The sequence below is a fragment of the Adiantum capillus-veneris genome, chromosome 11 (assembly GCF_014529385.1).
Source record: "Adiantum capillus-veneris isolate H3 chromosome 11, ASM1452938v2, whole genome shotgun sequence".
In the NCBI taxonomy this organism is placed as follows: domain Eukaryota; kingdom Viridiplantae; phylum Streptophyta; class Polypodiopsida; order Polypodiales; family Pteridaceae; genus Adiantum; species Adiantum capillus-veneris.
The window spans coordinates 150273042-150345130 of NC_140941.1; the positions used below are offsets into that span (position 1 = coordinate 150273042).

The 72089-nt window shown below is 41.8% G+C and overlaps 1 protein-coding gene across 1 annotated transcript; it reads right to left on the bottom strand.

Moving 5' to 3' along the window:
• Positions 1 to 5864: 5864 nt before the first annotated feature.
• Positions 5865 to 29519, bottom strand: LOC147448215 (heparanase-like protein 3). The gene is made up of 9 exons (XM_086524096.1): positions 28642 to 29519; positions 28261 to 28297; positions 10344 to 10527; positions 10004 to 10137; positions 9603 to 9839; positions 7475 to 7664; positions 7074 to 7199; positions 6877 to 6976; positions 5865 to 6764 (listed from the first exon to the last, which is right to left on the bottom strand). The coding sequence occupies exons 1-9, from the start codon at positions 28876 to 28878 to the stop codon at positions 6471 to 6473; spliced, it is 1539 nt and encodes a 512-aa protein (XP_086380222.1). The 5' UTR covers positions 28879 to 29519; the 3' UTR covers positions 5865 to 6470.
• Positions 29520 to 72089: the final 42570 nt, after the last annotated feature.

The following is a 72089-nucleotide window of genomic DNA, read 5'->3' on the forward strand; positions in this document are numbered from 1 at the left end:
GGGGAATAATGTAAGGCCAATGGCAACCCATGGGGTCACGGACCTATGCCAAGGGCCTAAACTGCACAAGTGGATTATAGGGGATCCTAAAGCAAGCTAGGGCTAGGAGCCTCAAACACTTATATAAAGGGCGGTAGGGAGGAGGATCACCCATGCAGTCTCCCTGGGTCTTATACTTTATGTATGTGCTTTCTCTCTCTATATATAAACTGTGTACCCCACACTTTGTCTTTCCCCAAATATCTCTCTTGATGTGTATATGCTAATGTGGATAAAGAAACCAAATAACTGCATATGGGATGAAGGATTAGATGCCTGCTAGGGTCAAAATGCATGTTAGGAGAGAGCATGATATCAAAGTGGGGGGGAGAGGGCTGCCATGGTGGAGGTAGTGAGAGAGGTACATGGGGGGGTGATCGAGGTGATGTGAGGAGGGGATACACTGGGGTGAGCTCTCCTAGTGGAGGGAGAAAGGAGTGAGCTTGAGCAAGTAGGGGGTGCAAAGTAGGGATGTCTGAGAGAAGGGTGACTATCCCCACAACAAAAAGAGAGAGAGAGAGAGAGAGAGAGAGGGCGGGGGGGGGGGGTTAGCAGGAGGGGATGGGAGGAGTTAGAAGTTGGTGGAAACTTTGTGGAGGAGTGCAAGATTTTTTTTTTTTTAAACACTCCCTCAAAGCTCGGTTTGTTGAAGTTGCTCGATTTCCTATAACTCAAGAATTTACAAGGCTCCACTTTTTGTGGACCCTCTACCAAGATTTCCCAAAAATTTGTTGTCGTCTTTTACATTATGAAATGTGCAAAAACCATGTCAAAGGGTTGCGGAGGCTTAAGAAAACGTAAAAAAGTGAGAGAATAAGGCACACAATCGAAAACAAGCTCACCAAAGTGAAACCATCAAAACTTGTGTGCCCTATGAAACAAAGTCTTCAAAGCAAGTGGATGCCCGAACCAACACACACACACCTTAAAATCTTGATCTAAGGGCCCTATCAAATCAGCTAACACAAAATATCTCACAAAATGTGAGAGAAATTGATGGAATGCCATTGAGAAAAAGAGGGTTTAAGTGGCAGTGAGAAAGTGGAACCATTGAGGACAACACTTTGCCTCAAATGGACACTCCTAACACCACACACACACACACACATGCACGTATTCTCTAGTCTACTCACCACACACAATCCTCTCAACAAAAAGCATGGACACACACACACACACACACACATGGGTCAAATTAGTGTAGAATGAACCAACCATTGCACACACCTTCAATCTACTCTACACGCGCATACATACTTGGGATATGGAGTGGTTGGTCATACATAGCAAGCAAACAAGTATGCTCAAACATAAGGATGCAAGCACATACAAGCCACTTGATGCTCAAACATAGTCATGCAAGCAACGCATACTCACTACCATTTGTGAAATAGGAAAGCATTAGAGAATTGAGAAATCATAATTGCTTCCATTGAGTAGTCAAGTGAGCATGAAGAAGCTCAAGGACTCCATAGCCACACTCTTGGTAGAGTACAGAGTGCATGACCATAAAGTGGGCTCAAATTTTACAATACATATTTGCTACTATTCCAAAGTGATGTGGTATATATGTTACAGTGTATGTGCCATATAATTGTCTCCTATGCATTATAGTTAACTTTTGTGCTACATGCAAGTTGTCACTTGCTTTCACCCACTTGTCACTCCACGTGACTTTAGTTCCAAAATGTGGAGTGTAGATGTTTATGTGAGCCCTTGGCTATAAAATTGTCACTTAAGTATTATCATTTACTTTTTATTGAAAGTATCATGTGTTGTGAAAGCATGATGCTAATTGGAAAACAATTTCAATGGAATAAAGTCAAGTGGGTGTTAGCGCTACTCTCTTGCAGTTAGCTCTTATCAGTACAAATGGATCTTTTGAGAAATAAGATTCTTCCATTAAGAAATTTGATGACACAAAATTCACTATATGGAAGCAAAGAATGCTTGGTGACCTATGTCTGTCTTCATTATTGAGGGTATAATTATTACATCTTTATATATTATAAAAGGATATTACAAAAATTCTAGATATAAAAATGAGAAGACAACACTCGCTAGAAAAGTTTCCTTAGGGAATAAATTTCCCTTTAGGACCAAAAGACATTAAATTAGGTGGCTAGAGCTCGCTTGTTCCATTTGAAACCTAGTGTATGTATATAGCAAATAGTATATCAAATTGGAAGCTAAAACTATTACTTAGATTTGAAATACAAAACAGCATATGACACATTATCCATAGGAAAGTTTAAATAAGTATCACAAAACTTTTTCTAGATATAAAAATGAGAAGATAACACTCAGTGGGAAATTTTTCTTAGGGAAAATTTTCCTATTAAGACCAAAAGACATTAAACCAAGTGACTAGAGCTCACTTGCACTGAACATGGGATGTTGTCATCAAAAATCAGTGAAGCATTTTGTAGAGATGGGCTTCTTGCTATCCCTCACCAAAAGGAGCCAAAGCACATTCGTTAGTGGAAAGCTATCTGCTTGACATCAATCTTGGCCAAAGACATCCCGAAAGTCCCCTTTGCTTAGATTTTGAAAACAAGCATATGGTTCCATCTAAGAACCTTTTGATGTAGCTTCTCCATACCACCAAAAGGAATGTGCAACTACACACCTCAAGAACCCACTATGGAGAAATGACTTGATATGGATGGTTGTGGACTGGTTGATTGTGTAAGTTTCTACCTATCATGTCAATAGTTAATACTTCCACAGTAGGATAGCAATATGTGGAGCGTGTTACACTCTATATGGTTTGCCTAGTGACATAGTAAGCGATCACAATCATCAAGGCTCAACTATCATTTTAAGAGGGCTATTCTTAAAACATTAGGCATGCAAATCAATCTAAGTACATTCAACTATATAGAGACAGATGGCCAAATTGAACAGATCAACCAAGTGCTTGAGGATATGCTAAGAGCATAAGTGAGTAAGAAGCATTTAGATTGGATAGATTACGTACCAATTTTAGAATTTTGTTACAATAGTGCCAAGCATGTGAGTACAAGGTTTAGCCACTCGTGCTTCTACACAATTCTCAACATAGGTTTGGTGGGGTGAGCAACCATTTTTGCTAGTAAAATAAAGGATGAAAAAGTGGTTAGCCAAGACATATACTACATCAGTATAAATGGATTATGGACTTTCATGAATTGCACACATGGAATCATATTGACCACCATCAAGAAAATAGTCGAGTGCAAGACAAATATTTAAAATTTGCCACCTAAGAACACATTAGTTTTCTTAAAAACAAGTAAAATAATTTTATTTCTAAGGGTAAAAACTCTTCCTTAAGGGGGAGCTACTGTAATGGCAAGGTTCCTAGGAAGCGCACCTCTAATGGCTAAAAGCCTTAGGATAGCTACAAGGAGGTCTCTTCTATTCAGCACTTGAGGTGTAAGGAGGATGTCCCTAGGTCATGATGTCCTCTTGCCCTCTTCCTCAAAGCATTGAAGACAAGGTTCCGCTTGATGTGCATGGCAATTTAGTATGCCAACAACAAGTGAGGGTGGACCAACAAAGAATTAGGACTTAGATTTAGAACTTGCATTCATTGCACTACTATTGCAAGTTAGGAAAAAGGAAGATTGTATCAAAACCTACACCTGTCATATTATTTTATTAACATTTCTTTAGCAAGAATAATTGTATCTTGTTTTACTATGTGAAGTAGGAAAGAATGTTGATGTAGGAAGACTCTCTCAACTTAATTTCAACTTAAATCTAATATTGAAACATTTTAATCCCCTTTTTAGGGAAGTGATCTGAGTAAAGTGAACATTGGAGTTGTACAAATTTATTTTATCTTCCACGGTGGAGTGAGTGTTCTACTTTGAAATATTACTATATATGGCCATTGAATGACATCAAATGGAGTGGTATTGGATTTGTTATGAAATAATGTTGTAGGTTATATTTTTCCTAAGAAAAGAATGTATTGGTGCCGGTATGATCATGTTGGAAGGGCTATTTTTATGAACTTGTGAAATGAAAAATTGGTAAAACCCCTATGCTAGTAACTATGCATCACAAAATAAACCCGGTGTGAGTGTGGGGCTGGAAAGTTGGTGGATGGCTTAGGTTGCCATTCTACGGATGGATGGGCATTCTCTCTTGTTGTCTCAATGTCCAAATCTCGCACCGAAGGGATTTGATGCTAAGATGGATGGGCATTCTCTCTTGTTGTCTCAATGTCCTATCTCGCACCGAAGGGATTTGATGCTAAGCTAGACTATTTCTTTGGTATGAATTGTAAACAAGGGTTCAAGATCAAGCATGTATGGGCGAGTGTGGTTCCTTCTCTCAAAGAAGACCACGCTTTTGTAAGTGGGAGCAATATAGGTGGTGTATTATGTAAAGCACCCAGCTACATATTTTTCCCAAGTTAGGATACATTAACAATGTAGAATATCCTCATTGAGTGCAAGGTTCACAAGGCATCATGAAGCAAAAGTATTGCATGATATCTTCCAAAGCACTTCTTGATATCTCGCATCCACCCAAAGCTCAGTGTTTTGCTCCTGAGCATCTTTTGGACCTTTTTACTAGCTTCCCATGCAATTCTAGGAAGTTAATATGGAGAGCATTGGTACATTTATCATGTATTCCACAACCCTCTTCTTGTACATAACCTCAATGAGATGTGGCCAAGACTCGAGAACTACATACAGTTTTCTTCCAAGGTATTTATTATTTTGAGCCTATTGTATGAAAATGTGATAGGTGTATTGTTATGTGGTTGACAACCACAAGATCATGACTTGCACTCTGTTTAGTAAGCAACTTTGGAAACATGTGTGCAACGCACACATTCTATTTGAATGCACATGTGCACGTGCACATGCTTGCTAGCAAAGTTCAGAGATTGGACTTTGGAGCAAGAACATAGGATGTCCTCCTTCATGCCTTCTTAGAGGTTGAACAAAAGGGGGCATTTTCGTCGTAGAATAAACATGTAAAGGCACTTTTATTTTGGATTTTGTAATGTATTGGTATCGCTTTTACATAGTTGCCTTGCTTTTTGTGACACCTTTTCTCTTCCTTACATTTCAAATTCAATGAGTAGGTCTCTACCATTTCAACAAAATAAAAGATCTTTCAAACAATCAAATCCCAAAAGTGAAGGGTAAAAGTGCAAGAAATTCTCACTATGTTGCATATATATATATATATATATATTGAATTTGATTTTTTGGAATTCATTAGGATATCATTGCCTAACGTAATGTTTCAGTTGCATAGATATAACATGTAGTTGCATTTAGACCGAGGTGTCTCTTACTATGTTGTTAGTATCCTCAACTCACTAGTAGATGTGTGCTAGCTAGAATATATTGATGGGAATTGATAGCACATTGCCACAAGAGGGATTGACTTAGTTACAATGAACACAAAAGAAGTTTGGGCTTGACCCACCACTTGCTACGGGGACTAAGTGCTTCGATTATGAAGCTCATGTGTTAGCACACTCTAGGCATGGACATCTCAAAAGGTAATTGCTGACTAAACCTCTCGCCTACATACTCTATAGTGATTGTTTTTGCTATGTAAGAACAATCCCCGAAAGGCTCACTAATGGACATCTCCCTTTTGGAGGGGATATATGGTCCCATTTCATTGAGGATCTGGGACTTTTGTATATGACATAACAAGTGCATGAAACTTCTTGAGCATCAATTTAGCATGTGAGTAAGAATTCGAGTCGTTTTTCAGTTCAAAAGCCCAAATTAAACAAACCCATTTTGTAGAAATAGCAAATTTTGTGTAAAAATGTGATTTATTACTTAACTTGGATGAGCAGCAAATTTATCAGCCTCAACTCAGATATCAATTGGTAGCTTAATTCCATAACTACACTCAGAATTTTTGCATGGAAAGATAAATTTGATCCTTGATGTATTATCTTACAATCTTGATAATCAAGTCATATTGTGTATTGCGGCTGTATTTTTCATCTATATTTCTTGAGCATACTTGAACCAAATTTCTACAAAGAAGCCACAAGAAGTGGTTTTTTGCTCAAGGATGACCTCTCTTGCACAAGAAGTCACCTCATGAATAGCACCTTTAGTTCATTGTTACTTTGAACCACACTACTACATGTTGATTGACCCTCGAGTGCGGAGGTTGAGAAATGAAAGCATTACAACCTTGAAATCAATAGTGGGTTGCAAGGATTTGTTTATGGCAGGTTTGATTTTATGGCCATATTCAAAGAGTTGTGGCTGCTTTCAAATACTTTGATTTTTTGGTGGTGATGTACCTTTCGAGACCAACTAAGTTGAAGCTCAATCATATGGTGGCAGCTTAGCCACACCATGCCATTTCCTTCCAAGGGGCTGCTATTGTATGTTGTTATATCGTCCTATAGTTTTGACTCTGCATGTTTAACAAGTTCTACTCCCCATTACCTACGAGCAAGTTTGTAGTTCTATAGGTAGAGAGACAAAGGCAATAGATAAGGGCTTGATTAGTAAAGGCACGTCCCCCATCACCAACTGTGGAGACAATGGAGGTATGCCCCCTTCACCACTCACTTCCAAGGGGACACCATTTAGAAGCATTGTTTGACTCTCAAGATTATTGTTCTCGGCTGTAAGATGGTATTCCAACCGTGCTTCTATCACAGGAGAAGAAGGAATGGAGAGGTCAATGGAATAAGTTGTTTGATTGTGTAAGTTGAGCAGAAGAAGAGTAGCTCCAGCCTGAGCAACACGCACAAAACAAAGAATGTCATTTGAGGGCATCATAATTTTGATATTTGGGCAGAATTCTAACAACAAAATGCATAGAAAAGATTACACCATATGCACTTACACTTCCTTTTGCACAGTGTGCATAAGCTCTCACGAATGCCGAGCCTGAAACCTTCACTTCAAGCACATTTGCTCCCATCAACCGATGCCATAGAAGCGCACTATAATCCATCGAGTTAATCACAGAATATGGTTTGTAAGCGCACGTTATACTTGACAAACATTCTATCTGCCCTTGCAAATGTTTCAATCCCACACCTGTAGTAATCAGGATTCGGAGCATAGGTGGTGGTGTTGAGAAGTCCATAATTGCCGCCCACGAGAGATTGGCGACAATAGCTTTTCGTGCCATAAGTTGCGGACATCCCAAGTTGATCCAAGTACCTGTGATTGAGGTGCTGTAAGAAAATGGGAAGTCTAAAACACTCACCTTTGCACACAGCTGACATATCAAGCAAGGAATTGCATCTGGATCTTTCTGCAACACTTGAATGCAGAGGAACATCTTTCATCAAACACAAAACATCAATAGGCAAGTCCAAAATGAATATAACTTCTGGTATGGTTGCTCAAACATGAATTGTCGAAAAGCTTTACAACAGACCAAAAAACCATATGAGTTGCCATTACGTCTTCCTTGTCATTAACTAGGACATTACCAAAAGCTCATGATGAAGGCATCAGTGACCAGGTGGTGACCACTGTTGTAAGCTCCTCCAGCTTCCCCAACCCAGGAGTTGGCCCAAGGACCATATTGTTGCAAAGTACTTCTCAAAGAGCCAAATGTAGCAGCTTCATGATCCAAGTATGAGGGGTCTAGAATTTTGGCCGTCAAATTCTTGTCCACACCTAAGATGATGAAAAAGTACTCATGTTAAGTTGTTAACCATAATGAAGAGATCACACTGACCTTGCAAATCAAATTTTGTGTGAAATGAACATGTACCTCAAGACAAGAAAAAGGTGCAAATAACAAGAGTCACAATAACAACAAACACAAGGAATACCGCCCCTTCTTTTTGCAAGAGGAGCTATATACTTATTATTGTGTACAAGAGACCTCGGGGATGGCCTATCTCCAGGAGGTAGTACAATATGGAGTGCTTCATGGATGGCTCATGATGTTGCACATGTGTCCATGTATCTTTACTATGTCTTGACTCTTCTTCAAGGTTCTCATCTTGGCCTTCTATCGCCAATGAATTATGTTGCAGATTGCCTTAGTTATTTGAGGTAGTGAGCATGTACACATAATCTTCACGATTGTCATGAGTTTTGTGTTGTTTTTAATTTTTCTTTTAGACAACCTTTAGGTGAAGTCATTAGCCAATTGAATGTTTTTATAATCATTTAGCATATAGAGCACCCGCCGAGGGGCCTAAACCCTAAAAATACAAATGCAAAATCTGGCTCCAGATTTCCATAAATTGCGCTGGCATGCTGGCATTGCAGGCTGTACAGATTTCTGTGTTTTGCGCTAACAACAGGGCATGGCACATTCTCGCAAGTTTTGAAATGCTTTTGGGGTTGAGTGCTTTTGGGGCTCTGCTTTTGGGCATGCTATTTATAAGAGCCCTTGAGGCCAATCACAGGAGGGCATCTGGACACAAAGTCTCGAAGAGTTTAACTCTTGAGAAGTTGTACATTTGCGAAGCAATAATAAAGAAATACTAGAAGGGGCGCCAGTTGCGGGATAATAGCTGCCAATACATACTTAGGCAATTTTTCACTTCTACGGATGTGGGACATTCCTGCTTAAGGATAGTACTAGAGGCACCATACAAACATATGCACTACCCATAGGATATAGGCACACATCACAACAGAGTGTCACCAACTTGCACAATTTGAAAAAGAATTTCATAAAACCCCCTAGGCCCGTCCAATGTTTCATCCACAAGATCTTTGTTGAGGAGATTAAGCCACAGTTGTATGAGGAAGATAAGAGGCAGTCTTTCTGTGAAGAAGAGGCTGCAAGGTTTGTCAGCGAAGCTCGCAAAGCCACAAAGGGCCTCTTTTGTATTAATAGAAGCATTTAGAACATCATTTTCTTCAGGCTGATCAACTTCCATAGTATGATTGTTCTTAACCAGGGAGTTAGCGAGCTCTAAAAGAGATTCCTTGCCTTGATCTCAAGAAGATGTATAATCTCAAGGAGAGAGATTGTAGCAACCATAGGTGTGTCTTCATTGTGTGATTCTTGTGCATATGATTTAGCACTTGGACAAGCACACGTGTAGATCGCAGTCACATTTGACTCGCTTGATGACCCAATTTGCATTGGACTTCAAGTTTTCTTCATCGTCTACTGAAGCATCTAGCCCCATCATGTCAACCCTTTTCGCTACAAAATTTGCATCCAAATCCAAAGCCATAGAAGCAACTTGCATGTTTCTCTCCCTTTCTCTCTCAAACATTCTATTTCAAGAACCGACAAAAGCCAAAATCAGCACCCACACACCCTCAAACAGCACCTGCAAACCCTAACTCAGCAGTTGTCACAGCAAAGACAAAGGCTAAAAACTCTACAATGGCAGTTGCAAATCCTAAATCAGCAGCTGTCACAGCAAAGACAGGCTAAAAACTCTACAATGGCAGTTGCAAACCCTAAAACAATGGGTCTTACCAAACAAAAACAGAACCTAAACAAACAAAAACAGCCAAAAAAACAGCGATATACAACCTGAAACGCAAGAAATCAACCTCCTTCTCTCTCTCTCTCTCTCTCTCTCTCTCTCTCTCTCTCTCTCTCTCTCTCTCTCTCTCTCTCTCTCTCAGGGAGCACACCTGGACCTAGGTTGTAGATGTGGTGACTAACGACTTTGACGCAATGCTCATCACCTAGAGCAAGAAGAAACTGAGCTGTCCATGTCTTGTCGAAGAAACCATCAGGAGCTACTACCAATGGAAATGATGGCTGGTCTGCGTAAACCTCCCTTACAATTTTACAAAGCTGTTTCACATCTTCTGCATACTGATCAGCTGGAATGCGTGTTCCAACACCACTCCCAGAGAGCTCATTACCTATTTTGGAGCACATCAATATAAGAAAGTACCCATTGCAAAAATCTTAGGTAAATTAGTCTTTTCTAGCATGCAAATACATGTGCGGACACCACCTCAGATCCATGTTGTTTGTATACACACTATGCAGACTATACACAGTATGCAATGTATGTGTTTCATACCAAACTCCCAAGCACTTATATTGTAGCCCTTGTCGTGAGTGTACTGAATGAAGTCAAGGGCATTTGTTGGGTCCCATGCCGTTCTTGTCTTCGTCCTTCCAAACAAGGCGTTCAGTCCGAAGACAGCCTGGCACCTATGAACGTGAGAGCTTCAGTTTGTAAGGAGGCTGCACATAAGCAATCACTGAAAAATGATATTGGAAAAAGAAAGAGACAGATATCTGCACGTAGAGAGAGAGAGAGAGAGAGAGAGAGAGAGAGAGAGAGAGAGAGAGGTGACCATGGAGGGCATACTGCAGAGACCCACGAGAGAGTTAATGGGATGTTCACCATTGCTTACCTGACACTGTGAAAGAACGCATTAAGCTCGTTCCAACGCCACATGGGGAGGCAGCCAGCGGAGAAGCCAAAGAGGGCTGATGGATCTCGGTAGAAGGGGTGGCAAGGCTCTGCTTTCTTGCCCACATGGTAAACCACCTTGTCTTGCAAAGTGCCTCCCAACCTGATTCTGAGAGGCGAAAAGGCTGTTCATCAGAAGATACACACCATCAAAGCTTGCTGAAAGCAAATCGGTCGTGCGCGCAAGCGCGAGTGATACTAGCCTATGCGCATAGAACTGTGATGCATGTATGTCAGTACTCGCCCAGCATTAATTGCCAGCATGTGAACTTTAAATGTTAGAACTTTATCAGAAGGCCAGCCAGCCCGTGACATTCTCAGTAATTTCTGAGAAAAGGCCCTCTCAAAAGGAATAAAGCTAAAAGCAAACACTCCCCAACTACATGGACAGGTCTAGTCTATATCTATACTTCTATACTTAAACTAATGCACGGTTGAAGCCTCTGGACATGTGGCCACTCCTAAGCTCAACGCTGGTGTTTTTGCAAATAATAGCCTTTTCTTGCAGGCTAAGCCAATGCGGCCCCTCTCTTCTCTCCAATTTCCCTGTCTCATATTGCGCTCTCTCCCAAGCTATTGACCAGCTAATGCTATCTCACAATCTTCCCCTGTTTCAGTGCTTCGTCACCATCTGTACACGTTCTCTCCTTAAGGGTTGTTGCTGAGCTAACAAAGCTATCAATGGAGCGTTGTTGACTCACTCTCTCCTTAAGGGCTGTTGCTTAGCAAGCTTCCGAGTTGATGAAGATGCTAAAAACGTTAACAAGACTTGTCGAAGCCGACTTTGTGCAGGTAAAACCACCCCGTCCCCTTTTCCTCTCTCTCTCATACGCAGTGCCACGATACAGTGCCACGAGCCAGACTCGTACGCAGATTGCAAGACATGGGGGTGCCCACAGAGCTGATTTGGGGGATCTTAGCTTTACACAGGATAGTGGTAGGACAGGTACACACTACTCAGGGCATGTCCGACATGATTCACTCTACCATTGGGGTGAAGCAGGGTTGTCCCCTATCTCCGACTCTCTTTGGAATATATGTAGATGAGTTTTCAGATTATGTACATACAGAGGGTGATAGAGGTACTCAGCTGGCAGGGACATGGATTCCGTTGCTATTATATGCTGAAGATATTGTGCTGATCTCCGATTCTCCAGAAGGGACGTAGCGTCATTTGGATGCACGCGTGTATTTGCACGGGACAGTGGATTGTCTGTGAACCTTGCTAAGACCAAGGTAATGGTGTTTAACACCACGGCGCTGTGGGTAAGGAGGTCCACCTCCACTTTTACATATGGCCGAGAGACTGTGGAGCATACAGATACATACACCTATCTTGAGGCGGTTTTCAGTGGTCCAGTATTTCCCCTGAGGCGTGCAGCAGATCCGCGATTGACCAGAGCCTATGCACCATTGGGGAGACTTGAGAGGATATATTCGTAGGTTCAGTTCCAAGAACCTCGGACAAAGCTTTGGCTCTTTGACACTTTGGTCACTTCGGCCATGCTGTACGGAGTGGAGATATGGGGCCCCTCAGTTAATCATCATAGCAGAGCTGGCAGTACTGATGGATGGAGATGTATGGAGAAGCCCTTGGTGTCTATGATTTCTCGGATGATTAGGGCCAAGGCCTCAGTACCACATGACCTTGTTAGGGTGGAGCTCGCTGCTCCTCCATTGGTAGTGGAGGCACTCACTCGATCAGTTTCATTTATGCATAGCACTTGGGCTCTCCCTAGAGACAGATATGCTCGATTAGCACTAGAGTCTTCGCGACAGCTAGCATTGCAGGGAGATAGATCATGTTGGTATGCAGAGATGGCATCTTGGTTTCAGCTACATGGCTTTAGTATGGACCGGCTACCCCCATTTTAGTACTCTCTGGATGCACCCTCCATCCCCCATCAGACAGGACTTGATTCAGTTGGATATGAAGAGGACATGGATACAACCTACACATGAGCTAGGTACGAAGATGACTTTCTATAGAGAGCATCTTCTCCAACTCACGGAAGATGATTTTGTGATCAGAACTGGATACATGGATACTCATCTATCCCACGGGATACAATGTGCTATTGGTCAGATACGCACATCCTCACATCAGCTAGAGATCGAGACGGGCAGATTAGAGTAGTACCCGCTGAGTCCAGGATTTTTCAGGTGAGCCAAATAGAGCGAGAGATAGAGCTACATTACATATGTCACTGCCCAGTATACTATATGATACGAAGGCCGCTTTCACTGTCTGTTTAGAGAGGGTTTTGGGCCACTTTCTGGAGTCATGAGATACCAGGATCAGAGATGCCTCGGATTATACTTACTGGAGATTCGCACTTGAAGAGGGCCACAATGAGAGAGATCCAGCGACAACGGAAGATTACAAATTTCTTTCAGCCACAGACAAAGGAGTTCGAGCAACCCCCACAACATAACAACACCAGAGGCACCAGAGGCATACTGCTTGATCGAGCGATAGAGTTGGGACGGTCCCGTCCCCCACAGATGAGAGGGCCCTCTCAATATCGACGCAGATTGCGACAGAGGATCCATACCATACTGGCGCGACATAAGAGCCGTCCCGGATACTAATGCATATGTATCTGATGCCTCGACTGTCAGAGAGCTCCATTGTATCAGCTCACCTTTTGTATTCCCTTTGTATCAGCTTTTACCCCACCCCTACCCACTATTTTCTTTTCAGTTCTTTGTACTTTTTGTACCCAGACCTGGTATTAGATTCACCACATGTAACCTTTTGGTCTCATAGGTCATTTTGGCCTTTTGAAGACGTTAATATTACATTTTTCATTCTCTCTCTCTCTCTCTCTCTCTCTCTCTCTCTCTCTCTCTCTCTCTCTCTCTCTCTCTATATATATATATATATATATATATATATATATATATATATATATATATATATATATATATATATATATATATATATATGTGTGTGTGTGTGTGTGTGAGGACCAGGAGAGCATATGATCATGATGGCCTAGTAGAGATCTGCTTGCAGAGCTTCTAGCTATGATGTTCAACCGTGCTATGTGTGAGGGCCTACTTGATACTTATAGTTTGTCTACTATTGTACCTATCTTCAAGTCAAGGGACCCTAAGGAGCCTGCACTATCATGATTCGACACACATTAGTGCGGATGGGCAGGTTTCAGGAGGGGTTTCGCTACTCTTGATCATATTCTGACACTCATAGCCACTATTGAGGAGGGGAGATCAAACGGGAGATGGCTCTATAATAGCTTTGCGGATTTCTGCAAGGCTTTCGACTTAGTGCCCAAAGCTAGACTGGTGCGCAGACTGCAGGAGATGGGGTACCCACAGAGTTGATTTGGGGGATCATGGCTCTATACAGTCAGTAGTGGGGCATGTACAAAGGGGATATCTAATATCACGGTGAAGTAAAGGTTGCCCGCTATCTCCTACACTATTTGGTGTGTATGTGGATGAGGTTTCTGACTACATTGAGAGGGATGGTGATAGAGGAGCACAGTTCGCAAGGACACGAATCCCACTATTGTTATATGCTGATGATATTGTGCTGATTTCCAACTCTCCGGAGAGGATGCAACATCACTTAGATGCTTTACATACATTTGCCCATGAGAGTGGATTGTCTATTAACCTTGGCAAAACCAAGGTTACAGTGTTTTACACCACACTGCAGTGGATCAGGAGGTCAACACCCACATTTACATATGGTCAAGAGACAGTGGAGTATACAAATGCATACATCTATCTTAGGGTAGTCTTCAGCGGACCAGTGTTTTCATTGAGCAGCAGAGACTAGACCGACCAAAGTTTATGTAGCCTTGGGAGGATTGTGTTCGCATGTTCAGTTTCACGAATCTCGAACAAAGCTCTGGCTTTCTGACACTCTAGTGGCTTCAAGTATGCTTTACGGAGTTCAGATATGGGGACCCTTAGAGGACCACCATGGTAGATCTGGTAGCACTGATGGATGGAGATGTATGGAGAGGCCTTTAGTCTCTATGATTTCCCAGATGATTCGAGCTAAGGCTTCAATGCCACATGAGATTGTTCTAGTGCCTTCAATTATGCTTTATGGAGTTCAGATATGGGGACCCTCAATGGACCACCATGGCAGATTTGGTAGCACTGATGGATGGAGAAGTATGGAGAGGCATTTAGTCTATGATTTCTCAGATGATTCGAGCTAAGGCTTCAATGCCACATGAGATTATTCGAGCCGAGCTAGCTGTCCCTCCCCTTGTCGTCGAGGCACTTACTAGATCGGTATCCTTTATGCATAGTTTATGGGACCTTCCCAAAGATAGATATGCTTACTACCCCTTGAGTCCTCCCAACATCTAGCACTGCAGGGTAATACAGCATGCTGGTATGGGCAGATGACATCATGGTTTCAGTTACATGATTTCAGCATGGACAAATTGCCTCTGTTCTAGTACTCCCTAGATGCACCCTCTCTATCTCTCACACGAACAAAGATCACTAGACTCGTACATCAGGATTTGATTCAGCTACATACTAGGAGCAAATGGATACAGCCGACTCAGGAGTTGGGCACGAAAATGGCTTTCTACAAAGAGAATCTTCTCCAACTCATAGAGGATGGATTTGTGACTAGGCCCAGATACATGAATACACACTTATCTTATGGGATACGGTGTGCTATTGGCCAGATACGCACATCCTCACATCAGCTTCAAATCCAGAATGGCAGATTTCGAGGAGTACCAACAGAGGCCAGCCTATGCCATATAGAGCCAGACATAGAGCTGCACTACATATGCCATTACCCAGTGTACTATGAGATACACGGCCGGTTTCATTGCCTATTCAGAGAGAGTTTTGGATCACTTTCTAGAGTCATGAGATACCGAGACTAGAGATGTCTAGGACTGTTTTTACTCAAGCTGCGCAATTATAGAGAGAGCTTGTTGAGGACATCAGGGGAGAGCCAACCTCAGAGGCAGTACACAGATTTCTTTACACCAGCCAGTGAGCAGATATAGAGAGAGCCAACCTCAGAGGCAGTACACAGATTTCTTTACACGAGCCATCGAGCAGATATAGAGAGAGCTTGCTGAGGACATCAGGGGAGAGCCAATCTAAGAGGCAGATCATAGATTTCTTTACACTAGCCATTGGGCAGCTAGAGGAGCAGTTGTCACAGTAGAGTTTAGATCTCATTCACACCAGAGGTACATTCATTGATCGAGCGATTGAGCTAGAGAGATCCAAGCACCCATGACCACGGGGGGCTTCAAAGCATTGGCAGAGGTTGCAACAGAGGATCCGGATCACTCTAGCTCGACATGCGAGACACCCAGTCACAATATTGACCATGGAGGATATTGATGAGACATATGGAGAGGCCCTTGGTATCTATGATCTCTCGGCTGATTAGAGCCAAGCCCTCCGTACCACATGATATCATCCGAGCGGAGTTAGCTGCCCCCCCATGGAGATTGAGGGGCTTAACAGATCAGTCTCCTTTGTACACAACCTATGGGATACTACCAGAGATAGATATGCCAGGTTGGCCCTAGAGTCCTCCAGACAATTAACTCTACAAGGGGTTACATCATGCTAGTATGCACAGATGACATCATGGTTTCAAACAAGTGGCTTCACCATGGACAGGCTGCCTCCTTTTTAGTGCTCTCTATAGGCACCCTTGATGTCTCGGACACGGGTGGAGATTACTAGACTCATTCGTCAGGATCTGATTCAGCTGGACACGAGGACATAGATAGAGCCAGTACAAGAGTTGGGCACGAAGATGGCTTTCTATAGAGAGCATCTTCTCCACCTCACAGGAGACGGGTTTGTGATTCAACCTACCTAATATGGACACACATCTTTCTCATGGTTTGCGTTGTGCCATTGGCCAGATACACACATCCTCACATCAGCTCGAGATTGAGATTGGCAGATTCAGAGGGATACCAGCAGATAGATGGATATGCCGCTTATGTCATCTACAGCCAGAGACAGGGTTACATTACATATGTCATTGCACAGTGTGCTATGAGATACGAGGCCGTTTTCATTGTCTATTCAGAGAGGGGTTTTGGGCCTCTATCTAGGGTCATGAGTTATGAGGATCAGAGATATCTTGGACTGTATCTACTTGAGTTACACATGCATAGAGATACTTTACTGAGGAGAGCTGGAGAGAGACAGTCCCAGAGACAGATTACAGATTTCTTTACACTAGATATTGGACACCCAGAGGAGCAGCCCCCATTGCAGAGCTCTGCCCCCACTCATACTACCACTACTGGCATTCGCATAGACCGAGCATTGGAGCTAGGGAGATCTAGACGACCGCGATTGAGGAGAGGAGCTACACAGTATCAACGGAGACTACAACAGAGGATTTGAGCCATACTTTCTTGAGGTCCAGAGTGCAGATGAGGATGGATCTCTACCATATCTCCCCCCCCTCCCCCCCCCCCCCTTTCTCTCATTGTACTACACATTGTACTGGGCACCTTTTGTATTAGCTGGCACATCCATACAGTCCCAGCTTGTAGTAGTTGTATTTTTGTTTCAGTTCTTTTTTATTCCGGACATGGTATCAGATTCACTATGTTGTAACAGCTTGGTCTCATAGGTCATTTTGGCCTTTTGAAGACGTTAATATATCATTTCATTTCATTTCTCTTTCTCAGAGTAGACTATAGTCATAACAAAGGGTGGGTGATCAGAAGGCGTGGCAGTTAGAAAACAACTCCTCTCATCCCAAAGCATTCCAAAATTCTGTTTTCTGCATTGCATAAAGTTTTTAAACCCATGCATAATGCCACAGCCCTTCGAGATGTAAGCATAGCCTTCAAAACCAAAGCATACGTGATTTCATCTTTTTGTGCATGTCAGCATCTATCTTGCGGAATGGCAGATCCCTTCAAGATGCAAGCATAGCAAAGAATAGGTGATTTCATAAGGAGAGACGCCCTCACTTTGCATCAGCCCAGAGCTATGTGGCCCTGCCCCTATTGGGCATAGCCAAAAATCAATGGGACATCCCGTACAGGCAGCTCCTCAAGCATCTTTTGTGCTTTATGAGTACACCACATTTGACATACATGTCAACCAAGGCATTGCCCAGCATGACGTTTTTTCTCGACAGCCTCTGATTAGCAATGTCATCATGAATTCTTTTGCACATATTAGCATCTTGCATAGTGCCACATGCCTTCAAGAAGAAAATTGCAGGTGGCTTTGTATGGAGAGATGTCCTCGCTGTTCATCCACTGAAAATAGCCATAGAGCTTCCTGGACCTGGTCCTCTTTGGCATATCCCGCGATCAGTGCATTCTAAGAGTCGACATTCCGGACAGGAAGCTCCTCAAGCACTTTTTGTGCTTTCTAACGTGCACCACACTTGGCATACATGTTGACAAAGGCAGTGCCAAGCACTACGTATTAATATCATTGTGAATTCTTTTGCCCATATCAACATCTCACATAGTGCCACCCACCTTCAAGATTCAAGCATAGGTGATTGCAACTAGAGAGATGCCCTCGCTTTGCATCTATTGAAAACAGCCCAAAGCTTCCTAACCCTGCGCCTGTTGGGCATATCCAGAAATCAGTGCACTCCAAGAGACGTCATCCCGAACAGGAAGCTTCTCAAGCACTTTTGCTTTTTGAAGTAGACCACATTTGACAAGCATGTCAACCAAGGCAGTGCGAAACACTACGTTATCATTCATCAGCCACTAACTAACAATATCCTCCTGAATTCTTTTGGCCGCATCAGCATCTTGAGTGGTGCCACACTCCTTCAAGGTGCAAGCATAAGTGATTCATAGGGAGAGATGCCCTTGCTTTGCTTCGGTTGAAAACAGCCCAGAGCTTCCTAGCCTTGCCCCTATTCGGCATATCTTACAATCAATGAAGGCCAAGAGAAACATCCCGGACAGGTCACTCCTCAAGCACTTTCTTTGCTTTGTGAATTCAGTACACCACATTTGGCATATATGTCGACCAAGGCATTGCCAAGCACGACCTTTTTTTTTTTCAACAGCCCCTGACCAAAAATATCATCGTGAATTCTTTTGCCCATAGAAGTGTCTTGCGTAGTGCCACATGCCTTCAAAATGCAAGCGCAGGTAATTGCATCTGGAAAGATGCCCTCACTTCGCATCCTTTGAAAATAACCCAGAGCTTCCTGGCCCTACCCTGTTTGGGCATATCCTACAATCAGAACACTCCAAGATAGGGCATCCCAGACTAGGAGCTCGTCACACACTTTTTGTGCTTTCTGAAGTAGACGACGTTAGGCATACACGTCGACCAAGGCATTGCCAAGGGGGACATGCTATTGATTGAGAGTGGCGACAACATCGTAGCAAACCAGTAGGTAATTTGTGACAAACTACATCTCTCTCCGTTTCTTATTTCAATGCCAGCTGCCCTCTCTTCTCATCCCAAAGCATTAAAAAAAAATTCTGTTTTTTGCATTGCCAAGCACTATCAACAACTCATTAAATTTTTAAGCCCATGTCAGTACCTTGCGTAATGCCACCGCCCTGCCAGATGTAAGAATAGCCTTCAAGACCAAAGCATAGGTGCTTTCATGTTTTTGTCTATGTTGGCATCTTGCGTAATGGCACACCCCTTCAAGATGTAAGCATAGCAAAGCGTAGGTGATTTCATATGGAGAGACGCCCTCACTTCACATCCGCTGAAAATAGCCCACAGCTTTGTGGCCCTGCCCCTGTTGCGCATAGCCATAAATCAATGCACTCCAAGAGATGACATCCATGATCCCGCACAGGCAGCTCCTCAAGCATCTTTTGTGCACCATTTGGCATATATGTCGACCAAGGCATTGCCGAGCCTGATGTTTTTTCTCAACACCCCTTGATTAACAATATCTTTTGCACATATCAGCATCTTGCATAGTGCCACATGCTTCCAAGACGAAAACATAGGTGGCTTCATCTGGAGAGATGTCCTCGCTTTGCATCCACTGAAAATATCCTAGAGCTTCCTAGCCGTGGCCCTAGCCCTGTTCGGCATATCCCGCAATTAGTGCATTCTAAGAGTCGACATTCCAAACATGAAGCTCCTCAAGCACTTTTCGTGCTTTCTAGAGTGCACCACACTTGGGATACATGTCAACCGCAGTGCCAAGAACTACGTTTTTTTCCAACAGCCCCTGACTATTAATATCATTGTGAATTTTTTTGCCCATATCAACAGCTCGCGTAGTGCCACACGCCTTCAAGAGCAAGCATAGGTGATTGCAACTAGAGAGATGCCCTTGCTTCGCATCTGTTGAAAACAGCTCAAAGCTTCCTAGCCCTGCCTCTGTTTGTTGGGCATATCAGGAAATCAGTGCACTCCAAGAACAGGTAACTCCTCAAGCACTTTTTGTGCTTTCTGAAGCAGACCACATTTTGGCATACATTTCGACCAAGGTAGTTTCAAGCACCACGTTTTCTTTCATCAGTCCCTGACTAACAATATCATTGTGAATTCTTTTGCCCGTATCAGCATCTTGAGTGGTGCCACACTCCTTCAAGTTGTGATTGCATCTGGAGAGATGCCTTCGCTTTGCATCTGCTGAAAACAGCCCAGAGATTCTTGGCCTTGCCCCCTGTTCGGCATCTCCTGCAATCAATTAAGGCAAAGAGAAAACAACCCGGACAGGTCACTCCTCTTTGTGCTTTGTGAAGTACAACACATTTGGCATACATGTCAACCAAGGCATTGCCTAGCACGACGTTTTCTTTCAACAGCCCTTGACTAACAATATCATCATGAATTCTTTTGCCCATATCACGTAATTGCATCCGGAGAGATGCCCTGGCCCCTCACTTTGCATCCTCTGAAAACAACCGATAGCTTCCTGGCCCTTCCCCTATTGGGCATATCCCGCAATCAAAACACTCCAAGAGAGGGCATCCCGGACAGGGATCTCCTCAGACTTTTTGTGCTTTCTGAAGTAGACCATATTTGGCATACATGTCAACCAAGGCATTGCCAAGCACGATGTTTTTTTCAACAGTCCTTGACTAACAATTTGATCGTGAATTCTTTTGCCCATATCAGTGTCTTGCATAGAGCCACATGCATTCAAGACTGAAAGGGTAGGTGATTTCATCTCAAGAGACGCCCTCACTTCGCATCCATTGAAAAAGCCGATAGCTTCCTGGCCCTGGCCCTTTTGGGCATAGCCCGCAATCAATGCACTCCAAGAGATGACATCCCGGACAAGCAGCACTTTTTATGCTTTCTGAAGTATCCACATTTGGCATACATGTCGACCAAGGCACTGGGGCTGCCCCTCTGCTGCATGCCTCGCTGTCTATGTTGCATGCCCCAAGATGCACCCAGATGAGGGCGCCTCCCCTCCTGAGGCAATCTACAACACTCAGAGTGTGCTCCCCCAGGGAATATATACAAGCCCCAAACCCATGTTGACGGCCCACTTCTATTGCCCCCACAACCTAGTAAAAATACCCAAAATTGGGAAAAATCATGAACATGGAGCAGTTAGGCCCATAGCACCCAAGAAAGGCAAAAACCTGTTGGGGAAACATGCCTTAAGCTTGAAAGAGCCTGTATGGAGCAGAACAAGCAATGAAGACAAAGAAAGGCTTCCAATACGGTGTACACCTCAACTCCGATTTGGCTCATCTCTGAAAGGATCCTCTAGCACTCAAGGCTCCATATCCTCAATCCTCCATGGGTCGTGGTAAACAAGGGTAAAAGACGGGGAAGTGGTCCATAGCCTCCACATACCCAAATCAGCTCCGATATATAGAAAACGCCAGGAAAAAAACAAGCTTCTTCTCTCTAGGTCAAGTCCAAAACCGCACCAGATGAATGTACACTCGAGCATCCAAGGCTATCAAGATACCAAGGACTTGGATACCCTATCAGAATAGGCAGCGGAAGATGCAATGAAGACAAAGAAAGGCTTCCGATCTGGCGAACACCTTGACTCAGATCTGGCTCAACTTCGAGAGGATCCTCTAGCACTCAAGAGCAGTGCTCCACATCTTGAATCCTCCACAAGGTTTCCCTCTATAAAGAGAGGTCGGGGTAAAGGGTAAAAGATGAAGGGGATCGGGGAGCACCACAGACGGAGAGTGAGAGAGAGAGAAGGAGACACACAACACAGATATGGGTGGGGAGACTCTAAAGAGTGAGCAGCCCCCTACACACTTATGCTATGTATAAGGTATACAAGTCAGTGGGCGCCCAGACTCTGGGTGGCTGGGCAAGGCACAAGCGCCTATACCCCAACAACCTCCCACTTAAAGGCGACTGTGGCTTTAAGCAAGGGAACCTAGTCTAAAGACTACAAAAGGTGAGAGAAAACCGCTCTCAACCGATGTCCACTGGCTGGCTGTGATCGTGTGCATCCGGCTGTCCTGCTCCCGTGTATGTCCATACACCACTAGACGTACCGCACACGTACTGCAAGTATGTACACAATACCTGCATATCTCCCTCGTGCACTATGCCATCATCAGTCAACAAACGACTGACAACCCCAACTGCAAATGCTCCCACTGCAGCTGCGATATCCGGTCTCAAGATCAGCATCTCATACATGAGACCACCGAATGCCGATGCAATGCTAGCGGGCCCTGATAGCTCTACGGAGCATGCATCAACATATATATCCCTGGCAATAGGCATCTCTGACTGACAAGACGTGTCAGCCACATGCATCTCCTAACTGTCCGCAAAAGACGCATCAACCTGTCGTGCAACCTCAGAGCAAACCAGCTGCTCTAGATGTCTGCTGGAAGACATATCCTGCACAACTATATCCCCATGCTCACTGTCGAGCATAGAAAGGAATGACTGCATAATCGCTGACATCTCAGTCTCCTCTGCAATCATCCACTGCAAACATGACCACTCAATCTGCTGTGACTCACTAGAGCTCTCATGCTCTAACTCCGTATACATAGACTCTTGCACAACGTCCTCCTGTCGTGACTCACTAGAGCAAGACCGCTCTACCTGTCTATCCTGCATAGAAGTATCTCGCACAACTGACTCTCTGCTTTGCTCAGTCACTAGCAAAGCATGCATGTCTGACTCTGTCACCTCTCTGTGTGACTGCTCAAGTCGTGCCCCAACTGTGTACACAACGAGCTCACTACTCTGCACTCCATGCAAAGTACCCTGCAACCCACAAGCAAAAGAGACTCGCCTGCTCTCTCGCTGTCTGCATGGCTGTAACAAGATTGAGACTCGACCATCTCACACCAGTACTACGTGCAATGGGTACCATGTGCCAACTCTAGCACCTCTCGCAATCACCAGCGAACCCAAATGCAACACAAAAGATCGCTCAAGCAGCGATACCCGACATCCACTATACCGTAACTGTCTGACTGAGATCAAATCCCGTCTCAAATCTGGCACATAACGCACATGACGCAGGGTAAATCTCATACCACTGGGCAAGGACAAACATACGTCTCCTGCACCCTCAATGTCATACACAACACCATAAGCCATGTGCACACAACCAAGTCTCCCACTAGAAAACGTGCTAAACCACTCACGATGCGACGTGACATGGAAAGTAGCATCTGAATCTAGTAACCAATGTGAAGACAATGTGCAATCCGATATGCAATCCGTAGACATAAGATCGTCTGAAGACAAGCTAGATGTAAATGTGACATCGCCGTCACAAGCATACTCAGTAACCACCGTATTGATCTCACTAGCATCTGTCGTGCCCAAATCTGCATCACGCATCTGTCGCCTCCGTTGTCTCAAACGCCTGAAACATCGACGCCTAATGTGCTCTCTATGTCCACAATGCCAACATGTCAAGCCTCTATGCCGTCGAGACTTGCGTGTGGGACCAATCTCTCCCATGGACATAGAAGTGGAACTAGACTCCCCTGTAGACATGGATGTCGCGTACATAGCATGTAAACTCTGCCATAAAGCATGAGTTGTAGTCTCCCTCGAGACCTGCCAGTCAACAGACTCAACCAGATGCAAACGAATCGTAGACATTGCTAACTCATCAAGATCCTGCCAATCATCATCACGCATAGACTTGGGCTTCGCCGATAAACCACACAAGGGTTTATCCTACCCCAAATCCGCCAATGCAACAAGCATATGCTCCTTCCAAGCAACAAAATCTGCACCATCAAACTGTGTCAGACCATAACGCTGGAAGTAAAATGAAAAATCAGCCATAATGCTCTCAAAAGAGCAACCAACAATGAGTAGCAAATGTCAACCAAATCAGCCCTAAACTGGCTCGAATCGCATCAACAAAAGTCTGCAAAATATGACTCAAAACCTGATGCAAAGTTGCACCAATAACCGTGCAAAACCTTGCACAAAATCACAAGTCAATATGACTTAATCGCGCATAAATATCTAACAAAATTTTGGCAGAGTCTCCTTTGTAACTGGAGCAAAAATCTCAACAATAAGCCTCAAAGAGACAATAATATATGCCACAATGGCCAATCCGGGAATAAACTCGACCGGAATCACCTCACAAAGTCATACATATGAGCATACCCGCTCTTGCCGGAGTACCACTCAACGGCACCTCAAATGACATACATGTGAGTGATGATTGCTGCCAAAATACCTTTCAATCGATGACCAAATGTCTGCCAGATAACTATAGCAACATTTCGCAAAACCTTGCAAGATCTGTCGCTATGCGCAATACGAAATACGGCACACAAGGGCATACACAAGTGACTCCAAACTCCAACCAAATGATGACTGAAAATCACCTGTCAAAGTGGGAGTAAACTCAACCACTAAACTGTCAAAGAGCAACCTACGGATACGTAGAAGCTATGGCGAGAACCTGGATAAAATCCAACAAAGTTTCTTCTATAAATTGAGCCAAATCTCAAATAATCTCAGCCACAAACAAATACACAAATCCATATATGGCATACATAAACCGCCAAGACCATGGCAACATAGCTCACTCTCGCATGAGTGGCTCTCTAGACAAATGCATAACCAAAAACCTGTGTACACCTATGAATTTGCTGGTTGCTGCAGAAAATACTCCGTGTGTGTGAGATATACCAAAAACAGTGTTTTTGGGACCCGAAAGTGCACAAATAAACCTGTTGTTGTACCTGCTGTAATTCAAAGCATAATTTCAGCAAATAGACATCACGATCGCGTCCAGAGCGTGCCAAAACCCTGACCTAGACTCCTGGATCATGTAGATCTGACTCTGTGTGACGGAGCTACGCAAAAAACTGCGTTTTAGAGCCCGAAAATGGCAAAAACGAGCTGCACACAGTCTTGAACCTGCTCCTGCTCCACTCTGCGTGATGCAATGTCCTCTCAATGCAAGCTCCAACACAAGAGCTCTGCCACAACAGCATCCAAGCACTCGAATGTCAAGCTCTCCTCCGCCGAGCACTTCTCTAACGAGCTCCACTGAGCTCAAAAGCTCCTCTCACCAAGGAAGCCGCAACCGCCTCCTCGACCAAGCTTGACCACACCAAGCTCCTAAGCTCCAAAGACAATGCTCCTCAAGCTAAAATCGCTCTCCGTGAAACTCCACGATCGAACTCCACCGTCGAGAGCGAGCGAGCTATCGCCTCGAAGCTCTCAAAGCCGTCGTACTCTCCTCGGTCACCATACCTCTCATACCAATTGAAGGGGATCGGGGAGCACCACAGACGGAGAGTGAGAGAGAGAGAGAAGGAGACACACAACACAGATATGGGTGGGGAGACTCTAAAGAGTGAGCAGCCCCCTATACACTTATGCTATGTATAAGGTATACAAGTCAGTGGGCGCCCAGACTCTGGGCGGCTGGGCAAGGCACAGGCGCCTATACCCCAATAAAAGATGAAGAATTTGTAAGCGAGGGTCCACAGTTTCCACATATCAAAATCAACCACAAATTGGAGAAAAAGTCAGAGAAAAACAACAAGCTTCTTCTCTCTGAATCAAGTCCAGAACGACACTAGATCAGTCAACACTAGAGTGTCCAATGTTGTCGAGATGCCAAGGGTTGTAATACTATGTCAAAATAGGCAACCAAAGATGCAATGAAGACAAAGAAAGGCTTCTGATTTGGCAAACACCTCGACTCCGATCTGGCTCAGCTTCAAGAGGATCCTCTAGCACTCAAGAACACTGATCCACATCCTGAATCCTCCACGAGGTTCTCCTTTGTAAAGAGAGGTCAGGGGAAACAAGGGTAAGAGACGGGGAAGTTGTGAGGGTCCATAGCCTCCACATACCCAAATCAGCCACGAATTGGAGAAAACGTAGGAAAACAACAGTAAGCTTTTTCTCTCTCAATCAAGTCCAAAACAGCACTAGATCATCCTTTACTCGAGCATCCAAGGCTGTCGAGACACCAAGGACTTGGATACCATGTCAGAATAGGCAACAGAAGATGCAATGACGACAGAGAAAGGCTTATGATCCGGCAAACAACTCGACTCCTCTGGCGCTTGAGGACAATGCTCTACATCGTCAATCCTCCACGAGGTTCCCCTCTATTAAGAGATGTTTGGGTAAACAAGGATCCATAATCTTCACTTACCCAAATCATCCCCGAATTGGAGAAATCACATCCACTATGATTTGGTTCAACTTCAAGAGGATCCTCTAGCACTCAAGAGCAGTGCTCCACATCTCGAATTCTTGCCCAACTACGAGAGGATCCTCATCTTTCGAGAACAGCACTCCATATGCTAAATCCTCAATAAGGTTCGCCTCTATAAAGGTAGGTTGCGATAAACAAGGGTAAAAGACGGGCAAGTCGTAAGAGAAGGTCCATAGGTCCATATACCCAAATCAGCCCCGAATTAGAGAAAACCCTGAAATAAAACAACAAGCTTCTTCTCTCTCAATCAAGTCCAAAACGGCACCAGATTATCCTACAATCAAGCATCCAAAGCTTTTGAGACACCAAGGGTTGTGATACCATGTTAAAATAGGCAGCAGAGGATGCAATGAAGATGAGAAAGGCTTCTGATCCAGTGAACACGCTGATTCCAATCTGGCTTAACATCATGAAGGCAACTGTGGAGAAGAGAGACCACTGCAGTAGACAGAGACAGGACATATGAGAATGAGACAGAGAGAGAGGTCTCGAAAAGGCTATCCATGCTGATTAAAAAATACATATACAAGTGCCCAAGAGAGATCCGGCATCTATCTATCTACTGATCTACTATATCTAATGCTTCTTGGAAACTTTTGACACATGGCAAGAGCTAAGTCTCCTCTCTTTAGACACTCTCTCTCTCTCTCTCTCTCTCTCTCTCTCTCTCTCTCTCTGAAACTTTTGTCAGCTATATTCTAGCTACTATTACCAGCATCCGAGGTTGAAGTTGAGATGTCCACCGGATTGGAGGACTGTTCCAGCCTACGTTGCATCTTCCGCTGCATATTCTGACATGGTATCATAGTCGTAGGCGACACGATCTCAGTGGATGCTCGGTAGTGGCTAACCCGGTCTCGTTTTGGGTTTGATCATGGGAGAGTAAGCTTGCTTGGTTTTTCCTCGTTTTTTTAGGTTGGGGCTGATTTGCATATGTGGAGGGTATGGACCGCCGTCTACGACTTCTTTATCTTTTACCCTTGACTGCCTCCACTTGTGATTACAAGCATGAATTCCAAAGCACCCTTGGTCACTTGTTTTGGCAATTTGTTATCACCATGGAGGGCTTTCCTCCATATCTCTCTCTATCTTTCTTTCTCTCTCTCTCATTCTCAGATATATCCTATCTCTTTCTACGTTAACGATCTCCCTATGTATGTGGCGTTGCAAGTGTTCTCTAGTACCAGAGGATCTTATTGAAGTCGGCCAGACCGTAGTTGAGGTGTACACTAGATTGCAGGCCAGTTCTTGTCTTCATTGCATCTGCCACTGCCTATTTTGACATGGTATCAGAGCCGTACTCGGCACGATGACCCAAGTTGTAGACAGCGGTCTATACCCTCCACATAGGCAAATCAGACCCAGCATGGAAGAACCAGGAAGAAAACAGCAAGCTCTTTCTCCCTCGATCAAGCCCAAAATGGGACCGGATCAGCCACTACCGAGCATCCACGATGGTCATGTCATCCCACATAGGCAAATCAGACCCAGCATGGAAGAACCAGGAAAAAAACAGCAAGCTCTTTCTCCCTCGATCAAGCCCAAAATGGGACCGGATCAGCCACTACCGAGCATCCACGATGGTCATGTCGTCTATGGCTTTGATACCATGTCAGAATACAGAATGAAAGATGCAATGAAGACAAGAATTGGTCTTCGATACGGTGGACGTCCCAACTCCTACCTAACTCAACTCCGATAAGATCCTCTGACACTAGAGAGCACCTGCAACGCCAAACATGAACAAGGAAGCTATGGAGAGGAGAGATCACTAAGGTAGAGAAAGAGTCTATGGCCAAACTCGTAACTTTAATAAAAGCAATGTCAAATATTGTCAGAAGAGTATCATTTGCATTAACGTTCGACCTCTAAAATTCTTTTGATGTCCAACGCAAAAAAGGGGTCCATACAAATAAGAGAGTTCATGAGGGTTAGAGACTGAGCAACGTGGTGGTGTCTCAATTGATGTAGGTAATTCATTGAGGCCTACAATAAAGCTTTCTTTTATTTATCTTCTTTAGCAAGTTAACATTTGATATAATTATGTATTTCGATTGTGCTTGAAAACTATACATTAGTACGAATGCTTCATAATGTTAGGAGAATAAATGGGTTGTTATTAGGAGATTACAGAGGGTCTTACGGTGCAAAAACCAACCTTGGTAATTTGGCCACGCCCTGTTTGTGAGTGATATATGTGATTATTAAATCGTTGATGTGCAAGAATAAGAGGGCTAACCTTTGATGGCATTCTGGAGAAGCGGGCTAGAGAGATTCTGCATACAAGCCCACAAGGAAGAGGCATTAATTAGCATGCACACAACACAACACTCGAGCATTGCCATTTCCTGGGACGTTAACAAAAGGCAAAAGCTTCTTAATATAGTTGCTGCACTTGTTTGATTGCTTTGTCATACGGGGGCCCTAAGCTAAGGCTTTCTAACCCAATTAGCTCTTGCACTAATTTTCAGGCATGCGTAGCTTCTTATCGAACTTTACCTTTGATTTCATTTACAAATCTAGAACAGCAAGATTTGTTGCATTAACAGTGGTCAATATATATTTTCTTGTAAAGCAAAAAAGTGCAAAGACTAGAGAGAGAGAGAGAGATTGGGCCTACCAAATTGAGGAGGGATGCATGCGCCCAGCTGCAGGTGCCGTAGTCGCACTTTTCTGGCGGCCACCAGTCCAATGTGGCGCAGATGAAGGCGTCTGCGTCCACCTGCGCCAGCGCTGCCGTGTCATTCACCCACACCCTCACCCTCTCCTCTTCCTCCTCTCCCCCGCCGCCGCTCCACCACCCACCCCCGCTCATCAGCATCCACGGTAACAGCAGCAGCGCATAATTCGCCCTCATTCTTCCCCACTTTGAGAGAGAGAGAGAGAGAGAGAGAGTGTGTGTGTGTGTGTGTGTGTGTGTGAGAGAGAGAGAGAGAGAGAGAGAGAGAGAGAGCGCTTCAATGCAGCACGGAGAGATTATGTGTGTGTAGGTGAGTACGTTTTTGTGAATGTGTGTGCGTGTGGGAGCTCAATAATTGCCTCCTGAGAAACAGGCTGTGTTTGTGCGTATTGGCAAGAGCTGTGTGAGAGAGAGAGAGAGAGAGAGAGAGCGTGTGTGTGTATGATGGGAGACGCAGCATGCCGTGCCTTATACTTTGCGAATTTGCAGGTTTCCCACCTCTCGCCGAGCGGCCCGCTCGCCTTTTTTGGCCAACGAAATTACTAAACCCACAGTGATTATTTCCTTCACAAGGCTTTGAAGTTTGAACTTTGAGGCGCTGTAGGTACTTTCCCACAAGGCGACAGGACATCTCCTATTGTAAATTCCACGCTAAGGGATCCTATTACCCACCACCCAACCAATTTTCCCCCCTTCCCCCAATTTTTTGGTGTGACCTCCTCAACAACAATTTGTAGGTGGAATTTGTAAAGACAACAAATCGAACATTCACAAGCCTAATCTAAGTCATATATTGTTGAAGTATAGTGGCGGTAAGCATTAGGTTCTACTCCTTGGTAACTTGGTAAATACAACTATAATGGATCAAATAGAAATAGAAAAGCCAACCAATTGCCAACAATGTCAAATAAACCAAAAGTTCACGGTAAGGTGCAATGAGGTATCTTGAACAGACAAAAGCATATGCAACCATAAATATGCACAAAATGTGTGTGGATTGGGACATGTGCATTTTTATCTCTCTTTTTCTACCTTTTCGTGTGAAGAGAGAGAGAGAGATGCTTGCAATTTAACGGTGGAGGGGCCACTATATACTATGGCATAATATTGACAACAAGCGCATTCTTCCATCCCAGAGGAAGTTTTGCCTTCGCTTCAAAAAGATCAACCACCCACGAAAAGCTTTGCTCTCAACTTGGCTGCAAACACACACTTGCTTTGCAAAATTGGCAGCGTAAAATAACGTGACAAGCAAGGACCATTAGATGAACACCTTCAAACTCGCGATCTCACGGTTGCCATGCGAGCATCTCAACAATCGGCCTACATTAGTCGTTGGATCTGCTTTCCCTCAGGACTAAGTGGCACGGATCATTTAAGAGGGGGGGGTGAGGGGATCAATGGACGGGAACTCCACGCGCGATCGTCGAGGTGTTCTGGGTCGTAGATGGCTTATTAAAACTAAACCCGGCCAAGGGCCCCGTCCGGGCTTAGTTCTAGGCCGTCCAGGTTTATCATTTATATCATTGTGTAAAACAGCTTTGGTTTCAAATGTGCGCGGGCAGGAGTAGTGGTTAGCCCATGCTTCAAAAAGCATTGAGGGGTGACGTCCTATGTTCAAACGCCCCCGCTCCTCAACGGTGCCGCCATTTTTTGGGTGGACTTGCCCGCCTCGAGATCCCCGCCATCGTCCTTCACCGTCGATCCCTTTACCCGCCCCCACGTCCCATCCTGTGTCACTTAGTGTCGTGGTCTGCCTTCGGTGTGTGTTATTATTGCCCCTCCCCATCGCCTGGTGCTCCTACCTCACAGAGACGCACGTCCACTCTCCCTCTCTCTCTCTCTCTCTCTCTCTCTCTCTCTCTCTCTCTCTCTCTCTTCCTTCCATGCGCCATAATGGATTTCTCTCTCCTCCTTGGAGCTGTCGGAGCAGACCACAAGAACTACATCCTCCTATGACCTGTTGGCGTAGCAGACCACAATACCGACAGACCGCAATACCCACAAACCGGCGGTTCCGCGATGAAATGACCTCCCCCCCCTCTCTCTCTCTCTCTCTCACGCCGACGCCTGGCATCTCCACTCGTCCCTCTCTCTCTCTGCGTCTTTGCTCCACCTGCCGCGTCGTTTTGTTTTCGCCTTCAATGGCTGGGAGCATCTTCGTGGATTCCGATTAATGTGTCATGCTGTAAACATTGGGACAACATACTGGCATTAAGCCGCGCTACAATTGGGGGCCGTGCTTACTTAGTAACATGATCGAGAGTCTAAAGAATTAGTTCAAAAGATAGTGAGAGTCTAAGGAATTAGTTCAAAAGATAGTTTAGAACTCATCTTTTGCAGAGGTGCATACAAACTGGAAAGACCCCAGAAACTTGGAGGATAATTTCAGTGAGCCGTGCTCTAAGGCAATTATAAACACCCCATTTAGTGAGAAAATGGGTTCGTTAGTGTTTGTCACTGACATGATGTGGTAATCTAGATATGTGCGTATCTCCACAAGCTTGACACGTTACCAAGGTCGTGATAGAACAACATCGTTAGTAACTAAATTTTGACTCTAGCTTAATAATACACAGCAATTGTGAAATCAATAAATGTGTAAATTAAGCTTGATAACAGAAGCAAGAAATGCCTAAGTGGACAAGTGACACTAGGTATCTCGAACCCCCTCAAAAAGTATTCTTCATTAATTTCAACTCTTGATTACAACCAAAAAATTATAATTACTTTACAGATTAGTTGGAACACGAAGACTTAAAAACTTTACAATACAATTTGTCAAAAGCTCAAAATATGTCCCCACAATCTTTTTTCCATTTCTTTTCGTAGGAATCTATGTAGATACCTCTCATAACTTTGGGGGGAAAAGGGTGGAGCTGATACGTGGAGCATAGAGGGCAAGGTAGAGAGAGAGAAACGTTGTGCGTCAGGACAATCGAGGATAATCATGGAGAGAGAAAGAGGTTTCTGTATGCATGGCCGCAAGCGGTTGTTGCATTTGTAGGAGAGAGAGAGAGAGAGAGAGATTTGGTCTCGAGGCAGTTGTCTGATGGATGCCCTGTGGTGCTCTCTTGCAATGCCATTGCAAGGATTTTTCCAGCAAGGGAATTCGCCGACGGACCCATGCAGAAGGAGTGGAAAGGGGAGAGGGGAAGGGATAGGTAATTAATCAGCTGGTTGTGCAGCAGACGAAGCAGGAAAACCATACAAGTGTGTGTGATTGTGGCGAGGTGAGAGCCCTCTATACGGGCAAGACGCTTCTGCCTCCTTGAACTGTCGGGCAGTGCACAGGCGACAACTTTCACCACCGTAGTGCTCCTCTCATGCTCATCATCTGATATTGCGCTCATCTCATGCTGCACCAAGAGCAGCCAGGTCTGCGCACGATTGGCGATGGCGATTCGGTGCGGCACTGCAGCATATTAACTAATGTATGCTCAAATTTGGCTCCAATAGTTAAAATTTATCATAGGCATCTGATTCCTTGAATCGAGTAGCCATGTGCACCAGAGAAGGGTGTGACAAAGTAGAGGTTTGAAGAGTTTTTGGCTCTACAGTTTGGCATGCCTATAAGAAGAAAATTGTGGCATCGCAACCTCCCTTCTTGCAACAACATTTGTCTTCTGAAGGTAAACTTTTTGCCTTATATGAGTAAGTAGTGCCATGATCTTACATAAAACAAAAACAAACTTTTCCTTGCGAGAGCAATGTTTTGCTTTAAATGAGATTGTGGTGCCGTAGCTTCACTTAAGGAAAAAAAAAAGACTACCCTCATGAAATAATTTATTTCCTTGAGTCGTGGCGCCACGGCCTCAGTTGCCCAAAATGAGACTGAGGTGCCACAACTTCACTCAATGGGGAAAAAAACTCCTATAAGAGCAAATTATTTCCTTAAGTGAGGCCGTGGCACCACAACATCAAGATAAAAGAGAACAATTTGTTGCCTTGCATAGGCCGGTGGCATCGTAAATTCACGACAACCAAAAGTTCGCCAAGCACTATGCCTTAGAGAGAGAGAGAGAGAGAGAGAGAGACAGAGAGCGGGGGGGGGGGAGTAGGTCCTACTTATGCAATTGCCAAGAACTATGCCTTTTGAGTGAGTTAGCATGTAAGAGAGGGAGAGAGAGTAGGTGCTAGTGATGCAATTGTGCAACAATTTGTTATGATGGCTATCACAGGTTGCATCCTTTTATTTGTCATGCTCTTTGTGCAAGAGGCATGAGTGTTCATTTATGATCAACCTGCTTGACATGGTTCCAATCTAGCTTCAACTAGTTAATATGATAGGATAAGCTTCAATGCTTGGTGATAAGATAGGTGGTATGTAGTGCTAAATACCAATGCTATCAATGTATAAGGGATTTCTTCTAGAGGCTTATCAAGAACCATATCTTTAAAACTACACTACCTCATTTGCCCCTCTTTCGTGAAGGTCATCTTCCGAGTGAGATAGTACCTCATATTCTTGATCATTGCATGCCACAAGGCCCTCCTCAATGCCTGCTTTGGCAAGTTTCCCCTTTCTCTTCATTGCCATGGAGGATATTGAGCATACCCGCTACAATGTGTTAGTCATGACTGGATTACATTTTGCTTTAGAAAGGCTTTGTGGGGGAGAGAGAGAGAGAGAGAGAGAGAGAGAGAGAGAGAGAGAGAGATGGGTGTGCATTTCTCCATTTTCGGTGGTAGGCTTCTCTTGATTCCTTTGCTTAAAAAACCTACTCGGTGTTTGGTAAAACCCCGTGAGCACGGCTAAATGCTCCAAACTTTGACCAACATTGTATCACCTTTGAATTGGTAGCTTAAGTAGAAATCGTTGCAAGTGGGATGAGGAATGTGATAAATGTTTTTATTCACTCAATCTAATACTCTCAAAACCACCAGTATTCTAGCCACCACATTGGGACTTTCCTTTCCTTGTTTTCATTGACGCCTCGGACGTAGCAATTGGTGATGTATTGATGCAAACCAAAGTGAAGAAGTGGCTCAAGCTAAAGATGGAGCTTGCCAGAAAGAAACTACTTTGTGGGGTAAAGAGAGGCCTTGAACATGGTATGCTTTGTGAACAAAATTTGAAATTATCCCTTGGGCAACAAATTTGTGTTCCATGTGGACCACTTACCACTAATGTAGTATATGGGAGCCAAGGAGCAGCCAAGCAAAATTGGGATGGAAAGTTTGCATGGTGGATGTTAATCCTTGTTAAATTTGAGTCCATATAGTGATTCAATATTTGAGCTCACACTAATTCTCATGTCGAGCCAAGCAAATTGTTCTAACAAGAGAACATCAAGTTACTTTGTGTAAGCTTAGTGATTACATCAAGGGAATTTTATGAAAAAAACCATAATCATAATGAGAGTTGTAAACACTTCGCTTGCCATGAAGAGCCAACAAAGTTGCTAGCCATCAAGAGATTTTTCAATAGCTTTAGTGTCATACTTTGGTAGTGATTCGTGTTCAAGATGCCACCAAGGCTTGTAGCATAACAACCCTTCCCAGCAACATGAGCGACTCATCAAAGGCAAACGGAGCATCAAACAACTGTCATCACCACCTTGCACACACATTGTAGACAATGGGAACAACCCCCCAATGCAGGACCTCAAACTAGCAGCTGAACTGGTAATTACCGAGCCTAATTATTGTGGTAAGTGCACAGTGGACACTCACTTAGAGGCCAATCTAGAAGCTATAAATAGGGCACATTACTCATTTGACGGGGGATTATCATTGTGGCTATTGTTACTGTCTAGTGTCATTCGTGGACCTCATCTTGGTCTTGCAGTGGGCTAATTTTTTATGTGAATTTTTTAGGAAATGCAAGTATTGTCATTCTAGATATCACTCGAAGTACCATTGTTCGGTAAAATGTGCTGACTGAAGGTCCTTTCAAAGACATTATGCTTGTTCGTATGGACATCTCTTAAGATATCCATGTCCAAATGGAGTTTTTCAAATCATCCAAATCTTCATGTGATTCATTTTTGGATTCTAGTTCCGAGCACCAAAATCAAAATGATCGAAAGAACCACCATCAAGAGCTGCTAATGGTAGAGATAAACGTTCCATAGTTGGATGAAGACTAGTCACCTTTGTCATTTGCTATAATGATTGGCCTTACCTTGGGAAAGGAAAACATCGCTAGCAAGGAATTGGACGATTTCCCAGGTTAATTACAAGCCAACAAGTCCGACATCAATGTGGGTTTGTCCGTTCAAAGGTTGGATGATGTTTCTGAAGGCATTACCAGGATCACAACGCTGGAATCCTATCCATCAGATTTCCTGATGAAGGACGCACTAGCTCCATTGGTGATGGTAGTTCTCGAGCTGATGGGCAATCATTACAGAGGAAGTGATGATGATCCATGAGGAAGGGAATGTACTTGTCACGTTCAAGCAAGGGAGGGTGCAAGAACATTGCAGTAAGGTAGACGCGTGTGCTTGTGACCAAGAAATGCTAAATGAGAGTCCTATTTCCTCAGTTTTCTGTTAGAACTTTCCTTTTAGTAGGAATGAAAGAGTTCATACTGATGGCATGATGGACAACGGAGATACCCAAAAAACAAATGATAGCAAGCCTCATAGGCAGGGCAAAGCGATCAGGTACCAATGCAGCTTAAAGATGTGAGGTCCAATAGCCGAGCAAGGGGACCAAAAACAACCATTGGAATTTGACCTTTCGAGGTCTGGTCAATGACAAGTACGATGAGCCTACCATAGGAGACACAGCATGGCCAAAAGATAGAATATGGCTAGATCTTCAGAAGGCCATAGGTCCTGATGGTTGAGAGTCAGGTGGTCAACTTTTGAAGCTTGATGGTGGTGAGGGTTCAAAACAATATTTTTTTGAATTGTTAAGATTCTGAGTATTTCTCACCAAAGTTCAAGGAGTCAGAGGACAACTACTACAATTTTAGGTGTTCGGATGCCAACCCATCAAATTTTAGATGTTCAAAATTTGATGACCATTGAGACCAGCTCCGGCAAACAATGGAACCTGACCTATCCAGCATCAAAATTAGGTTGCTGACAATGGGTACCATTCTAGAATGGGTCTCAAAGATCATTCGTACGGCTTTGAAATATCAATTTTAAGACACTTATGTTTGATGATCAGGTTGACATCAAGTCATCAATTTCACATGATGTCATCAACTGCATATGCATTTAATTTTCCATCTGAACATTCGGTCCAAGGTGAAATCAACAATTGTTCAGTCAACATATTCTTGATACCAAAGGCCGAGAAGGGAAAATTTATGAAGGATATATTGTTAGAAAATGGTCTCTCCTCAAAATTCAAATGGCCAGAAAACAATACAACAAGAAGGCCAGAGTTACACAAAGTTGGACTCAGAGAACCAATTGGGCATATCAAAATCTAGACATCAAAAATTTGAGTCCAGATTTCAAAAATTCCGAGGGATTGATTGCTAGGATTCAGATGGTCTAACATTTGCAATCAGATGGCCAGATTCTAGAATCACAATTTTTTAGATTGTGGAGGCTTGTCAAAGTTCAAGAGATCATATTTTAAAAGTTCGGATATCTGAAGATCAAAATCTAGCAATTCAAACGTGTCTGATGATAGGTTGTTCAGCAGTAATGATTGTCTAATGGGTATCAATTGACCATTTGATCAAAAGACTAGCAATCCTGCAAAATGGACGGCTCGCAATTGGTCTCCGGTTATGCCTTAATATAACATGGAAAACACCCAGACATATAGAGGTTCAAATATCAAAAAACAAATGTCAGATTGCAGAGAAATGGATATACCAATTTCAAAAGATGACAGACAACAGAAGCTGAGGAGACCAGATGATTCATATGGCAATCTTGAGGACAATTGAACCAAAGACCCAACCGCTTACTTTAGAGAATTTTTCCAAGCCCATACAGACTAGTTGTTGACAATCAATAGAGCAATTGATGGTTCAACAAGGGAATCTAAATTGCTCTTGACAGAGAATCACTCTCCCATTCCATTTTTTTGGAGTTAGCATATTTCAGTCATGCCTCCTAGAAGTCTTGCTCGTGGAAGAAGACTAATGACCAAATTTATGGAATATCCAATTAGGGTCAGCACAATACCAGAGTAATCAAAGCGAGGGTCTGACACTAACCCCAAGCTTGGCTATGAGTCAGATGCCAACCTGGACCAACGAGATGCTGAGGAGTTAGAGTCCCAACACTCTCACTAGTATAGAAGGAGGCAGTTAAAGAGAGTAGAGAGACGCCCTCGGTCTAGTGGGTCCCGAAAGAAGGACAAGGACAAAAGTAGTAAGCATACAAATTAAAGTGATGGTAGTGGAAAGAGTCACAAGTCAATGCAAAAGAAGTCAGAGCAGAAGCACAATTCAAACACTGTCACTAAATTGGATTATACCGATAAGTGGGAAGCAGATACTGATCACTATAGCAAGAGAAGAACCAAAGAGTGCAAGTCAGTATCCCAAGAGAAGTCCAAGCATCATGAAAGATCCTCTGATTTAAATATTTCTTTCCTAGTATTCAAAGGAAGCAAGAAAGACGACCCAGATGTTCATATTCAGGCCTTTGAACAATATGTTGAGCTCAAGGATATTGACAAAGATGAATGGGGAGAGTATATTTGTCAGACATTAAAGGATGCAGCCCAAAAATGGTACTACCTTCACTTGGTGTGCTAGATCACAACCTATAGTAAGCTTATTAAAGCATTCCACCTGAAGTACTTTGATAATAGAGGAGTCAAAGATATATTATGTGATCTAGACAAGATAAAACAAGGCAAATTTTCATTTCGGAGTAATGGTGAGAAAATTAAGGAGCTGACCAAATAGCTGCATAAACTACCGCCTGAAAAGAGGATAAAGGCTTGGTTTCTTAGTGGGTTTAGAAGTAAAAAGCTAAGGAAATAGGAAGTTACACCCCCAACAAAGAAATTCAATGATCTACAAGCTAAAAAGGAAAAGAGTCACAAGAGTAGACAAAACTCCAACTATACTCAGACAACTATTGAGAAGTCAAATTCCATTCTAGTTCCAATTCATCTGATAGCGATTTAGATGATAAGGCCAAGAACAAGAAAAAGGGATCCTGAACAAAGAACTGGAAGAAATGTCCAATAATTGCTAAAATGGCAAAGACTTGACCCTCAATTAGTAAATCGGAGACCTGGTGTTCAAAGTGTAAATCTAGAGATCACAGGTCAGGTGAGTGCAGCCAGTGTAAGTACTGCAAAGCGTATGGTCACATGTGGAATAATTGCAGGATCAAAATTCATCAATTCAAGAAGAGAAAGGACTTATCCACAATTGCTTTAACCAATCCAGAAGTGATGAACTCAGAGGGAGTATTTTGTCCCAAGACCAATCAGGCTAGTATCAGTACTGGAGCTGGCATGGAGAGATATCAGGGAGGCAGTGGTCAAGGCAGGGGTAGAGATGAATCTAGGAAGAGATATTTCAATTGCTATACTTGTGGAAAATATGACCATTTTGTAGGGACAACGCAAAACCGAAGGGAGCTTAGTAGAAGCCACTTGAGCTAGTACTAGTGAGAGTGGTCACCAGAAGCTGAGGGATGGTGATCAAAGAGATTCTGGATGAACCTAAGAAAGAGGTAAAGAAAACTGCTGAAAGGAAGAGATGGGAGCAACATAGGCTACTTGGAAGGCGAAAGGAAAGGTGAAGGTAATGGACAAACGGCAAGAGCAAAGGGATCTGACAACAAAGATCACATACAATTTGGCAAAGAAGATGCCAAAGTAGCCAAAATGCTCTGAGACCAAGATTATCCACAAGGTGCCACCTTAGTCTTCACTACTCATGAAGAGAAGAAATTCAAGGAATCTGGTGAAGAGAAGGCACCACATGTACTGGATGAGTCTATGATAGCTACAATACAGAGTCTTGTGGAAGAGAGTCCAACACAGGATCAACCGGCTACTAAACGAAGGAAGCCAGCTAAGTGGCACTATGAAGATAACCAGATGGAAGAAAGATCTTCCAGCTAAGATAGCAGTTCTAGTAACAAACAAGGTGAGATGGCTCTGCAACGTCTCTATAAGCGTTGCTATATAAGGCTCTGCAACGTCGCTATAAGCGTCGCTATAGATGGCTCTGCAGCGTCGCTATATAGCGACGATTATAGCGACGCTTATAAAGATTGTTATAGCGATGCTTATAGCGACGTTCCTGTATCGACGCTCTTAGCGACCCCGGGGGTTATAAAAACCCAGTGTATTTCTATCGTGAAAAGCGTCACAATAGCACACAACCTCTTGTAGTGTGAGTAGAAAGAAAAATTGAAAGATAAAATTACATGTCTACATGGCAATGTAAACAAGGTTGCTTGGTGGAGGAGTGTAATGGATGCATACCATGTAATGATGCCCGTTATGTTCGCGATCCGCAATCTTGATCAAAGGGCACCAAACTTGGGCAAAGTGTGGATGACATGGTGGTCAGTCCAACAGAGTCTTGAAAATCTTGAAGAGCTGAAAGAGTCTGAAGTAGAGAAGGAGTGGCGAATTTGATGCCATATCAAGCCTTTGATTCAAACATAGTTGATGTGCACAGGTCATCCCTGTTTTGGCTTTTAGAGCATGCCTTTCAGGAATCTTAATTCTAGAAAACGTCCCTTGTTTGTTTGATCTCCAAGACCAAACAATTGCATCAACATTTTTCCACACTTGTGGGTCCTTGTAGTTTATAGCTCAAAAACCCTTCGAACAATTATTGTAAGCTTGAGCATCAATCATACCACTATTTCTAGCACAAGGTGCCCAATATTGAATCAAAATCTTTCTATATTTTGGTTATGTAGGCTCTTTGGCAATGTCTAGCAAAGCCATGACAAGCCAAATAGGATATATTTCTTTGTCACTTGGTAGTAGCGTTACAAAGTCACCCTGTTGCACATCAGTCATGGGGTCAAATTCTTTCCTTGGTCTATCTCATTGAGGTCCACAAAACTGATTAGTCGACTCTTCCAAGCCTAAGAACCTTTCTGCCCCTTGTTGGAAATTTATTACACTACTTTGTAATTGATGATATTCCTGAGTTTTTGGCCAAAATTATTCGTACATATATGCTTCTAATATGATTTCTTTTCCAATATCTTTGATCACCTTACTCCAATAATCTATCACGGGTCTATAGTAACTTGGCACACTTATACCACCTCCCAAATTTTTCTAAAACCTTCTGTAATTCCTTAGTCCTAGAATCACTTCCTCATGGGCTTGAACATACTATACCATAGTACCAAATGGGGATTTCCTTGTGGTAACATTGGATTCCCTGTTTTCTCTCGCATAAATAACCTAAATTGAAGTGCTTTGTAGTGACCAACAAGTATGTCTTGTCCATCACAAAGGTATCCATTATAATATTTCTTGAAATCAGGAACCTTAGTGAGCAAGAATGGAGCTGGAGCCAAAGATGAACTGGTTCTTAATGTATCCATCAAATGTGGCAAAGTATAGGTTTTTGTAACTCTTAACCTCTTTAAAAACCTCCTAAGCATAGCATCTATGTCCTCGTGTGTATGTCCAACCATTAAAAATCATATTTGGATGGTTTTGAAAACCCCCCTTGCAATAAGCAATGACAAATAAGCAAATAAATATCGGTTCTCCCCAGCACAATTGTCTAGTTCTTGCAATAAGTTCTTTGGCAAGCAAGTCCTAGGTGATCAAACAATGGGCTCTTTGTCGTCACTCATGTTGTGGTAGTCCAATGCATCCCTTGTGTTCAAAGAAAGTAGTAGTAAAACAGTGCTCCTTGAAAGCCCATTTGTTACCAGATCACCAAGTGGATGTTTATCCATCCTTTCTAAGTTGTGTAAACAGTTGTCAATTGAGCCAACTATAAGGTTTGGATTAGCTAGCCACATACCATTCAAAACAAAGTGTTCATAATGACCTTCCCCATGTCCACGAGTGATCATGCCAATTAGCGCCACCTACAAATTATAACTTGAATCCACACCCTTGGGAACAATACGTAGTCTTGGAATCGTTGTCTTCTTTTGATCCATTTTATCATGAATTATGATACAATATTTATCTGGGCTTTTTCTTCAAGATTAGGTTTGGCTTCCAATCTTGCTTTGATTGAACTAAAAATATTGCACATAGAGAACTCACTTAACATTGTTAAGGTGACATGTGGGTACTCTTTGTTCCAAATTCTACCAAAAGAAGATTGGGAAAGATTCTTCTCAAGTGTCGTGTTGATTTCACTTAAAATATCCACTTGTTTGTATGTTGATGGAATTACCAAAAGAAGACTGTGAAAGTTTCTTCTCAAGTGTCAAGCTGATTCCACTTAGAATATCCACTTGTTTGTATGTTGATGGAATTACCAGTTGAGTCTCCCTTGAGCCATCCAACATCATTCTACTTCTATGTGGCATCTTCTTAGAGTTGTTATCTACACATTCATTGAGCAATGCTCTTGCTAAGCTAGTATATTGAAGTCCTTTTCTCAATGTACATGTGTTCCCATGCACATATTGATGCAGACTATTCTCAAAGTTTTCCTTGTAGTGGTAAAATGATGTCTTTGGTATTCCATGTGGCTCATACTATGCCCTACAACAAATAATAGTCCCATTTATCTTAAACTAGTACCACATCTTCTCATCTTTTTGATAGTATATTGAGAGAAAATCATAAACATAATTTGTTCGTGTCTTCTAAAAAATCTTTCTGTAACCTCAGCAACATATCACAATCTACATACTGACAGCATTTTTATGCACAACAATCAATACATGAAACCCTTTGAACTGATTCAATTGATAGATAGAGCCTAGAAGCTAGTGCTTCCTTTTCTTTTTGTATCCTATTGATGAAAGTGTAGCGTCTCTTCCTTGAACACTAAACTGTGTTACCTTCATGAATTATTTGAGCATTTTCTTCATCAATAGATACATCTTCACATCTAGTATGCATTCCATCAATGGGAACAAAGTGTTGCAATGGGCTCCCATCCAACATTGTTGTGTGTTTGATAGGTCATTTCACTAACGTAATGCTACCCACTTCAACCACACTCTCATTGCTTGCATTTTTTCTTTCAATGGATGGACCCATGCAATGAAGAACAAGTACTTGGAAGTTGACATAATCATGTGAAAATACATATAAAATGGTTCCCCCATTGACAATGTGCATCATTTTCTCATCCTTTAAACGGACTGTCTGATTTTTCCAAGATTCTCGTATCAATGTTCAAACTCTAGGCTTGTTATTGGTACTACATCTGTAGGTTGTGCATCCACACCATCTCTTCCTCATCACCATTTTAGCTTGTGCATCCACATGATCCTCTTCCTCATCACCATTGTAGCTTTGCATTGGTCCAAGTAAGTAGTCATTCACTATAATAGATTGTATTTGAATCTTTGGCCATCAAATGGCACTCCAAAGTGAGCCTCGAAGGGAAGTAGTATCCATTGTAGGAAAAGGAAGGAGCACATCCTTCAAGCATTCCTCCACTAGTATGGGTACGTTTCCTTGCCCTATCTTTATACCGCCACAAGTGGAATCTTCATCGGTTCTACACCCACAACCAACAACAACAATTTAATTATCAATAGCATGTGCACTTTCTCCCCAGATTGAAAGCTCATCCTACAAATGAAAAAGATTAAATTGTTAAGTGCAAAATCAAACAAAAATTATGTCAAAATTACATAGTAAAAGAATGTTTAAAAAGTCAAAACTTAAAACCACAACATACATATTACAATGTACTATAGATTGGACAAGTGGTGGAGATTCTGACTAAATAATCCATGCTACTTTAGGTTGGAGAAGTGATGGAGCTTGAGACCAAATAATCCATGATAATTGTGGTTGGGCATATAATGGAGCTTGAGAGTAATGATTCATTGATAGTAAAGAGATGATATATTAGAGATATGATGGAAGCTTTTGGCCATACAATGTGTCTATCTTTGTTTCTATGCTTCAATAAAGCTTAGTTTGGAGAACTAATGGACCTTATGACTCTTTGTGATTCAATGGAGCATAGCTTGTGCAAGTAGTGGAAGTTATGAAACCTCTCTTCTTCAGGAGCTTAGCTTGGACAAGTGGTGGACCTTGTGAATCTCTATGCTTAAATGGAGCTTGGATTTGATAAGTGGTGGACCTTATGACTCTCTATGCTTCAATAGAACATAGTTTAGACAAGTGGTGAACCTTGTGGCTCTCTATGCTTGAATGGAGCATAGCTAGGACAACTGGTGGACCCTTATGTCTCTCTATGCTTCAATCAAGAATACATTGGGGACAAGTGGTGGACCTTGTGGCTCTCTATGTTGGAATGGAGCCTAGCTTGGAGAAGTGGTGGACCTTGTTGCTATCAATGCTTGAATGGAGACAAGTGGTGGATGTTATGGCTCTCTTTGCTTAAATAGAGCATAGATTGAACAAGTGGTGGATCTTATGGTCCTTTATGCTTGAATGGAGCATAGCTTGGACAAGTGGTGGATGTTATAGCTCTCTATGATTCAACAAAGAATAATTAGACAAGTGGTGGACCTTGTGGCTCTCTATGCTTGAATGGAACTTAGCTTGGACAAGTGGTGGACCTTTTGTCACTCTATGCTTGAATGGAGCATATCTTGGACAAGCGGTGGACTGCTGGAAGATTCTAGCAACAATGAAGACCAAGTGTGTACCAAGATCACTTTCATCATCCTTGTAATCCTGATTGATTGTATTGTTTTTTCCAAAACCCATATCTACTGCCATGATGTAATTCTAAAGCCTGAGGTGTAATTTTCATTATTACTACGGCAAAGTCTAGATTTTGTAGCATACAACCTGGAGCCAGGGTATAAAAGGTAACTTTGTAAAGTTTGATATTATTATTATTATGAAACGAATGAGTAGATAAGGTTCTTATGTACATTGTGTGTTATCTTCTCTCTATTGTGAATTCATTTCTTTGCATTGTACTGCATGGTTGTTGCATCAAAATTTTGAGGACACCATTGTGTTTGTCTCATCGAGCTCTATGTGTACATTGCAAGAGCTTTGTAAAAATTGAGCAATAACTTCTACGATCTTCCAGGTGACATATCCCACGATCCGAGTGTTGTATTGTGATTTTGCCAAATTGCATGAGCTTCTCGGCACTTAGGAGAACCTAGTAGCCAAGGTTGAAATCTGAAATGTCAACTTGCACTTATCTTGATGAAGAAATGTCAACTTGCACTTATCTTGATGAAGAAAATTGCTTTTTTTTTTTTGGAGTTTGATTGTGAGTCTGACAACACAGTTTTGTTTTGTATGTTCTTAAGAAGTTTCCTATTGAGTTTGGAGTCAATTGGAGTTGATTTGCTTATAGATTTGCATGTGGTTGTGTGAGACGATTAGAGAATTAAATTCAAGATTCTGGTAGATAGAATGCACATTGAGCGTCAAAGTGGAGTGTACGGTTTTCACACAAGAGATTGACAACCACTTGGCATGCATCCATGCCCTAGTCGAGTCACTTGCTTCCCAAGATTGACATTTTGGTCTTGGTTCCGTCTCATTCTGAGATGTGATAGGTGATGACCATTATGGGTCCCGTAGACATTAGTGACATTGCCAGGGAACGAGTACCTAAAACTAATGTGATTATAGTCGAGTTTGACAAATTTTCCTTAGGAAGATTAGTAGATAAGATATGTTTCGAAAGGAGATCAAGGTTTTTGTGATCTTTGTTTGGTGTAATTGTGGTGTGTTTCTCGTTCCAAATGTGTTAGTCAATTAGGGTAAGTATTTTAGATAACTTTAGAGCTTACTGTAAGACTTCATTGACTAATAGAGTGGTAAAGCTTGCACAAGGCAAGAAAATGGGAGAAATATTACAATTTAGTCAGGGAGTTGTTTGTTGAGTATCTTGAACCAATTTTTAATTGATTTCTTTTGTTTTAGGAGTAGGGTAAGTAGATAAGTCTGACAAGTTCTCTCATCATCATTCTGGATCTACATATCACTGTAAAGATCTTTTGTCAGAAGTAGTGAATGCTCAAGGGAGGATATTGCATCTATGAAAGTAGGTGATTTTGGGCATGAAGTGCATGTACAAGAGTGCATGAATGCACAACCACAGTCAAAATTTTCAAAGAGTTAGTGATTAGCATCTGTGAAGGAAAAATCACAATTTTCTCTTGCAAGTGAGAACTAAAGAAAATTTGTACATGATACTTCACCAGTGTGTTTAACAAGTTTGCTTAAGCACATGAGTGAAGTCTTGTTGCAAGTTAATCTAGTGATGGTGAAAAAGAGCCACTGAGGAGGGTGTCAAGAGGACTAGCCACTTGTAGACTCCAGCCTACAGGGCCAAAACAAGCTGTAGCTATAAGAGGTATATAAGACCTTAGAACTGGAAAAAAGGGTAAAAGTGTATTGTGGGAAATTTCCTGAAAAAGTCGCATTTTTCTTCCTTTTTTTCAAATCTGGAGCTTAAAAGTCTACAAGACTGAGGTCAGGCAATCACCTCGACTCCAGAGGGCCATCCATCAACTCCAAAGTGAATTTGGGCATCAAAAGTGAGCATAGAGACAAAAGTTGGCCTTCAAACCAAAAAAAGTGTTTAAATTGTGCTTGTGGTCACATCACTTGTTCAAATTGGGGAGAAAATTAGCACATGCACTCTTGAAGAAGGGTAGAACACTTTGGAATTGACCAAAATTTGAAAAAGTGTAAAAACAGGACTATGAGGAAAAACTCGTGATTTTTTCTTCAAATTCTGCTAGAGGTGAAATTTTTTGGCTAAGTTTGATACCCAGAACTAGGCCAAAACAAGCTACAGGATGGTAGTAGTGACTAAAAGAGTGGTATAAAGACCTTAGAACTGGAAAAAAGGATAAAAGTGTATTCTCGGAAATTTCCTGAAAAATTGCATTTTTCTCCCTTTTTTCCAGATCTGGAGCCTAGAAGTCTACAAGACTGAAGTCAAGCAATCACCTTGACTCCAGAAGGCCATCCATCACTCCAAAGTGAATTTGGGCATCAAAAGTGAGCGTAGAGACAAAAATTGGCCTTCAAACCAGAAAAAGTGTTTAAATTGTGCTTGTGGTCACATCACTTGTTCAAATTGGGGAGAAAATTAGCACATGCACTCTTGAAGAATGGTAGAACACTTTGGAATTGACCAAAATTTGAAAAAGTGTCAAAAGCGGGACTACAAGGAAAAACTTGTGGTTTTTTCTTCAAATTTTGATAGAGATGAATTTTAAGTTTGATAACAGAGCTAGGCCAAAACAAGCTATAGGATGATAGTATTGACTAAAAGAGGGGTATAAAGACCTTAGAGCTGGAAAAAAGGGTAAAAGTGTATTCTGAGAAATTTCCTAAAAAGGTCACATTTTTCTCCCCTTTATTCAGATATGGAGCCTAGAAGTCTACAAGACTGAGGTCAGGCAATCACCTTGACTCCAGAAGGCCATCCATCAACTCCAAACTGAATTTGGGCATCAAAAGTGAACAAGACACAAAAATTGGCCTTCAAACCAAAAAAGTGTTTAAATTGTGCTTGTGGCCACATCACTTGTTCAAATTGGGGAGAAAATTAGCACATGCACTCTTGAAGAAGGGTAGAACACTTTGGAATAGACCAAAATTTGAAAAAGTGTCAAAAGCGGGACTAGAAGGAAAAACTCGTGATTTTTTCTTCAAATTTTGATAGAGATGAATTTTTTTGGGTAAGTTTGATACCCAGAGCTTGTCTTAGTGTGAGAATCACCACCATTGTGTTGACAGTGCATTTTTGCCTTTTTCCAGTCAGGGTAGGAGAAAATTTTTCTCCTTGGACCTTTGATTTTGAGTCAACATTTGCACCAGAGGAGGTCCTCAAGATAAGGAACACGTGCATAGGGTCAAAATTGGAATTAAGTCCCTATGCATGAAATTAAGCTAATTTCCATATGGAAGGTAGGCCAAAAGTGGGACAAATGAACCCTGGAACCATCAAAAGAGTCTAAACTTTAATATTGTTACAAGATTAGGTTTTTGGGAGTGTGTGGTATGCCTCTAAAAGATTTGAAGTGAAAAATACCTCAAAAGGTCCCTTGGTAGAAGAAAATTGCAATTTTCTCCCGTAGAGTGCGAGGAGCAAGGTTTTTTTGGAAAACTTTGATTCCACTCTCTAAAGTGAGACCTATAGAGCATTAGTGGATCTTGAGATCATAAAAATTGTGTAAGAAGTCTTGTAATTAGCTAAAATCTATGTGTACATCAACTGCCAGCTTGTCTAAACTCCATATGTGTTCAAGTTTTTATTGAGTCTTGCACATGCAAGGAGATCTGTGCAGGAGAAGAGGGGAAGTATGAAAGAGGTTTTAAGAGATCCAAAGAATTCCAAGTAACAGGTCAGGTTTGAGATTCCTAAATTGTTCATGTTCTTGAGAGTAGGAGCTTGGTACCGGTCGGGTGTCAGACTGCCAAGATATCAAGTAAGTAGAAGATATAATAAGGAAAGTGTCAATCAAGCTAGCCTAAAACACTTAGCAATAGTGCAAGAAGAAGTGATCTCTGACACTTCTTTTGAACCAGCCTTCACTGTCCTTATGGCCAAGAAAGAACTGGAAACGAGCTATCATAGTGAGGAAATTGAAGAGGGCACATCACGAAAACCACAAATTCCACCGACCACGCAACTATACTACCATTACACTAATGGTAAGGGAGAAAGACTCTATGTGCACATCCACCAAAAGTGCTACGTTCGCAAAGACTTAAGAAAACCTGAGTGAGTTTTGGGAGCATCTTGATGTTGTTGACAATGGAGACCACTATATTGACAAGAGAGGGGTTGCCTACCTCAGGGCTGATAATCCTAATCTTATAGATGCCATGGGAATGACTAGAACTAAAGATAAAGTCTACAAAGGAATTGAGAGACCTCCACTGGAGAATGACCCAAGAGCTAGATTCATAGCCATGAAAGAGCTAGAAAGAGTGCTTGGGGGGGGGGGGGGGGGGGGGGGGGGGGTCACTATCCGTAAAACTACCATATCACTTGCGTTCAAGACATGTTTGTAAAACCCCTTATCTATGAATTTTTTTAGAAATATAATGTAAACTTTTCTTTTAAAATCTATAAGTTTTTTTTTCAAATTTGAAAAAATAGTATCCTTCTGCATATATATTTTTGTAATTTTCAAGAGCTTTAAATACCCTTCTACTGAACTCACGTGATAGGTTGCATTTTTTGTAGGTGACCTCCCTGAGAAAGAGTGCTTGTAGATGATCCAATGGTGGGACTGTACAAGTTAATGACCAAAGAGGGAGAAAATTATTACATCAAAGAAGACGTGATCCCAATAGAACTTACTGACATCAAGCAGATATACATGTATGTCTACCAGCTCAAAATAGAAAAACATGGAAAAGCTTTCCTATTGGGAAGAACCATCTTCTTAAATTAGATGGCCTACAAAAATTCGATTGGAAAGGAGATAAGTTTTATAAAATGAGTCACAGAAATCCCACCCCATGTAGAGAGTACTCGTAAGATAGGATCATGAAAACCAAAAGTTCCATATCCCTAGATATTAGCGGGTCGCTACAACGGACGTCTGTAGCATAGCGATCTCACACTAACATAATATCAATACTCAGGGAAGTGACTTGGATGGGGCACAAAGACTCTTTGAGGTTGTCAATCTCAAGAAGTGAACCTTAACAAGAAAACACAACAACTCAACAAGCAAACCAACACTCAATGATCAAGGAAATTTGCCTATGTCCTTTCTCACTGCTCTAGGTCATCACACCATTTTGGCATTTGAAAGGACTCGGAATACAACAAACCTTTAGGGAAAGGTCTAGGACACCTAGGGACACTATCCTAGCAAGTCTGGTTGCAATTTGACAAGGTACCAAAATCACGACCCATCATGAAAAAGGTCATAAAAACTACAATAGATCAGTGCAAAATGGTTGCCTTATGGTCTAGGAACACTCTCCTATGGTCAAAACGACTAAAAAAAAGTGATTTAAGCGACTCTACCAAGCACTAAACCCCGTGTCTAGCTACTTCACTGCTCAGTGTAAATGGAAAGGAAGACAAATCTTTAGAAAAGAACGCTCTAAATACGCACTAGGTCACTCACCATCTAAGGATCATATCCCCGGCAAAGGTGCCAATGTTAGCGGATCGTCGCGAGACAGATGTCTGTAGCATAGCGATCTGGCACTAACATAATGTCAATACTCAAGGAAGTGACTCGGTTGGGGCACAAAGACTCTTTGAAGTTGTCAATATCAAGAAGTGAACCTTAACAAGCAAACACAACAACTCAAACGGACTATAGGAGAAGGTCTAGGCCACCTAGGGACACTATCCTAGCAAGTCTGGTCACAATCCAACAAGGTACCAAAATCACGATCCATCATGAAAAAGGTCATAAAAATTACGACAGGTCAGTCTAGAATGGTCTCCCTATAGTCTAGGAACACTCTTCTAAGGTTAAAACGACTAAAAGAAGTGATTTAAGCACTCAAATATTCAATTAGGGCTCACTAACACGTACTCGCAAACCACAACAAAACTGACAATTCTTACACTTGAATGAAAGAGCAAAGAGAGAGGAACACAATGCAAGTTTCATTGAAAACGGACTACCCAATCATTAGTTGCAATGATTACAAGTTGGATCCGCTTCATAGCTTGAGTGTACGTACATCAAAGCCTTTTATTCACATAAGAGTTATTGACCTTTATACCTAGGGCTTTCTAAATGGTCAATGGCTGACTCACATGAAATTTTATAATTGTATCAGGATTTACATAGAGTATCACTACACTAGCTCGACAAAATTATTGAGTACAAATGTGGTGTTTGACCAGGTGGACACCCGTTCAATCAATCCGCTAGCACTAGATGAGACGGAGTCACTTGTTAGAACCAGAGTCTATCAAAGGTGGCTATACAACCGCTACAAGGTCATCCATGCCTCACCATATTGATGAATGGGTAAGGACCAAGAGCTACGCCGAGAATGTCAACATCTCCATATGAGGAAGCTTTTGCAGCAGCTCCAAGAATGGTGAGATATGTCACTGAGCCAAGGTCCATGTGTCCGTCTCAAGTTGCTAAATGCACGGCTTCAAAGTACAACAAATCAAGAAATCCCGATGCACATTCTACATCATTCAAAAAGGTATTGAGAGCTGAATATGATACAAATTGCAACATCTTGTTTGAAGGCTTTACTTGAATCCAACCTTTAAAAAAGGAAGACTATGGGAATATAAAAGCATTGCTACAAGATTTTTTAGAGGAGTTTTCCATGAGAGGAATCAAACACACAAATTCAATCTTCAAACAGAAAGAGGGAGAAAAAGTCCGAGAAGCCACATTGCAGTTCAAACAATACATTGAGGGATGCCCACAACATGAGAAACCTTAGGAGGATTTCCAAGTAGTGTTATTCATTGAAGGACTCAAGAACAAGCATCTCAAGAAGGATTTGCACTTGGAAAAGGTTATGACGCTAGATGAGGTTACAAAAGGAGCAATCTACTTAGTGGACAACTACCAAATTTATGGAGAAGTTCTCAAGATGTAGATGTGAATTCAACAGATTCTCAACCTGTAGCTAGTGGATCAAGTATGACAAAAACACCACCACAACAATAGACACCCATGAATACTAAGCAGCTTGGAAGGAGAATGGGGCAAAATTTGGGAATTTAGAACCAAAGAGTACCACCATTGAGACAATGCTTAACTTGTGAAGGGGACCATCCGACACAACAATGCACTATGTTGCGGCAGCCATATCCGAAGCAAAAGTGGTGTGCCATTGAGAATAAGTGGACAAACATACAATTGAGGAATGATACTACAGTTGAGGACAAGTTAGGGAAATGCCTTATCAACCTAACCCTCAGTGCTAGTAGAACATGCTAGCAAATCCTTAGTATCAACCAAACAAACATGTACCCCCACTATCCAGGTACTCTTTAGGACTAGTAAACCCACAACCTCGAGTAGAGAGACCAAGACCGGTGTTAGCCCATCAACCGCCACTACTCGAAGAAGATCATGTAATAGTGAGGTATGTTTATCCAGATTGGTATCCAGAAGAGAATGCTCTAGTATCAGTACAAACATATTACAAAGAGGAAAACCACGGGCACTACCATCCAAGTGATCCTTATCCATCAAGGGTCATGGAATCCTATGAGCAAGAGAGTGCCGTGTCATCCTCTAGAGCTTCAAAGTCAGTGATGACCATTGTAAATCAAAGTGGTGGGTTTGCCCTAAGTTAATGTACACTAATCTTCATAGCTAATCAGGGTGAGACTAAACCACAAGCATATCCCCAATGACCATATGCTCAACAACCTAAACAACAGAGAACTCTAAGACCTTGTTTCAGGTGTGGAGGAGAACATTTGGCTAGAGGCTGCCCCAAGGACCAACCTAATGCTATAGTCAACACTCCTCATGTGAAGAAAGGTGAGGGAGTATATTGTGGATGATGGAGAATTGAACACTTATACCTAGATTGCCCTCAGAACCCAGATAAACAAGGGAAAGTGATGATGAACATTGTGGACTCGGGGGGTGCACTATGTAATTATGTTAATGTATAACGTGAGTTTGAAAGGAGGGGTTTTCAAATACAAAAAATTTAGGCAATTTAATAGAGATACATTAAAATAAGGTATTTTAATATTCAATTTTGGAAAAAAATCCTAAAATAAGGAGTCATTTTATTCATTTAGACATGTTAAAAGAGGGATTTTAAACGCATGTTATATAGGGGGGTAAAGAATGGTGAGCCCCCCGAGATTGTGGAGGCTATACCATCTTCAAGTGGGTCAAATTCAGAGACAAAAATACCATTTAAAGCGGTGACAAGAGCGTAGGAAAAATAGAAAGCAACAAGTGAGAAAGAGGGTAGCAACTCTCACAAATCTGTTAGTGCAAAATCAATAAGAAAATCCACATGAGATAGAATGAGAGCCCAATATCATAAGAAGCTAAATGATTTTATAGATAAGCAGTCACAAGCTTGAGAGCAAACACAACAACCAGCAAAGCTCGTGTCTAGTGCCATACTAGAGGAAATACTTGAGACTGAACAAAAATCGGGTGAGACAAAACCAAAAGAGATCCAGTGCTAGTTGACAAGATATTCAAGCCATTGGAAGAAATTCTAAAGGCATACAAAGCTAGACTAGACAACCACCAAACAATGGAACATAGATGACTGACATACCCTAACGTGGATTGGTAAAAGATTCCATTGGAGATGTGCAGCTCAAGCCCATATGGAGCCTCCACCAGCTATGCCGGTCCAAGATAGGATAATATTTCAACCATCTGTAGACCTTAAGGACCCCAATGAAGAAATAAAATAATGAATGGGAACGAGGTCAAACAAGTCTAGTTGCAAATGAGAATTGATAGGAAACAACCAACAAAAAAGACAAGGAAAAAGAGTTGAAACACCTTTAAGGGGGCGAACAAGCAGACACATGCCAAAAAGACTTGACAATAACACTACGGATAACTCTGTCTACCAGATACTCCCTAATGTGCCAGAGGTCAAAGATGATTGGCTTGAATAACTTTGGGACATAGTCAAGAAGGCTAGAGACAAGAATCAAGAATGGGGTTCAACTCCCATTGCTAAAGTAAACCTTGACAAAGGAATGGTAGATATCAACCTGCAATCCATGTATGGCAAACAAGGTACACAAAAATCAGAGGATAGTAGGGAGGAAATATTTAGGGCGTTGCCTTCTTACGTGGGTCATTATGGAGGAAAATCTGATATTACATTAGAAAAATTTTGAACTCATTTTTGGGCCTTTTAAGAGTGCCACATCATCAAAGTTGTACAAAAGAAAGCAACCCGATAGACCCCTCTAAATATTACTTAGAACCCCATGATATGACCTATCATTGGAAAGTTCTTGAAAAATGGATTCTAAAGAGCCAAGGTCCGAAAAGTTTGGATGACTTCTATGAAAGTTATGCCATTTTTTTTCAATCAGCCAGGTTTTGTTATCGTTACGGTAATCTAAAATCACCTTTTTCTAGATCCACATGAAGGCAATGTCCGATACATGCATGCTATATATCAATAGATACCATTTGAAGAGTAGATTCTAAATATCAAACCTCCGACAAGTTTGGATCTTATTTGCAAAAAATTTACCGATCCCCACTTTTTGAAAGCTATGCCACATCAACAATTCTTACAAGGCCCATTTTTGAGTCCAAACTTTTCCTAATGTGATCCTACCATCACAACGAGGAACCTTCAAGCCCATTACAGATTCTCAAGAGCTTCAAGAACTCATGTCCACACCAGTGAGAACGCTAACATTGGCTGAACTGCTAAAAATTAGACCACACATGTGGAGAGATGTTGGGAAATGTCTTGAGAAAATGGGAATCAAAAACCTAGTTGAGACCCTAAACTGAGAGATGGAGGAGTGAAACCAGCCCAAATATAATGCAAAGCCAATTCCAATAAACAAAGTCGGTGATTACTATGAAGATGAAGAAGGGAACACAACACTGCCCATAGTGTATCAAGGAAAAGAAACCATTACAATCCTGGATACTGAGCAGGGGTTGCCATTGCTACTAAACTGATTTGGGAAAAATGGGGAAAACCTGCCCTTCAAAGAACACGAATGAAGCTGTAGCTAGTTGATGGCTATATTGCAAAGCCTATTGGTATCCTGGAATAATTGGTAATGATTTCTTGTGGGATTGAGCATGAATATACATTTGCGATAGTAGATTTCGGTATTGAGAATAACTACAATGTTATCCTAGGAAGGCCGTTCATGTGCAAGTTAAAGATGGGTCAAGATTGGAGTATGATCATATTTACTTGGGCCACACGAAGACCACTACCCCCGCATTAGTTTAAGTGACTACATCTATAGAGATGTACGGAAAACACCCGTAGAAGACGTTGATTCGGTGATTTCTATAGAGCCTGAGGTACCTATGTGGTTGACCTTTAAAGCTCACGTGTGGAGCCTCAGATTGTGATAGTTTTGTCAAAGACAAGCGCAAACAAGAGAGACCTTTTATAGATTTTGACTATATATCAAATCCTTTTCCTGAAGAGAGAATGGAACCCTTAGAGTGGACTCAAATTTTGGCCACCGTAGATGTGCGTGTCAATGAGATCACACCTACCAAGTTTTTTGACCAAAATGTTCTAGACTTGGTTCCTTTTTGCATGATCAAGGTGAATCCAGAAAGTGATAACCGGGGAACAATTGGGAATAATGAAGTGATATGAGAATTAGGGATTGAAATGTAGTGCTTGCGTATCCAGGATAAGATTTCTATTCAAGATTTTACCATGGACAGTGATTCAAGCCACATCCTAAAGGGTGATAGGGAGCCAAGTAATGAATGTTACTATGATACCCTTGATACTCAGGATACTTGGAACTTAGTGCAGATGATGAAAAAGTAGAAGTTCATGAAAGTGATCCCAAAACAAAATTTGAAAAGTTATTTTATTTTCCAAATCAAAGACCTAGGAGACAACAAAGGTACAAGAACAAGCGCAAAAAAAGGAGGGTAACAAACAACCCAATGCCATATCTTGATGGGAGACATTCTTAAGTTGAGATTAGTGGGGGCTCTTGGTTGAATAAAGAACAAAGTAACTGGAAAACCCTCAACACCTTCTCAACCAAATAAATTGAAACAAAAAAAAAAAGACAAATGAAAAAACCTCACAAGGAACGAGCCTAGATAGACAAAGGTTGAGAAAAAAAAAGAAATATGATGAGCTGAAACAAACATTGAAAGAGGTGTGGACAACAAAAATGGAGAGTAAATACAAAAAAGGGGAAGAGTTAGAAAAGGACTGAATAAGTGTACCTTCTTTTTACAAAGAAGTACACTATTCAGGATCAAAAAATCATTATTGAATAGTGAGGAAGAAGGCTGAACCGAAAATATCTTATGATGGACTTGAGGATGCTAATAGAATAGATCTAGTAGAGTCGGGAGAAGAACCTAAACCTGCTATATTGTTATGGATCTATCTCATGATGAGAAGGAGTTATTGATTCAAATGCTCAAGGAGTATAAGGATGTGTTCAATTGGTCTTATAAGGACTTGAAGAGGGTTGATCACTTCATCTATCAGCATATAATTCCTTGAAAGCCGGATGCTAAAGCCACAAAGACAATACCCTTACACTTACAATGTAACCTTTGCAAAGAAAATCAAAGAGGAGATTGATAAGTTAAAGAAATCTGAATTCATTAACAAAATTGAACACAGCGATTGGGTGTCCCCAATTGTGGTGTTACCTAAGAAGAACAAAAAGTTGAGATTGAGAGTCAATATAAAAAAAGTGAATGCAATTACCATCCGTGACAGTTATCCTCTTCCCATTACTGAACTTGTCTTGGAAAGAGTAGTAGGGAAGTGCGCATGTAGCTTTTTGGATGGATTTTTAGGTTATAATCGATTGGCTATTAAACCAAAATATAATCACAAAATAGCCATTGTTACTAAGTGGGGTATTTTTTCATATCAAGTGATGCCTTTTGGGCTGACAAATACACTGGCCACCTTCCAAAGACTCATGGCTCATGCTTTCAGAGAATACTTGCGTGTATTTTTGGAAATCTATATGGATGATCTATGTATGCACTCAATGTTATAGGAAGACCATATTGAGCTTCTAAAAAGAGTGTTTGGGAAATGTCTCACCTATCGAATTTGTCTTAATTCAAAAAATGTGTTTTCATCGTTAGACAGGGAAAAATCGTGCGTCATATTGTATCAGCCAATGGAATATCCATGGTTATGGATGAAATCAAGGTGATTGCGGATATGCCACGTCCAAAGACATTGAGAGAGGTTCAATCATTCATGAGACATTGTGGATACTATTGTAAGTTTATCTACATGTTTGCAATCATTGCTAAACCTCTCTATTGTTTGATTGTGACATTTGATTGGACAAAATACTATGAGGAATCATTTCAGAAATTGAAACAAGCATTGGAATCATCATCAATTCTTAAAGCAACAAATTGGAGCAAGATCTTTCATGTCTATGTGGATGCATCTGCTTTTGCCATTGGATGTATCTTGGCACAACCTAGTGAAGCGACTATGGATTTTCCCATATGCTATACTAGTCATCAAGTGAACAATGCTGAATGGAATTACACAACTATGGAAAGGGAAGGATTAGAAATGGTTTATGCTGTGAAGAAATTCAGGCATTATCTCCTAGCCAATCAATTCATTTTTTTGTGGATCATCAAACACTGTTGTATTTGCTCAACAACCAATCAATACAGGCCGAATAGTAAGATGGTTCATCATCTTGCTAGAGTTTGATTTCATTGTTGTGGTAAAAAAGGGGACAACCCATCAAGAGGTTGATTGCCTTTTTTGGCTAATAAACTAAGAGAACCCACAAGGAGTTGAAGATGACTTGCCATATGCATATCTCTGTAACCTAAAAATGATACCTAGATGGAGTGAGAGTGTAATCCCACTTATAATTATAGGACAATTTTGTCGATAGACCAAGAGAGACCAGCTAACACACAATTGATTGAGCAAAGCAGTTCTTTTGAATTGCCTAGCGGATAACTATATCATAGAGGCACGGATGGTATCTTGTGATTGTGTATTGAAGCCTCTGATATTACTTTGTACCTAAAAGAAGCACATGTCAGAATGGACTTCACCCCATCATGGGAAAATCAGGACCTACCAAAACTTGATGAGAATGGGAGTTTTTTGGCCTAGTATGAAATTTGATGCACAAATGCATGTTAAGAATTGTAAATCACATACATGCGAAATCCCTAAGGAGTATGCTACACTATTTTAGGTGAACATAGCACCTCATTGGAGTAAGTATATTTTGGATTGTTTGAACGAGGTTCCTTTTCGTGCGAACATGTCCAAAACCAAGATAAAAGCAATCCAAACTGAAGCACAATCGTCTGATTTGATTGGCAACCAGTTGTACAAGCATTGCAAAGATAATCAACTCAAAATTTGTGCATCAAAAAGTGAATATTTGCCTATCTTGCAAGAAGCACATTCAAGGCAAGTGGGAGTTCATTTTTTTGCTGAAAAAAAGACTAAGGCTATAATGTTTGCCAAAATTTGGTGGCCTACACTCTTCATGGATGTTGAAGCATACGTGAAGTGGTGTGATAAATTCCAGAGAACAAAATTTCCACTCAAAAAGGATGAAATGCCTATGGGACCAATGATAGGAGTACACACGTTTGTAAACTAGGCTCCAAATTTTGGGGGTCCCATAGCACCACCGGCTTATAGAACTCATGTAGAGTATATTATAGTTGCTACAGACTATTTAACCAAGTGGGTTCAGGCCAAAGCCACACAAAATAATGATGCACGTACTACGACACAATTCTTGTATGAAAATGTTTTCACACGTTACGGTTTGCCTATTGAAATTGTCAGTGATTAAGGGACAAATTTGTTAATGAAGTCATTGATTGATGAGCTCATAGTCATACAAAAAAAGTTAGATCTGTATCACCCATAGGCTAATGGTCAAGCCAAGAGTACCAACAAAGTCTTGTGTACAATTCTAATTAAAATTGTGAACGACAATAGATTGGATTGGGATAAAAAATTGCACATTGTTGTTTGGGCCTATAACTACATACAAGAATGTTCTAGGGACTACACCTTATAACATGGTGTTTGAACTTAATGCAATTTTACCCATAGAGTTTCTGATTTCGACCTTGCACATAGCAAATAAACTTGAGTGGACTAGACATGAATGGTCTAACTGGTTGGACAACCTAGAGAAGTTGGATGAAATTAGGTTAAGGGTAGAAGTCACAATATATTCCAAAAAATGATGCATAGAAGAGTTTCATGAAAATCATGTAAAGTCCAAGGACTTTGCTCTAAGAGATTATGTGCTTGTTTACACTCTCAACCGAAAAACCAAGAAATTGAAAAAGCGAGGAATGGGACCATTCACGTTTCATTGTCTATCACCGAGTGGGGCCATTAAGATTGCTACATTGGATGGACAAAAAATGCCAAATTGGATCAATGGATGCATGAAAGAATATCACTTGCCACTGACTCAAGAAATTCTTGAAAGGGAAAATGCAGCTAGCCATGAGCTAGAAATAGAAAAGAAAAGTAGGATCTTGAAATTCAATAGGCAGGACAAGAAGCCAAAGAGTGTGCAACAAAGAGAAAACAGAGAAAAGGACATTCCCAGATGCATAAGACTATGTAGATTCATCATATTACAAGCCTTGAAGAAGATGAAAAAAATGTAGGCCCATATATTTTCGCAAAGCTAGGAGCCAACATGGTACCTATTCATACACTGGTCAACATCAATGTGCATTTGAATACAATCAGTTGGAATCTATACCAGAAGATGCTAGAGTTGGTCATACAACCTTTGAAAAGAACATGTATAGGATTCAATGGGATCGTAAGTATTGCTACCAGCTATGTGGAGATCATGATATGCATCAATGGATACCAATGTCCCCATAATTTCTTTGTGCTACTACTATATGCCTTTGATAATTAGCTAATACTTGGTACACCATGGCAATGCAAATACAAAGATTATATACATTGGTCCGACAACCAAGTGTATTTTACAACTAATAACCATGTAATGTATGCCAATTTTGCTTCCATGGAAGTGACCAGGTATCTTTTTGAGAATGCCAGCAACAAAACCAAGGAATTGGCTAGCAGTTTCACTGTGATAGAGACAGAATAGTCAACATCAGACACAACAAGTACAAAGGCTATTGATAGCCTGGCAGTTGCAACTGCCAGTGATGATCCACTCTCCTTGTACAAGTCATGAATTACCCATCACCTATTTTGGAAGAACAACCACCTATCACCAAGCGGGTCTCAAAAACTTTCCAGACATTTTAGAACAGAAAACAAAGCAAATGTGGATACCCAAACAGAGAGGTGCTCAAGTAAAGTCAAAGCAATCCAAAGTCCCCTCTACATGGTAGATCTGGATACCTAAAGGAACTCCCCAAATTTAAGGAAACCCTCTGTGGATTTCCAAAAATTGACTACAAGGTTTATCTCCAAAAAAATGACAACGATATTTCTCCATAACTACTGCAACTCAGAATGTTAGGTGACCTATTCAATTTTAAAATCACGAACACTTAGAGACACAAAAATGTGGATATTGAAGCCCAAGGCCATATCACAATTGAAAAATTATCCAAAGCAACAAGATTTTCCAAAACCACAACCCACCAAGATGATTTGCAACCACCACAATACTCTTCCAAGTCAACACCCGCTACAATGGTATGGTGTCCTAAAAAAAGGAAACATTCTTTTGACTATTTGTCAAGGAGCAATTGAGCTACAACACTTACTAAATGGTAAATGCTCATTAACAACAAAACAAATGAACCTCGTCGTTGAATGCCCTTAAGAAAATTGCTTAAGACCCACCTCTTGTACAACATAAAATTTTTCTTGCATTGATCGAGTATGCATACACAGGGTCACTTTCACAACCTTGCATAAGGCACTACCCATGCATAGCACAACCCTGATGACACATTGTCATCTAGGAGTACTTCGACTAGGAGGGGGAGGCATTCTAAAAACAAACCCAAAAATAAAGAAGAAAAGGGCTATGTTTTATTGACACTACAAGAGGTACTTCACATTAGGGACGCTCGCATTGTGATGCTCAAAAGTGAAAATCCACGGCGTCTCTATGAGCATCACTATGGGCATCGCTATTTTCTTTGTTACATGCGACACTCATAGCAATGCTCATAGAGACACTCATAGCGACGCTGACAGGGGTAAAAAATAAACCAAGAGTGCCAAAAACTCAGATCTCAGATCTGAGTTTTGACGCTCAAGCAAAAGAGGTAAACCCATGCTCTCCCTTTCTCTCTCTCTTTCTTCCCCCCCCCCCCCCCCCCCCCCCCCCCCCCCACACACACACACACACACATGAGGAGAGGAAGGAGAGCCAAGTATGTTCCTTCCCTACTGTCTCTCATGTTCCCTTTCCCTCTTTCTCTTTCTCTCTCTCTCTCTCTCTCTCTCACACACACACACACACACACACACACACACATTGTGTCATAGAGAGAGAGAGAGAGAGAGAGAGAGAGAGAGAGAGAGAACAAAGAGAAAGAGAGGGGGAGAAGACGAAAAGAGAGAGGTAAGGGGAGAAAACAAAGAGAGAGAGAGAGAGAGAGAGAGAGAGAGAGAGAGAGAGAGAGAGAGAGACAAAGAGAAAGAGAGGGGGAGAAGACGAAAAGAGAGAGGTAAGGGGAGAAAACAAAGAGAGAGAGAGAGATTAAAAAAGTAGAGAAAATATGAAATAAAATGTTATATTAAAATTTAGGGTTGGGTTAGATTTAAAATTATATTTAATTAAAATTAGGTTAGATTAAGATCTAAGATTACATTTAACTTATATAGATTTAGGTTAGATTTATGTTTATGTGGAGTTTAAGATTAGGCTAGATTTAGATTTATGTTAGATTTAAAATTAGGACAATATTTAAAATTAGCTAGGTTAGATTTGAGTTAGATTACATGTAGGTTTAGGATTTAAGATTGGATTAGATTTAGGTTTATGTTGGGTTTAAGATCAGATTAGATTTAGATTTAAGATTAGATTAGATTTAGATTTAAATTAGATTACATTTAGGTTTATGTTAGATTTAAGATTAGATTAATTTAGGTTTATGTTGAGTTTAAGATTAGATTAGATTTAGATTTAGATTTATGTTAGATTTAAGGTTAGATTAGATGTAGGTTAGATTTTAGGGCATGTCAACGAAAGCTTTTCCTAAAGAGAAAACACTAGTTACACAACAATATGTATATTTCCATCAAAATCTGACACCTATTAACTCACCACCTAACCATGTTCAATTAGCTCAGAATCACCGTATGTTCAATTAGGTTAGATTTAAGATTAGATTTTGGATTTAATTTTTATATTAAAGTCTAACTTCGAGATTACGGAAAAAATTAGAGTTAGGCGAACGGTGATCCCTCTCTTCCTCTCTACGGATGCGACCTTAAGTTGGAAAGCTTTCAACGGCATGCTACTCAGATTGGAGGCCAACATGTAATGTGAGAAGTAATCCCTCGAACAAGGATCTGCTGTGAAGAGATGTTAAGATACTGTGAATTGCTACAACTAGAGAAGAGGCAAAGGGGTTTTGTCCACTACATACACTATCATGTAGACGTGGGTGTGTAGATTTCTCGTACCCACAAATATAGGCATTGACCAATAAAGACGAGATTATAACCCGGTGGTTCTAATCTCCGTGCACCTCTAGACCGAGGTGTGCGGGGATAAGACATGACTAGAAAATGTGAGGTAGTTTACAGTGTGAACAAAGAGAGAGAGAGAGAGAGAGAGAGAGAGAGAGAGAGAGAGAGAGAGAGAGAGAGAGAGAGAGAGAGAGCGATAAAAGATTGAGGATGCCAATAGAAGATTAAATTTATGTCCAGGTTATAAGTTTTCTACATTCATTATGAGTAGTGACGAGGATGTGGGAATGTCCACCGAAACACCTATCTCTCAACAAGGATCTTATGTTCTTGTAATCAATACAAGCATGCTGTGCGATGGACAAGACATGTTTCTTTGCAGCACGTTTGCGAATTTGGAGAGTTTGATCCATCTATTATAGATCAAGTTGTTGCCAATTATAACTCGTCGGACTCTGACACTGGCCAACAGGCAGCAATCTTGCAACCCAATAGACGTGTCGCAGGTGCTTTGGTCAAGCAGCATACGTGAGGCCACAAGATGTAGCCTCTGACAGCTTGGAGGATGATCATGCAGACGACATTTCCAACGAGGCAATGTTTGAGCCCGAGATCGATGAAATGATCGAGACGGTCTTGGATTCAGAAAGGATTATCTATGATGATATGAAAAGTGAAGCCGATACGCCATTGTATGATGGAGCACGTGTGGCTAGATTGAAGGCACTCTTGGTTCTTCTCAACATGCAGGTAAAGTTTGGATGGAGTGACACTAGTGTCACAACACTTTTCAAGTGATCTATTACAATGTGTTTACTTCAATAAAAAGCTCTAGATGTATAATGATCTGATAGATTACTTACACAAGTGTATCACATTTTTGTTGTTGTGTAGATTACTCAAAGAGCACATACTTCCATCTGATAATGTGATGCCAGATTCCAGAGAGGAAGCAAGAAAGATCTTGTGAAACTTGGGGATGGATTATAATTCGATTCTTCACGCTTGTCCTAACGATTGCATTCTTTTCAGAGGAGAATACATAGACATGGAGAAGTGTTCGAAATGTAATTCCGAGAGATATCGAGTAGATCTCAACGGAACAGAAATTCTACAAAAGGTTTTGTGACATTTTTCTCTGCTTCTTCGCATCAAGCATTTCTTTGAATGTAAATCCATGGCCACCCTAACATCATGGCACGAGGAGAATAGATCTTCGGATGGTGTGTTATGGATTCCTACAGATTGTGTGGCTTGGAAACATATAGACGATACATGGCCGGATTTTGCTAGGGAAGCTCAAAATTTGCGCATAGGCCTGGCTATGGATGGCATAAATCCATTTTGTTAGAGATCAACATCTTACAATGTATGGCCCGTTGTCATTGTCAACTACAACATTCCCCTGTGGTTGACTACCAAGAAGGGGCACCTACGGCTAAGCTTGATTGTGTCGGGGCGGTATAAAGTGAAGAATATGGATGTGTATCTTCGTCCACTATTGGAAGAGCTACAACAATTGTGGATTGGCATAAAAGTGATGGATATGAGCCAACACACAGGTCGGCATAATGCTTTGATTAGAGGCATTCTAATGTGGACCATGCATGACTATCCCGGACTAACAGAATGCTCAGGTGATTTACACTCAAACTCAAACACTGTAAATCTTGGTTTTTCTTAAGCGTATCTATTGTCATGTGTATACATGCAGGGCTTCAAACAAGCGGATAGAGAGCATGTGTCATATGTGGACCTAGAATTAATGCACGTCGGGCACCCTCATTGAAGAAGCAAATCTATGAAGGTCATCAAGTGTATCTTCAAGAGAATCATGAGTTACGTGACGGCTTTTTGGGAAGAGAGCCACCGAGGATGTCTGCACAACCATGGCTAGAGTAGAAGGAGATGTGTGATGATGGTTTGCCCCTAGGGATGAAGAGACTCTCTATATGGTACGAGTTACCATATTGGTCCAGACTCATGATCAATCACTTACTTGATCCAATGCACATATTCAAGAATGTGGGTGATTTGCTGTGGGACCATCTGATGGAAAGAACGATACTTTGGGAGCCAGGGTTGACCTTAGAAATGTGGATCGTATGGATCAATATTGGCCGTAGACAGCACCTGATGGATCGATAAAACTCCCTAAAGTGCCATGGATTTTGACAGGAGCCCAAGAATGCAAAGTAAAAGAGACCATTCGATCTGTGTGGACCTCCACTGACGTAATACACTCGCTCCGAACGTGTTTCACTAAAGAAGGGAAGCTTACCGGTTTGAAGTCACACGGCTGGCATAAAATGTGTTAGGTATGTTTGAAGTGGAACATATCATAGTGGAAATTGTGTAACAAATTTGTGTGTGGACTTTAATATCATTGCTAGACGTGTTTTGCATTTTATTTTACCTGTGGCCATTGAGGGATGTTTGTCTCGTGACGTTCGTAACACAATCTACAAACTTGCAAAGTTTGTGCAATGGATCTCTCAAAAGAAGATCAATGTAGACTCCATACCATTCACAAAACTAAACACTGTGGAGGTTGTGTGCATGTTCGATAAACACTTTCCTACTACCATGCCAACCATTCAGGTGCATCTTCTTGTTCACATAGTTGATGAGGTGGAAATAGCTGGCACAATACATTCCAAATGGATGTTCTTTTTAGAACGTTTCATGAAAACGCTCAAGGGATATGTGCGTAAGAAGGCACGTCCGGAGGGTAGCATGGCAGAAGGTTGGCTGGTATCAGAGTCCCTAGTTTACATTAGAGAGTGGCTAGACGGATTTGATAAAGCCCGGGACATAGATGCTATGGAAAACCATAGATGATGAGTGCATATCTGGGATTTTCATGTTCAATCTCAGTGTTGAGAATAAGACGACGGAAGATCTAGAGGCTAAAATCAACCGATTTTGCATGCTTCACAATCCAGTGATGCAAAAGTGGATTTCACAACACGAGGATGCAAAGCAAGAGCGACAAAGGGCACGAATCGAGTGGAGATGGGGAAGACGACCGTCGATGCATTATCCGGCGGGTCTGGAGAGCCTACCAACATTCATGAGCTTAAGATGGTTGCACAACAAATTGAAAAGTGCACAACAATGCGGTGAAGAAGTGGCCAAGGAGGAGTGGGAGTACTCTTGGGGTTGCACGACCAAGGTAAGTTTGCAATGTACGACTAGCGACTTTCTAGATGTTAGAATGACCACTCATAATCTTTGTTGGTTGTAGTATAACTCATACACAGTAGCATGGTGTAAAGGTCGACATTTTAGGGTGGAACGGATCGACAAAAAGCGTTTTACTCAAGATTGTGGAATCATGGCAGAGTTTGAACAGTCTAGTTGACACAGGTCCTCTGATGCAGATCTTGTGGTGGCGGAACTCACTTACTTCGGCACTCTACAAGAGATTTTGAGGATCGATTATAGAAGATTTTTTGTCGACTTGTTTGACATGCATGGTTCAAGATAAACATGGAGGGTGGCAACGCTACTGTGCGTAGAGGAGAGTCTAGTTTCCTTCAGGTGGATTCGACTAAAAAATGGACTGACCTAAGAGACACTTTTGTACTACCTGAGCATTGTGAACAAGTAAGCTTGTAAATAGTTAACATCCAATTTTAGAAGTTATGTGCTTGGAAGCTCTCATGTAAGTTATGTGGCTCTGGCAGGTGATATTTCATCCTACAAAGTCTGCATCAAAGTGGTGGTACATCATAGAGGTAGCCCCTCATAGTGCACAGACGTATGAGGGATACCATGTGCCAATCACAGTGGCATCAATGGAGGAGATCGAAGAAGATGCTCAGTCAGAAGCTGCTGAGGTGGTGCCAGACAAGCATCAAGTTGCTACTCTCTATGGGGTGCATGCATAGGATCTACAAAATGAAACGGAGGACATTTGCCTAAACAGAGAGCTCTATATAGACATAGGGAGTTATGCTGAGCTATGCGAGGATGAGAGAGAGACCTCTTAAAGCCATAAACATTGTATTTAACAATTTTGTTCCGTTTTATAATATAAATTGTATTTATGTGGCTTTTTGCCCATTCTTGTCTATATGCTATACTTGAGAAATTTAATTGTGTTTAATCGTCATTGCTACCACTCCAGGTATGCTCTAGGTATGTTCTCACAAGCAGGGACACTCCTCGGTGTATCATGAAAGTTTGATACGCCGACGCAGCACTGCGCTCTGAATGCGATGGAGACTCAGGCTGCAATCACAAAAGAGGTGATCCGTCCCTGCTCATAGATGCTGCTCGTCCCCCACTAGGGATGAGCAGCGTCTATGAGCAAGGATGGATCACCTCTTTTGTGATTGCAATCTCAGTCTCCATCGCATTACGAGTTTCATTCTTTTACAAGATATGTAGAATGCACACGGGAGACAAATTCACAAGAACTTCACAGGAATATCTCCACACAGGAATCCCTCCCCCTTTATGATTCCTCTCTCTCTCTCTCTCTCTACAGAGAAATCCCTCTCCCTATTATCTATAGTATAGATTATAATTTATCCATGTTTTCTTCAATATTAAGATTAAATTTTCGTGTGTTTAATGCAAGTATGGATGATGACGAGTTTCTTTCTTCTTTGTCACCTCAGCAAAGGAGGTGGTACAAGGACCGTCATCACTCTGGAGCACCATCACGTTGTTCCAATCCTTCAGTGTATTCCTCTATTTTGGAGCATTCAACACGCTTTGAAGCTTCGGTGTCGATGAGACGATCTTCACACTCGTCACCGACGCTCTAGTGGTGGCAATAGTGGTTGTTGTGGAGATGCCGTCACCGATGCCTCAACACCACCTCGTGTTTGATGAGGCCCCTTACATTCCCCTTCTTTGCCCGCCCCCACACCAGCCAGGACATCGCCATCTACGCCAGGTTTTGCGCGGCTATCGGCCGTTCCTGACTACACACCACTAGCTACTCCTCCGGGAGTCACCCCAATCGACACTCCTTGCTTCCGGGCGGTCTAGAGTCCAGTGGAGACACCTAACATCCATACCCCCATCGAGACACCTCTACAGACCCTTGTTGAGACACCCAGGTTCATGCGTCACAGGCAAGAGGGCTTGCCGTACTCAATCGACATTGTTGGGGTATAAAGCCCAATGTGGTCGCCTAGGTAAGTGGACGGGCCGCCAGGTATGTACACATGTGCTTTTGTAAAAACCTAATAAGAACTCACTATGCTCTACACATTACAATAGAGCGAGTTCACCATATCGTCGTGCTCTTCTTCTCGCACTCTCTCTCGCGTCGCACTTCCGCTCGTACTCCTTCAACTGGTATCAGAGCTCAGATCGAGGCTCGGGGCAGCACTGCAGAAGGCTAGAGTCACCAACTCCGATTGGAGTGAAATTCGACAGGCAAAGACACGGCGCCAAATCTCGTGGGATAGTCCGAAGGCATTGGTGTTGTCAGAATTTCATTCTGAGTTCATCTCGGCCACCATTCGGCTTCGACAAAGGTCTGCGCAGGCCATTTTCGACTACGTGGTCTCAGCGGGTGCATATCCGACTCTGCAAATTTGGGGTTTTCGGCCAACGATTGTAGGTGCTGAGGATATTGACACTCCCAGAGTGTTGATTTGTGGCTGTCTACACATCGAAGGACGGCTCACAGTTCTTGGAGGCGTGTCACATACGACACGGACGCATCTACACACAGACTGTAGGCGACATCGACTAGTTCATTAGGTAGCTTGTGTTTGCTGCTTGATATTCCAGATTTCATCCTGACATTGCAGGTACTTCCACATGGGATGTATTGTCAGAGATGATGTATGTCTGTTGAGGGTTTGCTGGCTGTGAGTCACGCAGCAAACAACCGCCGCAGCGGTTACAACATACAGTGGGAAATTTGTGGATGTATGACTTTGTGGGAAGTCTATGTGCTGTCAGATTTACTGCAGCCTTTGTTGAGGGTCGAGTGAGGTTTTATTGAGCTGGGGGATTCTCGAATGTTGAGATCCTTTCGGTGATACAGGTCTTGGAGCGATCCCTCGAGCACCCTTAGATAGGCAGCTAGGATGTATTGACTGTGAGTTAGACAATTGGGATTGCATCTTTGCTTTACTGCCATTGAGGCATTGTCGCAGTCTATGCTTACAGGACAGTGACAGGACAGTCAGAGACAGTACATGTGTAGGACAGGTTTACCTGCAGCCTACAGTGTCAGAGAGACAGTGTTTTTTGAGCTGCTTTTTGGTCTGTTTTTAGTACACCAGAGCCATTTTACAAAGGAGACTCTGCCAAAATTTCTGCAAAATTTGAAGCTTTCTTGGTTCATTTGACAGGTTGATATTGGTTCAGAAGTCAGTTTACAGGGGAAACTCTGCCGAATTTTTCCCAGAAAAGTAAACTACTGTGAAACGTAGCTATGGCTGGATCACAGGACAGTGCTCTTTACAATATCAAGAAGGTGGATGGAACCAATTTCCCATTGTGGAAGAAGAAGATTTGGCACGTTGTCGATAAATTTGCGGTCTTGCCAGGAAAGCACCGGGCTTATGGCTGTGAGAGTTTGTGAGAGAACTAAACAAAAACTATATGAAGGAGTTAAACCATAGATGCCATGAAGACTAGGGTTTGGAAAGAAGTGCAATCAAAGAAGACTCACTCTTTCTCTCTTGCATTCACACACACAAAGAAAGAATGCAAAAGAGAATGTCAAAACAATACGAAGATGAAAACATCAAGGCTATGGTCATATCGTATCATGGGTAATATGAAAGGGTTAATAGATGAGTTAATGGCATTCAATCTTGGCTGACCAAATAGGCTACGAATTGTTCTTTGGAATTATAGTTTTGTGCTTACCATAATATATGTATTTTGTCTAGTGATTGGGATTAATTGTGTGTACAAATCCTCTTGGTTCATAGCAAGATAACTACACTTACATCAAAAGAAAAATTATAGTCTATGAGAGGTAGTATGATGGGATCCGATGATAGAAGTATTTCATTGAGCCTTTCAGGGCCGAAGAGAAACACTATACGTTGTTGAAAGTGTATTTTACGGCTAATCCATACGTTAATTCTAATAGATAGTACAGAGTGAAAGCGATAGAAATGATCATCATGTGGGTTATTCATATAGGATAATATGTGAGAAATGTAGATATGAGAAAAATGTAGATATGAGAGAAGTGAAGAGATGAGAAGTTTCCCTCCCAAGCCCTATTCTTGTCCGTAGGCAATAAGGATACTGCGGGGAGAGATGTACCTGTAGCAAGGAGAACCTAAAATTTGTAGAGATGATGAATTACTAAGAGTGAGAGAGATAGGTTTGGTTAAGGAGATGAGATTAGATACATATATATATGTTTTGGATTAGAGATGAAAATGAAAACAACAAGAAATCAAGAAAACATCAATGTAGAACACATCTTACTTGACAAACCCTTCGGCACCATTATTGATGGAGAGAGAAGAAGAGTGGATAATTCCACTTTGATTGATACATCAAGTGCAAGACCTTCTTTGATTAGAGTTGATCTTCCAAGGTTAGCTTGTTGCAAGAATGGCTAGTCTCCCTCTAGGAGAAAGTGTAGGCTTGGGCTTATGTTAATGGTAAGTACAATTAGGCATTACTACTCATTCCCTCAAGAATTCCTCTCATCAATGGCTTGAATGCTTGAGTTTTTTTTTCAAGGAAGAAGAGGTTCCCTTTTATAGGTGAAGGGAACCCCCAAGGGTTTACACAAGAAGAGAGGAGCCAGTGTGAACAGGAATTGGAAAAGTTGGAAATGAGCTGCCCCTGCATGATGTGGGCAGACTGGGGTCCAGTATTTTGATCATATCTCCTCAATCGTGGCTCCAAATAAAAAAGTAAAAATATGGGCAAAAACTTCAGCTCATTAGCTACGATTTTCATTTTAAAATTGTTTTTCAATTCGGATTGGAACCTTGTGTAAAAAATTCATCAAAATAGGGTCCATTTATGGCAGCAAAAGTCTTCATGTGGTCTCCTTAGCCTAGACTTTCATTTAATTCCAAAGGACACCTCATGCCATATGAAAGCATGACATTGCTCCTTGACAAAGTTTTGTAATCATGCTTGCAATAATGCATTAAAATAAGTGTATCTTTGAAATCATGCCACCTAGTGTCCCACTAGGATTTGATTCTCTCCTAGTAGCTATTTAAAAAGAAATATAAGAAAAGTATAAAAAATACATAGAATATATATATATTGGAGTTTACCCTAGATATAGGATCTAGCTAGGGTGTGAGATGATAATGAAATAGTAGAAATAAAGAATCAATGCTTTTTGCCCCAAGTTAAAGATGCGGAGCTAGTGATGCTTTTCCCATAGTATTTTCTGATGGTAAAGTAAGGATATATTACCCTTGAGAAAAATAATAGGATGAGATAGAAGGCTTATTATTATACTTAAATATGCATATGTACACTATAGGAAATATAATTATGTATCTAAAAAAATACAAGATAGATCTTGTAGCATGCGTTCCCACTATGTACGTGTCACAGCAGGACATCCACCCCCTCTAAACCTGCACATCCTCCGGTATGTGCCACATTGTCTCTTTGTAAGATTAGTACTCTTGTACATCCTCCTTGTCTTCTCCTTCACTGGATGATTCCAGAGCTTCATGTTCACTTTGATCTTCACCTGTGTTTTTCTCTTCTTCCTCATCCATATCTTCTAGATCATTGTCTCCTCTTCTCTTAAACATTTTAATCCTTTTGCCTGCAATGGGAATCTTTACTTCTGTACCATCTAGTTCAGACAAGCTATAAGTAGCATTTTCATGCACATGCTTTACAACATACGGTCCAAACCATCTTTTTGAGAACTTACGCATGACTGTGTGCTGGTTATCAAGGCTACTATCATACACTAAAACCCAATCACCTTTGTCAATTGCTTTGCTCCTGAGTCGATTTCGCTTATCAAAATAGTCCTTGTTTTTCAACCTTGCATTTTTGAGTCGTTCTTTTGCAGCTTCAATGTCTCCAGGTCTTCTCTCTAGCTGCCTTATACGCAGTGCAAGGAGATCTTCCCTACCAAGCCCCTCTTGCCAAGGTAGTACATTCCATGTGGGAATTGTATCCTCAATCGGCATCACTGGCTTTTGACCATGCATTAGCTCCGCAGGCATGTAGCCAGTTACTGAGCTATGTGTTGTACGATCAACCCATAAAGCATATTGTAACAATTTTGGCCACTCACCAACTCTTCCTTCGCAAGCCTTGGCCAAAGCTTTGATGATAGGAGGATGCCCTCTTTCACTCTTTCCATTGCCTTCAGGGTTGTAAGCTGTAGTAAGAGAAATCTTGATCCCTAATCTAGAAAAGAACTCCCTTGCTTCTTCGGCATCCAGTTCACCTCGATCTGCAATGTTTTTTTCCACACAACCATAACGGCAAATCACCTCATCAAGAAGGAATTTGCACACAGCTTCTGTGGTCTTAGCTCTTAATGCTCTTCCTTCAACCTGGTTAGTTAGGTCCTCTCGTGCAAGAACCAAGTATCTCATCTGCCAAAGTCCTAAAGGCATCGTGACTAGATCCACAACCCATTTATAGTGCATGGCTAGTGGATATGTAGGGTGCAATCCATCACGATGTCGAACATTTGAATACATTTGACAAGTTACACATGACTCTACAAACTGAGATACATCTTTATACATACCCTTCCACCAGTATTTTTCTTTCAACTTGGAGAAGGTTGCCCACACACCCCTGTGTCCAGCCCATAGACTCTCATGAAACTCTTGCATGAGCTTTACTTGAGTCTCTTTTTTACATATAACCCATTGTGGTGTAGCACCCTTTTGTTTAGGATGCTTCCACAAGTAACCATCCCTTAAAAAGTACCCATATGCTTTCCTGCGTATCCTCTTGAATTCTTGTTCAGACCAATCATCCTGTTTTGTTAGAGTACTCAAGTACCTTCCAATAGAAAGCCAATCACCTTCATAAAGATCTTTCAAGAACAGTTCAAGTGAATTAGTCATGCAGACATTGTTACCTTTGACATGAGAGATAGAATAGAATTTTGTGCCTACATCATCTCCCTCATCAATCATTTGTGACTCATCTTCATACCTTGCCCTTGATAGCATATCTGCCACTGTATTGTCTTTACCTGCAATGTGCTTAAACTCGGGATTTAAGGACTTAATGTAGGCAATCCACCACAACATAGCAATGTCTGGTGTTGAGCAGCTTGTAATCATCCCAAGAAGTGGTAGACAATCTGTTTCTACAACCACACATGCGCCAATTAGGCACTCTTTCCCACTTTTCAAGGCTGTAACCATACCCCATAACTCTCTCTTTATCTGTGGATAGTTTCTTTGGCGAGCACTTAGTACCTTTGCTCCAAATCTTACCACATATCTGTGTCCTTCTTTGTCATCTTGCCCTATTGCCCATCCAATCCCTATAGGACTGGTATCTACTGTCACAATCACTGGCCTTTGACACTCATAGTCTACCTTTCTCAAAGTCGTTGCTGACTGGAGTAACTCCTTTAGCTTTTTCATGGATTTTACATGTGCTTCTGTCCATTTAAACTTTTGATTCTTTCTAAGCAGCTGATAAAGAGGATCAGCTACATGTGCATAATGTGGAATCCAAATAACATAGAAGACACATGCTCCCAGAAACCTTCTAACGTCAGTGATGCTAGTGCATGTTTCTTTCATTCTTTGGATGGCATCTACCTTTGATGGACAAAGTTTCCTACCATATGGCCCGCACATGTGCCCCACAATGAGCACTTCTTTGACACCAAACATAGACTTTTTCCCTGACAATGTCAGATTCACTTCTTCCAACCTAGACAAAATTTTATCACAATCATTTATGTGATTTACCACAAACCTGCGACATCCCTTGAGATCCAAAGCTTCATCTTTGTCACTTTCTTCACATCCTTTGATAGGCAAATCATCAATGAAAGGCATTGTGATTTGAGGAATAAAGTCACGTAAGACCTTATTCATCCCATTCATCATATGTGAAACCGAGTTGGTTGCTCCCTGTGGCAAGGTACACATCCTTACCAAACCCAAAGGTGTCCTCAT

Excerpts from the sequence above, each read along its gene's own strand:
- LOC147448215 (XM_086524096.1), bottom strand. The coding sequence starts at position 28,878 with ATGAGGGCGAATTATGCGCTGCTGCTGTTACCGTGGATGCTGATGAGC. Across the intron at positions 9,840-10,003 it reads TATAAGTGCTTGGGAGTTTG|GTAATGAGCTCTCTGGGAGT; the intron begins GTATGAAACACA and ends GCTCCAAAATAG. Across the intron at positions 7,200-7,474 it reads GCCTTCATCATGAGCTTTTG|GTACTTGGATCAACTTGGGA; the intron begins GTAATGTCCTAG and ends CCTCAATCACAG.